Here is a 52,674-nt window from a genome sequence, read left to right on the forward strand (position 1 = left end):
GTGTCCCTTTTTTCCAACCCTTTTTGAGTTTTTCTGCCACTGCCTGCAGTGTTTCATCCTGCTCTGTTTCTTTTGCAATCTTCTTGAGCACCCTGTCCGACACTGGGAGGGAGGAGACAACTAAGTTAATGTGCCTTTCAACCTCTTGGGATGATTTTGTTTCTGCCTTTCTATCTGGCGTGACTGCTTGTGGCGGTACAGGTGCTCGGGACAGTGCGTCAGCTAAGACTATGTACTTTCCTGGTGTGTAGACTAAATCCATGTCATATCTTTGTAGCCTCATCATCATACGTTGGATCCTGGGAGACATGTCATTCAGATTCTTTTTGTAGATGGAGATTAGTGGTTGGTGATCTGTTTCACATGTGAATGTAGGCAGCCCATATATGTATCCATGAAATTTGTCACACCCAAACACTAATCCCAGTGTCTCTTTCTCAATTTGGGCATACCTCATTTCGGTTTCGGTCATTGATCTTGATGCATACGCGACTGGTCGCCAGTGGCCAGCGTCGTCCGCCTGGAGCAGCACGGCTCCCAATCCGTCTTTGGAGGCATCTGTGGAGAGTTTGATTTTGCGAGAGGGATCAAAGAAGGTAAGTACTGGTTCTTTAGTAAGTGTCTGTTTAAGCGCCTCCCACTCTTTGTCATGTCTGTCTGTCCACTCGAACCCTCTGTCTTTTTGCAGCAGCTCACGGATGGCTACTGTTTTTGCAGACAGATTTGGAATGAACTTGCCTAGGAAATTCACCATTCCCATTGCTCGTAGAACTCCCTTCTTGTCTGTGGGGGCTGGCATGGCGAGAATAGCCTGGACTTTGTTGTGATCTGGCTCTACGCCTTCCCCGGATAGCTTGTCACCCAGGAATGTTATCTCTCTGGCCCCAAACTGGCATTTGTTTTCATTTAATTTTAGCCCGCTAGACTGAATTCTTTTCAGGAGGGTCAGCAGCCTGTCATTATGCTGTTGTAGTGTTGCGCCCCATACAATTATATCATCGATGAAGACCCGGGTGCCCTCTAGTCCCTCAATGATTGTTTCCATCGCTCTATGGAAAATTTCGGGGGCTGACTTAATTCCAAATGGCAGTCTAAGAAAGCAGTATCTGCCAAATGGTGTGTTGAATGTGCAGTACTTGCTACTCTCAGGGTCTAGTTTCAGTTGCCAGAAGCCATGTGATGCATCTAGTTTGCTGAAGAATTTTGCCCCTGCCATCTCACTCATGATCTCTTCTCTTGTTGGTATCTGGTAATGTTCTCTTTTAATGTTCTCATTGAGATCTTTGGGGTCTAAGCACACTCTTAACTCACCATTGGGTTTCTTTACACATGTAATGGAGTTCACCCAGTCCGTCGGCTCCTCGATGGGCTGAATTACTCCCAGACCCACCATTCTGTCCAGTTCCTTTTTCAGGCTGTCACGGAGTGGCGCTGGTACTCTCCGTGGTGCGTGTATGACTGGCTTGGCATCACTTTTCAGCTGGATCTTGTATGTGAAGGGCAGTGTTCCTTGCCCTTTAAACATCCCTGGAAACTGGCGCGCTATGTCTTTTGCTGTGTTCATGTTTGGCTCAATTTCACTGTTGAGCTGGAAGACTCTCTTCACTAGCCCCAGGTCCTCACATGCTCTGTCCCCCAGCAATGATTCGTGATCCTCTGGAACCACAACAAACATGAGGTGTTGTGCTTTGCCTTTCCCCTGTATTGTCAGCCGACACACCCCCTTGGTTTCAATTGGCTGGCCATTGTATGTTTTTAGTGGGACCGTGCGGGTCTGAATTTTTGGCTTCTCTGTCAGTGCTTTAAGGTCTTTTACACTTATTAGGTTGGCCTTTGCCCCTGTGTCCAGTCTGAACACTACTACGGCTCCATTGACTAACAGAGGTGCCACCCATTTATCTGGCTGCACCGCATTTACTGCCAACCCTTTCTGTTCTCCACTGCCAGACTGTGTTTCCTTTGCCCCATCACGGACCATGTACACAAATTCTTCATCACTGGGCTCACTGTCTTCATTCACTACATGGACATTACGGCCCTTCTCCTTTGACATACACATTCTGGCATAGTGGTTCAGCCCGTGACATTTGGAGCATGTTTTCCCAAAAGCTGGGCACTGTCTGGGCTTGTGCTGGCCTCCACATCGTGTGCAGGTAAATTCTCTGTCTCTAGTCCTATCTTCTCTGTCGCCGCTCCTCTGTATTTTTCCTTTGCCCCTAACGTCCCTGAAACGATCATTCCCGCGCCACTGTCCTTTGGAAACAACATCCACGTCCCCATGCATTTGCGCGGGCTGCTGGGCTATTGCTAGTTCTTTATCTTCGCCATCAAATTTTTCAGCATGTTGCTTAGTTAACTCCCTTGCCTGGCATATTTGCACAGCATTCTCCAGTTTTAGGTCGGCCTCACTCAGCAACTTTTCCCTGACTTTCTTGTCACGTACCCCAAACACAATCTGATCACGTATCAATGAATCCTTCAATGCACCGAAGTTGCATGTTCTAGCTTTTAGCTTGAGGTCGGTGAGGAAAACATCGAACGTCTCCCCATCCCGTTGCATCCGAGATCTAAAGATGTACCTTTCGTAGGTCTCATTCTTTTTAGCCAGACAGTGATCATCAAACTTCTTCAGTACTACGTCTAACTTGTTCTTGTCTTCCCTGCCGGTAAAAGTAAACGTATTGTATACCTCTATTGCTTCCGTCCCTGCAAGAGTTAGCAACAGTGCTACTTTCCTCTTCTGAGCGGACTCCTCCACATCGATCGCTGCCAGGTACAGCTCAAACTGCTGTTTAAACGTCCTCCAGTTGGCATCAAGGTTCCCTGTAAGCTTCAGAGCCGCTGGTGGCTTTATTGCATCCATTCCTGGTACCATGTAAAGTTATGACTTGTAGAATAAAGGAATAAACCGTGTTCTCAGTCGGAGTCTTTATTTACGTGGCTTCATGGTTTGCCTGTTACACTTGTTCTGGTGTCTTGCGTACAGTTCATGTATTACAGTGCCGTAACCACCACACTGCCACCCAGTGGTCATATGATATCATTACAGTAACATTTGTGAATAGGCAGGCAGCATGACTTATGGAAATAAAGTGCACCAGTAAATGATGGTTGACACACATTGACTCCTTATCACTCCTATTTACAGGTCTCAATTTCAACATTTTTCACATTTTCACAAGAACAACATAATAGGCCTAAATCAGCTAATGCCAAATATAGAACACGTCCAAAGATTTTCTTAGTCCCAAATAGAACGTCTCTGACACGTCCACTCAATGATCACCTGTTAGCAACACGGATTTTACTGAGTCGCTAGGTGGCAATCGTGCTTGCAGTCTGGCCGCTTATCCTCATGACAAGCACAGAAGAAAAAAGGGGAATCGTGTGAGAAGCGAGAGCTGTCATGAAGTAACTGACGGGACCTTTAAAGGATAGCTACCAAACGTCTCCTGCCACTGCAAGGTGAAATTAGTCACTCATTCTCTGTTTTCAACATAGCGGTTCACTGGGTTGTGCTAATGTTGAATAACACCTCTGTTCTTGTTTTCGCAGTCGATTGCGTTGTTGACTAATTGGCATGATAGCGAACAATATAGCTAGCCAGCAGCTAGCCTAGATGTAGGTAGACACCAAGCTATCAAGTTAGCGGATTGGTTAACCATCGACGTGTTTGCTATTTTGTAGCTTGTCGGCCATCAGGCAGAAACTAGATCGCAGTCTTTGTCAGAGCTTAGTGCACTAAGCGTTTGTGCTTCACTTGGAAATGCGAGCGAGCATTTTACGCCAGCTGGAACAGTTGAAGATGTATTGTAGGTTATACGTGTGTCGTACTATTTATGGACTGCAATATGGGGACTAAGCCCTGATTTTCTGTTATTGTGCTCTGTCTGAGGGAGATACTGCTTTGTTAAGCCTCTGTTTACTGCCACCCCGTGATTTGCTGTTCAATAGCTTCAATAGCTAGGACGTTATGGTCTCCCCTGCAATGGTAGATATGTGCATTATGATGCTACTGTTAATCCTAACGTTTAAAAATAAAATCTAGCTAAGAAGGGAGAATGCAGGCAGCTTTCCATGTGAGCATTTCATTGCCAGCACTAGTCATCATGGTCAGGCGATACCATGTACTGCTAGAGTTTGCAGTGCTTTAGTAGCGTTGCATGTAAAACTACATCCTATGCGTCTTATGTACTTAGGAGCCTTGTTACTTTTAATGACGCTACGTTTGAAGAACACATGATTTTCTCGATGAGTAGTTATTAGTCGTGCTACTGCTACATTGTTTCAAAGATGCGTCGCAGAATGGGGACGTCAATTGGGAAGCGAACGGGGGCGGTGGCGTGGTCATCGTCAACCTGGGGCGTTCAGACCTGGAAGAAACAGTTGCTTTTTTCATCTTTTATAACTATTTGAATGCACATCAGATCGCTGTAGAAAGTGTCGGTGAGCCTGATTTGGCTAAGCAAAACTTGTCTTTATTGTCATTAGGCTACAGCCTAGTAATTGTCAAATTGCATATCAAACTGTTATAATAAATGGGTAATAAGATTGAAAATGAGGGGGGAATCTGAAACATCTATTCAGTTAAAAAAAAAATCAGGACATGATGGTAAGAACAACTCCGCAGACAAATAGACAGACATGTAATTGGCCACCTGTTCACTAGCTGCCCAATAGCAGAATAAGTGGTTGGACGTTCTATTACCTCTACAAAATACAAGATACGAGATATTTTATTGTCATGTGTATATGAAACATTTATATACAATGAATACCTTAAACAGAGCATGTGTAGAACTTGCTTGCCATGTCGATAAAGTGTTCTTAGAAAAGTTAGGTTTTCAATTGTCAATTAATATTAACTGGAAAAGGCACACCCATCCATAAGATTAAGTTTGGGATGCCTTTTGTCAATATGTCACATGGTCTGACTGAATCCTCTGCTTGCTTTAGATTGATAAGAGCAGGAAGATGACCATGGCGGGCACTGGGGGCAGTACCCCTGGTAACCCCTCTCTGAAAATCATGACTTTTCGTCCAACAATGGAGGAGTTCAGAGATTTCAACCAGTACCTCGTGTACATGGAGTCTCAGGGAGCTCAGCGTGCTGGTCTTGCTAAGGTACTATGATCCCCAAATTGGTGTGTGTATTTATTTTCAAAGTGCTATTGCATAAGTCACCTACAACATTGTCGCATACTATTGTCACACAGATAATACCTCCAAAGGAATGGAAACCGCGCCGCACCTATGATGATATTGATGATCTGGTGATTCAGGCGCCCATCCAGCAGATGGTGGCTGGGCAGTCAGGACTCTTTACCCAGTACAACATCCAGAAGAAACCCATGACCGTCGACAAGTTCCGACAGCTTGCCAACAGTGAGAAGTGAGCAGTGTTGTTTCTGTGTTTTGACTGTCTTTCAGCTTGTAATCCTTACAAGAGTTGTTACAATGTAATATGAAACTGGATGAGCACCTGGATGTGCATGGTTACTTATTAACAACATACTCTGAGGATGCCTATTTTCGGGTAAACCCATGAAATCTAGTAGCTGATGGTTGAGCATTGTGTAATATAAATTATTGTTTGTTTCTAGTGCTGGAACAGTTAATTTATTTGGACCAAACTATTACATTTTGGTGGGCATAACCACACAAAACATACTCGTATTAAAAGTGTCAAATGTTGGCTGTAGAGTTTGATTAACGCTTTGCAGAACCAAAGTTTACATGTGCAAGTTCTATATGGACACACTAGACTGTAAGCCTATTAGCTCAAGCTGATTGGAGTTGAACTAAGTTATTAACAGACATTAATGAGGACACCAAGTAGAAGCAGTCCACAAGAGCTGGATGGCTCACTTGATTCTTTGAGTGAAATCAGTGGGAGAGGTGAAGTTTTTGAACACCAGAACTACAAATGTGGTAGTTATTGAATGATGGATGTTGGCATTCTTTGCATTCTGCATGCCCATGATATTGCAAGATTGTGCATTGCATTCCATTGAGTTTGTATTTCTGCACCACAAAATCTGTACCTGTGTTTGTCGTACCAGTTTGTTGTACCAGTGTTTGTCGTACCAGTTTGTTGTACCAGTTTGTTTTACCAGTGTTTGTCGTTAGTACTCAGGACAGTTGGATGGAGGGGTTTGTACTGTGCTGTATGAGCTATACTTCAGGGGTTAACTAAGTCTTTTTCAACATTAGGGTCGCCTGGAATATCTGGTGGTGGAAATATTTTTCAACTAAATAATATTGGGATTAAAACCCCTCATACAATTTTTAGGCAGGCGAAATGGTGTGGGGTTGTGTTGTGAGAAATGTGGCACGTCAAAATGGGGTCCCATGCCAAAAAAGGTTGTGAAACAATGGGTTAACTGGAACCCACATTGAGGTTTGATTATAAATTCATAATGCAATGACCTGCATGATTTGTGCCAGGGAGCATATGATGTACAAAATGCATTCTTTTAACTATGAGTCTGGTATTTCTAGATACTGTACCCCGCGGCACATGAACTTTGAAGACCTTGAAAGAAAGTACTGGAAGAATCTTACTTTTGTGTCACCTATTTATGGAGCAGACGTGAGTGGCACCCTTTATGATGAGGTGAGTGCTGTCAATTTCATCCCAGACAGTGTTTGGAGTACTGTAGCTAGTTACAAAAGCTACTTTAAGGCATTACTTTTTGAGGTAATGTAGTAATGTAAGGTACTGTATTACATGGAAAATATTGGTAATACGGTTACTTTGCCAGTAAATTACTGAAATGCACACATTTCAATGTATTGCAATCAGCATTGAATGGGTCTTGTGAGAAATTGCTATTGCCTTGTCTAACTCCTCATATGTTTCATTTTACACACACACACACACACACGCACACGCACACGCACACACACACACACACACACACACACACACACGCACACGCACACGCACACGCACAGGCACAGGCACAGGCACATGCTCAGCTGATGAGGTAGCAGCCATGGTCAGAGACATATACTGTACAGTATAAGTACAACCCCTGGTAAAAAGTATGAAGGATGAAGTCATGGAGGATGTTCATTCAGGATTGAGTGATTCCATATTTCATTCCCTATACATGCTCTGAAAAGTGAACCGTTATTTACCAACACAATTGTTTTTCTTTTAGTGTTTCTTTAAGCCAAACAGTTGCCTTTTGAAATGAGCTCAGTTTTGTGTCGTGTCTGTGATCCCTTTTTTCCTGCAACATTAAAACAACTGAATGAACATCCTCCAATGGAGGTGATTAAATACATCTTGTCAGGGGTTGTATATTGCCATGGTGGGTCATTCACACAATTTCAATCTCTCTTCTAATTTCTAGCATAGTGTTATTAAACAGATACAACATGTACCATAGCCTCTATTCAGTTTCAACATCAAGGGAAGCAGTGCAGCACCCGCTGTTTTAATTTCATAATCCAATGCAGGCTAAACAAATATCAATATAAATAGGTGTGAAGTTACAATATTTTGGTAGATTTGACATTTTTGTCTGTTTTTTGACATTGTTCCTTGTATTGTGCCATGAGCCATCACTGTGGTTGTTAGGCCTATATTCTGGCCCACTGTTTTTAAACATAGCTCAGCCAGATACCACATCGCTTTCCATTGGATGTTGCAAGAGTGAATTAAGCATTATGAGCTGCATTAGACAACTAGACAAGTAATGCAAAAGTAGTGTAATGCCTCACATTTAGCCTTGCATTGCATGACAGTTTTTGAGTAACATGTCCAATAGTGATCCCTGGGTCTCTTCTGTCGTTATTGTATTGTCCTGCTTTAACACCAAAACAACAAAAATAGTGACGTTAAAGGTAAATGAACAAAGCAACAGAGAGTATAACTTATAAACTTACAAGTACTACTTGTAATGTGTCAGATATTTTAGGGGGCTTGAACACCACTCCTGAATTCACTTGTATATGACCTATTGATTCGATTCTCCATGTGGTGTTACCTCTTCATGCTCCTATGCTTTACAGATGTCAGCTCAGACATCTCCCATGCATTGTTATCAATGGGCATTAATGCTAGTTGAACATGTGATTAACATTCCACAAGCAAGGTGCTTTACAGGACCCACCCAACTTACACTTGCCATCAAACGTGGAGAATAGCCCTCCAAATGTGTGTGACTCCTCAGTGCAATAAAAGTGTTAGAAGGTGTAGAGAAATAACTGTGGAATAATTGTGTTTCCAGGGTGTGGAGGAGTGGAACATTGGCCACCTCAACACAATTCTTGATGTTATCGAGGAGGACTGTGGTGTAGCCATTCAAGGGGTGAACACTCCCTATCTGTACTTTGGTATGTGGAAAACCAGCTTCTCGTGGCACACAGAGGACATGGACCTTTACAGCATTAATTACCTACATTTTGGAGAGCCTAAATCCTGGTAAGAGACCTTAAAGCATCACTTGAGAGAGGGTGTTTAATAAAGTGTAGTATTATTGCAGTAGAGGTCATATCAACAATGACTTAATAAAACCATAGGGTTAGCCTCACTGTGCATGTACAGCGGCTGATGTTTCCCTGTGGAGGAACAGTGAACTGAGTGACCAAAGTGAATTTGTGGGGGATGAAAACGAATTTCGGGAGTTAGTGGTCTGTTAATATAATAATAATGAGCTACGATGTGGTTTGCTGAAAACCAACTGGAATGTTCATCGGGGCATTCCACCGGTGGAGACATGAATATGTATTGAAAGTGGGTCATTATATGTAGTAGAATAATAGTATACATTTCTAATTTGGTGCCCTCTTGGCCGAGAAAAGGCTGAAAATGACTTTTTAGTGCTTGTGGATTTGTGACAACAAAGTTCCACACCCAGGCAGCTCTGCCAGTGACTTACTGGAGCCTCAATAAGTGCATTCGAGTAGTCGTCAACGCATGCATGCGCATTTAGACAGCAATGCACTCTGGATGAAAATGCTACATGACGGTTAGATTTCCTGTCAAACTTCAACATTTCGGTGATGTTGCGTTGACGAGGTGACATGTCACATGGTGTCAAACTATCGCGGGATGAATGCGACTGCAGTCAGAGCTCTGCAGTTGCTTATCCCCTTCAACACTCGTCTGCAGACCGCCTCCGAGGCCACGCGCCCATGAACTGGTTGGTCAACAACTCATTCACGTGTGTATATGAGCCTTGTCTCACACCTCTACACAAGTTTGCGCAGGTCCCCACTTCAGCTCCTCCTCACTGCCTGTCCCCCCACTCCTCACACGTGGTGTGTTAGTAGAGCAAACTGGTGCGAGCTCATCGTCTCGTTCATATTTGTGGCCGACTTTAAATGCGCTGTTTTAATAACACCCACATCGTGACAAGTTCTCGCTCACGTGTTTTCTGTCTATCGATCGACAAAATTCTAAATCGATCGCACCTAATGCCAGTGATTTCAAAAGCACTGGCACACTGATCTGTGATAGGTCTGTTAGCGCATTAGGTCCAACCTACTATGGGTGGGGTTGAAAGGGTGGGAAAAAGGCTTGTTGTCTCAACAGAAATCCACCTCTCTTACACTTCCTCCTACAATGATGCAAAATGAAGATTTTTACATCATTTTAGGAGGAAGTGTTAAGAGGTGAATACGGATTTCTCCTGTCTCAGGGGGAATTGAGAGAGTGTTGCACGACCATTCAAAAGTATGACCGGGTGTCTTGCACTGGAAAGCCTAATTTAAACGGGTGGAGTGTCCCTTTTAAAGGACCACTTCAGTCAATTTCAATATGCTGTATTATTGCATACACTACCCTTGACTTGTCAGTACCTGTTGATGCCACATTTTTCGGTTCCGCCCTTTCCGAAATATGAGCTATTCTAATGGGGGCAGTGTTTGTTTAAAAAAAAATTTAAATAACATAGGTCTTCTCCAAATATTTTCCCAAAAGGTACCACTGTTTGCTAGTTGTCTGCTGATGTTGTATAACCTTTTGGATGTTTTTGGGAATAAATAGAAATGTTTTTTTTTTTAATGTAAACAAAGCGCTGCCCCCATTACAATGACCAGGATCTCGGAAAAGGCTGAAGAACAATTTAAAAAAAAAACCTCAGCTACTACCAAGTCCAGGGTAGTGTGAGCATTACAACTGCATGTTGAAATTGACTGAAGTTATCCTTTAAAATGTCCCAGGCTGACAAGCCAGAGCCGTTCTGTGATTGGCCAAATCAAATATGTTCCACTTCCAGAGTGACTGAATCAAATGAATGATGAAGCTTCCTCAATGACCTTGGCTACCTGTTCACTTTGGCTGTTTGGCACTTGGAGTATATTTACTGTCATGCAGATGTTTTCCTGATCTCCAATATTATTAGCAATTTCATTACCTGAATCAGTGCTGATTTCATCATTGGTTGTACACACTATCTTAAAGACATTTATTATTTATTTCAAAGCACAAGAGGCCCTGGTAATTTTATGTTTCATTTATGTAATTCGTAGATCATGTATGAATCTCATTATTAAGCTTTATGATGTGGAATCCACTGAATGAATAAAACTTGCCTTGCCTTCAGTCTGCCATAACCTTGCACACATAGTCCCTGTCATATGGGTGGTGTCATATGGGTGGTGGTGGCTAAGGTGGTAGGGGAGCCTGTTCATCAACCAGAAGGTTGCATGTTGGAGCCCTGCTCTGCCTGACCCCATGGATGTGTCCTTGAGCAAGATACTTAACCCCAATTGCTCCTAGTGGCAATGTGGTCCCCTGCGTAGAAGCCACCACTACTGGTGTGTGAGTGTGAGTGCAAGAATAGGTGAATGTGAGGCATGCAATGTAAAGCGCTTTGAGTGCTGGAAGGAATGGAAAGGCGCTATATAAATGCAGTCCATTTACTAAACCCAGTCCATATGAACCTCTGATAGAATCTTGATCTTGCTCTGAGTCTGATTCTTAGACGCAACATGCAGTTTTTTTGCCTCCACCAAGGAGGTAAGCTTAATAATTTTTCAGCCGTACATGTATTAGTTAATTTTGAAAACTTTCTATTGTCCTTTCACAGCTTGATGTAAAAAACAAAAAAACAAAATAAATACATTTGTGTTGTGAGTGTGCTCTGACCGGAGGTACAACCACTGTGTGTGAACTGTTATTCTGTGCTTCACACATCATTGAGTCCTTCGTACCAGGGTCATATCCCAGAAGTCCCTCACACGGAATGTCAGACACTCTGGACCCCCAATTCCGTTTCGGCAACTACTCCCCCCTCATAAGGGGAATATTCACCAAACTTGACAATTAGGCATTGCTCATGCCGTCACTAATTATCTGGCAGCCGCCACGCTTGTGAGGAAAGTTAAGAAGAAACAGGGGAGACGTTGAACTGCAGTACCTTGATCTTTGCAGTTGCACTTACAACTAAGAGGCAGTAGAGGGTGAAATTGAGTGGCCTTGACATTGGTCTGCGCTCTCCGGGCGCCATTCTGCTTTCTTAATTAGATGCTCTCTTTCTTCATCATGAGGTCCTTTCAGTATAATGAGGACTTGACCTGCAAACTGATGAAGCAAGTAATAAACATTCACCCCTCTCTCTCTGTCTCTCTCTCCCTCAGGTATGCCATCCCACCGGAGCATGGGAAGAGACTGGAGCGACTGGCCACAGGTAGGAGATCAGCGAATATGCTAATGACTTGGCCTCTTGCATACTTATGACGTTCCACATTTGACTTTCCTCTTTTACTTGTGTCAGGCTGTTGGCCTTAAAATGCCGGCATGAATACTGAATACCGTAGAAAGCCACCGTAGAATACTTGTGAATTGCATGGCACAAGTCTCCTTTCATACTCACTCTAGCCAGCACAGTGCTTAACTATGCACTTAAACAAATCTGAGGGAAGAAATGTTGTCCTTGTCCATGATGATTACAATAAGCCATTCACTAGGAGTGGACAGTAGTGAGACACTAGTATGTTTTTCAATGCTATAGGGTCGACCCCATCTTCTCATGTATGTGTTTTTCAGGTTTCTTTCCTAACAGCTTTAAGGGTTGTGACGCTTTTCTGAGGCATAAGATGACTATAATCTCACCGTCCATTCTTAAAAAGTACAGCATACCCTTTGACAAGGTAAAACACTTCATTACTCCGGTAGTCATCTATTGTATTTATAATAATCTAGAAGATTAAGCTTGTTGCTCCAGGTCATATTTGTCAAATGTCAATATTCAGGTGTACTACTAAATAAATAAGAACAGTAATATTCAAGCAACTCATCAACCTTTTTTTCAAGAGTAGTGTGCAGTCTGGCAAGATGTGGTTATCATCATGAAAACATTTTACATATGTTTATGGAAGGTTAATATTGAAGATGTTTTAAACAAAAGTTTGGTGGTGTCTTTTGAATGAAATGCATTAATACAGCTGTGAATGTGACCTCAACATACCTTAGCCGTTCTTATATCTCCTCAAGTAAGTATCTGATGGTGTTTGTTTACTAACAGATAACTCAGGAGGCTGGAGAATTCATGATCACATTCCCCTATGGTTACCACGCGGGGTTCAACCATGGCTTTAACTGTGCCGAGTCTACTAACTTTGCCTCTGTGCGATGGATTGATTATGGCAGAGTTGCAACACAGGTACCACTTCAGTCTAATGCATCTGTTCTGTTCATATGTAAAGACCAATGTTGGATCTCAAATGGCACACTTGTGCACTTCGGAAAATTAGGAAAAGTTACAAATGGCAAGAATTTGCACTATGTTTTGAGAACACATCACAAAGGTTTTTTCCCTTACTCTTCTTCCAAAACCATTTTAGTGGCAACTTTTGTAACGGGTGCTTTTGAATTCACTTTGCAGCCCCCCATGAGGTGTGAACTCACTATGTTGCTTTGGACGAGCAATAGGAGTGTGATTCTTAGTCCATATTATGAAGAGGGGTGTGATCCTGGTCTAGCTGGGAGCTATCACAAATACAAACTTCTTGGGAGCTTCTGGTCTGGCCAAGATGCAGTAATTTCAGAGTTGTGAAGGGAGCAGGCTTAACCTGTGTCTACCTAATACCTCGGTTTGCTGATTGAAGCTGCAATCAACCAGACCACATTTTCCTCTCCCTTACCCACTAGTGCGGCTATGGACAGAACTACTGTGTCTTGCCTTAAATCCACCTCAGTCGAGCCTCTGGACGTGGTTGATTTTCATCGGAAGCGAAGTCCCTGGGGCAACTTAACATTGAAACAATGTCTTGGTTGGCCAGACTGGCTTGATCCCCAAACCTGGTTCCCAGGTTTATAAAGATTCACCTCCAGTTTTGTAACTGGTCATATTTGAAAGATTTGGATAACATGATGTAGATGAATGAGTCTCTTCACAGACTTCAGTGATTGGGTAAATGAGAGAATTCTGCTTCTAAACCATAGGATGGTGGAAAAAAGTGCTTACTTAGCATTTTTATTAATCTATTATTTGCTCTAACATGTTACTCACCAGTTCTTCTTTGTAGTTCCTGTCCCAATGTCAGAGACTCTTGTCTCCCCCATTTATGTCGACACAGTTTCACATATGATGTCATGCGCTATACATCAAAGGCCGTTGCTGAACCCACTCGCACAGCAGCTTCGTCCTTCCTTGAAGGGCAAGGGCTGAATGTTAATGTTGATTGGAATAATGATGTCAACTGAGACCATGTACATCCTCTGCTGCCCCCACAGTGCTCTTGTAGGAAGGACATGGTGAAGATCTCCATGGACCCGTTTGTGCGTCGCTTCCAGCCTGAACGCTATCCGGCATGGTTGCTGGGCAAAGACCCCTGCCCCATCGATCATACTCTTGCCACACCTAGCTCCACTCCAGAGCTGGATGACTGGGTGGAGAGAAGGGGCTGCACTAAACCTGCTCCCAAGAGGTAGGTTAAGACTGCATGCAGGTGGATCAATGTAACGGATGCCTACTAGCAGAGTTCGGTGTAGAACGAAGCCTCATACTGAATCGGTAGCACTAAGCTGTTGGTCTGGACCTTAAGCCCAGCGGTATCATGCTGTGCCTCCCATGCCCAAACTTGAGCATTGACTGGTAGGTGGCGGGTTCATGCCCCTTTGTGTCAAGCTGCACAGGAAGACCTCATTACACTGGTGCCATAGACCCAGGATGGGAGATTTAGGGGGTGAGTGTAACGGATGCCAACTAACAGAGTTCAGCGATAGAATTTCAGTAAGCGTCCCTTTCGAAGCTTCTTACAGTATCGGTAGCACTGAGACACGGTCACGGTTTCAAATCCATCCCGAGTGGTGAATTACTGCAGATAACCTCATTTATATCAACGCTACATTCTTATTACGTATTCATGAACACCCCTGTAAACAATTCACTTGTATAATATTCCACTCCAAAAAACTATCAAATACCTTTCAGATGTTTAAACAAGGAGCAAAGTTTTCCTGTTAGCAATAGCACCAGCACATCTATCATATTCCTGGTGCTTTATGAAGTTGGTTCTCTTTCCAAATTTGCGAGGAATCAAGGTAGCTCAGTGAATGTTTTGATTAGGGAGTGGATAAACGAGGGAACAAAAAACTACGGACGAAACATGTTTTACTAATCATTCCGTGACGTATCGGGTCGCAACTCATTGGTATTTATTAAAATGGTATTGCTCATGTAATGTTTTGTCTTCTGAATTTCAAAGCACAATCAGCAATACAGGCACACTACCTGACCTTAACAAATGTCATGTCATTAAACAATGCAGTTGTCTGGAGTAGGCGATTCTTTCTCACATCTCTAAAATGTAACAAAAACGGAGGCATATTTTTAAAAATATGTACACACTAAAGAAAACATCTTGCTGTGCATTTCCCGACAAATCAACATTCTTTGCTGTTATGAGGCAAGAGAGTCGATCTATTGAACATAGCCTCACTAAAAAATGTCCCCTCCCACCATTACGCCAACCCACCACAGTATTTATTTCACAAGATCCTGTATCTCTCATGTTGATCACGGTTGGGAGTCAGTCTTTGGAAGATTGCAAACCCATACCATTTGAATCCCATACCACTTAAATGTTGTGTAAGCAAGGCACCCAACCCCACATAATATAACTAATGTCTTGCACCTAAATAATTATAGTGTAATGGTAGTAAAAAAAGGTAATAAATGGTAGTAAATTTAACTTAAATATTGCGTTACTTTTAATTAGAGATGCACAGGATCCAAGATCCGGTTCTGGATCCGGCAGGATAATAGGGTTTTTCACAGGTTCCGGATCCGGCAGATTCTTAAGCAGTGGATCCGGTATCTGGCAGTTACCTAAAAATCAGGATCTGGTGCATCTCTAGCCTAGGTTTTTCAGTCAGTCTTTCACAACCCCAATTGCTGCATGGAGTGAAAGAACTTTGGAAGCGGCCAGTGCAGGCAGTGTGGCAGTAAGCCAATGAGTCTAAAAAATAGTTTGAGCCAACGTAATAAAAAGGGCCCCCGTGTGCGAGTAGGCTATGTGTTTCAACCCTTTCGTAGGATCCGGTATCCGGTTCCGGATCCGGCAGGATCTTAAGCAGTAGATCCGGTATCCGGCAGGATCCTAAAAATCAGGATCCGATGCATCTCTACTTTTAATTGCATTCATTAGCTTACATCAATAAGCAACAAGTGGACGCATCTTAATCCGCCTGTCGGACTTCTTGAAAACTACATTTTATGTCACATTAGAAAATTATTTGTTTCAAAATGCTGTGTTGAATGAGTTGGAAAAAATGAGGCTTTTGTTGTCCCGCATTTAAATAGAACACATTTCACAATATTATTTCCATGAACCCCACCTGAGTGTAACATTCCATACACTCGCAGAGATATGGCAGTTGTCACCAGCCAGGCAACCAGCCCAGTACAAACAGACTACCTATTTTTCGCAGATTATGCAAGATACAAGCTTTGTGTATGGCAATATCTAACCTGCAGCGGCCTAGTCAAATCACCATTCTTTTTCTGCATCCAGAAGTTTTCGGTTTGACTGTCGAAACCGACCAAAATCAGATTGAGGAGTTGCATTTGAAACATTTTCCCCTGTGCACTGTCCATCAGCACCACGTTGACATTAGACGTCCGATTAGCATTCATAACGTGCCAAGGGTAAAACTCATCTTAGTGATTTTAAATGGACTAGGCAATCTCTTGACCTTGCCATTATTCTGTGTTGTTGCATTGTTGTGATGGATGTCGTCAAATAATTTAGGTAAAGACAGAACATTAAAGGAGAACTTCTGCCAATTTCAATATGCTGTTTTATTGCTCACGCTACCCTTGATTTGTCAGTACCCGGTGATGCTGCATTTTTACGATCAGCCCTTTCCGAGATCTGAGCTATTGTAATGGGGCAGATATTATCCCAAAAGGTATCGCTGTTCACTAGTTGTCTGCTGATGTTGCATAACCTTTTGGATGTTATTAGGAATAATCAAATGTCTCTGTACCTCATGTTTTGAAATAGTTCATTCAATGTAACAAATAGGGATGAGGCAACTTAAATAACAGACTGATTTTTTTTTAGGTTTTTTTTCACATCATGGGGTGACAATCTGCTTCGTTTGTGAGTCACACGTGACCCTGCATGTGTTAGTGAGTGCTTCAGTAGAAACCTCTTCATATAGAATGTGTTTTATATTACCATGTGCTTTGTAACATTCACAGTGTACCACGCACACGTTCAAAGCGGCATAAGACTGTGGAAGAACCTGTTGAAATAGAGACCTCTGCCACAGAGAAGCGTAGGAGGGTGGAGCTATGTTCAGATGATGAGGATGCTGCAGCCCCAACACCACATGAGAAGCCTCCAACTGCAGGTAAGATGGAGATACGCTGAAACTTAAACATTTGGACACCAAATACATAAACTATTCTGCCACCATCAATGTGATTCCTAAATATGATGCAAATGTCTCTTTTCATCACTGCAGGAAACACTAGACAGATGTGTGTTGTGAAGGTGAACCGAGTGGAAGCAGAGACACTGATTCATAAAGCATCAGGCCGAGAGGAGCTCACAGGAACAAATCGCCAAGTCTCACCAAGAAAAAGCAATACTTCAAAGGTACTATCAAAGTCAGTCATCGCCCCGTTGACAGTCCAGTTGCGCTCTGCGCTGGACAGCTCGAGAACTGAGAGTCGTGTGGACTTAAAAACGCACCCATCGGACTGTGGAGTTTCTGTTACAGACACCAACACAAATGCAGACACGTCTGTCTGTACACCCCTTACAGACAAGACTACCTCTCCACTGGAAGTGGGCAAAGGCAATCAGGTAATTTCATCAGACTGTGAAGGCGGAGCACCGGAAATCGAACACATGGACCACACGGACCACACGGAAGGGACACTGAATGCCGTCCAGTCGTCAACAACGGCGTCAACTGTGAAACAGCCTGTGCCCAGCGTCCTGGCCCGAGTGCCAAGTGCAGGGTGTTCTTCTGAAATGCCCCTGCTGACACCTGAGCCTGCTGTGGAAGTCCAGGAGGAGGAGCCCTGCACTCTGACACAGGAGATGCCCGACCTCACACCGGCCATGAGCGCCGACGCTGGAGCAGACGGCCACAGCCACGCCCCCGCACTCTACCGCGAGAGTGACACACCTGCTGTCCAGTCCCACACAGCTCCACCGGATTTGGTCATAGAGGCCCTGAACCATGAGCCACCTGCCAGCCCCAAGCTTGCTGTGAGCCAACCCGGCGCGTGTTCTGGACGCCTCGAGCCGTGCAGTCCCTTGCTGGTTTCAGGAGAGGCTCAAAACCCACCGCCGACTCTTGAAATCCAGTACACCCAGTCCACAGCAACAATTCACCGTCACGCGCTCTCCTCGGATTCACTCCCTTCTGGCAATTCACAACTTGGACTGACCGATGCCCTCACGCTCCAGACGTGCCCTCGCATGTTGCAGGGCAGCAGCACTACACATATTTGCACTTTAACACAGCAGAACGCTGTACACATTTACACACAAGCACACCGCAACATTTCAAGTGCCCACACTACTGAGCCCACCGACACATGCCCAAACACCTCAGCACTCTCTAAACACTCTGCACTCTATAATTCACACCCCAACACTACAGGGTCTTGCACAAGCCTACAAATGCACTCGGACACTACTGATGGAAACACGCAAGTGAACATGAATGATAATGATAAAGCTCTCACTAATTCGCTGCCCAGCTCCACGGACAACATTCACCCTTGCACGACGGACACTGTTGGAGTCAGTGAAGCCATTAATAACAACACTCACTGTAATGCCTACATGGCCGCCACCACTCTGTGTGCACACTCCAATGGTCATGGGCAGTCGACTACGCTTCCTCCTGATGACTCCTATATCGTTCCCAAGACTCAAGCCCCTGACAGTTCATTGGAGGAGGAGCTGCGTTCTCAGACCCCACCCCCTGATGCCCTGTGGGCCAGTCTGCCCGCTCCATCCCCGGCTGTGCTTATTGAGAACGTCCGTCCAGAGTTGACAGACAGTCTGACGGCCTACCATGCCCCGTCATCTGCCTACGACCGCCATGCGCTACAGTCCTTTAGCTTGTGGGAAGAACCGCGTTGCAAGGCCGTCACGTCACCAGAGCCCCCGGAACTTCCCGAGAGAGAGCAGACCTGGACGCAGTTGCAGCCCTCCTCAGAAACACACGCTCACCAGGAGAGCCACTTGGAGGAAACGGAGGAGTCAGACTTGGCCCACCATGAGCACGCTTCCTCGGAGTTTGGAGGCTCGGAGCATGGAGCAGGGGGAGCGAGCAGCAGCGACGACAGCTACACCTCCAACCTCAGTGAATCGGACTGCTGCGACTCTGGCCTTGAGCCTGGCGAAGTCCCGAGTGTAAGCAGTGAAGTATCCATCCATTATCCATCCACATAAGCATCAAGCAGTGCTTGTAGGAGCTTGAGTGAATTTGGCTCTCTTCAGTCAAGGTTTGCCATGGAATTCACCTCATGCAGAGTCTGGCTGCATAGGAATTATAGTTCTAGGGCAGCCAGGGGCCAGTGGTTAGGGAGTCGGGCTTGTAACTTGAGGGTTGCAGGTTTGATTCCAAACACCACTCCATGACTGAGGTGCCCTGAGCATGGTCCCGTCTCCCTGCACTGCTCCGTTTGGGCGCCTACTGGACTGCCTCATTGCACGGGTGAGGCGTAAATACAATTTCATTGTGTACACTGTGTCCTGTGGGGTTCTGTGTCACAATGAGTATGACACTTTCCCAGTCTGACTTTCACATTTGCTGGTCAGTAGACTTACTAGCTGACCAACTCTGTTGCCTGAATGTAGCATACTCCAACTCAGCACTGCGTTTCACTTTCAGACTTTACTGACCATTTTCTTTTTCTTTCTTTTTTTATAAGTGTATTTTGGGGGGTATTTGTGCCTTTTTTATGACAGGACAGTGTGAGAGGAGACAGGAAATGAGCAGGAGAGAGACATGGGGTAGGCCTGGGAAACGACCCAAGCCGAACTCGAACCTGGGTCCCCATGGGCATGCAAGCCCAAATGTGGGGGGTTTAGTGTGCGTTGCGCCACAGCGCTCCCCTACTGACCATAACAAGATATCATACATCATATATCATATCATAAGATTTGTAGCAATATTTTACTCAAGTGTCACTGGCCCATGATCACAGGCAAGAAAGTACAGAAGAACTGATCTACCAAGAATGGCATTTGCTGTATATTGAACATAAATAAATAAGTTAGTGGCAAAATGGCTACTGAGACTGAATTTGTTACCCACTAAAGCAGAGTTCTACACGCAGTTGGTGCCTGCCGATAACCCAAAATGAAAGGAATCTGACTGACTTCTGTAGTAAATACAGTATAACATGAGCATATTATATGGCAAACAGCTTGCGTAATGATTACTTATCACTGGTAAACGGTTAGTGTGTATGTACCAGGGCATTAACAGGACATTCACTTTTTTGCTTGCTGGCCATTGTGACTTGTGGTTTTCCCAAGTCACTTCCACTATTCACAAATTTAATATTGTTTCTTTTTTATCATGACGCTGCACATCTAACCTCAGAAGTTGAGGTGCTAAAGCAAGAAGATGAGGGCACAGCTTTCTATATAGAAATAAACCTTACAAATAGAAACTGAGTAACTGAGCATTTTCTTGAATTACAAACAAGGGATACACAAGGGACAAAGTGCAGAATATAGGCTATTCTGATATATAGAATAAGCTACCTGCCAAACTGGCTAGTGACACTTAAATTATTACCAGCCACAGCCAAGTTTTACCAACATTTGGTTAGTTGGCAGATGCCAGTGTCAAGCCCTGGTAGCCTATGTACCTCTGAGCGTAGCCTAACCTGTGTGCATCTTCTCCTCCTCAGTACCAGCCTCCTGGGATGCACAGAAGGATCAAGAAGAGTTGGCGTCTGCCACTGGGAAAGCCCACTGCACGAGCGGTGCCAAGTGCAGTGAAACAACAGAATGCCAATGATAGTGGTATGTGCCTAAAAAGTCAGAAATGCACATGACACTTGACATAATATAGACATAATTTAATCAACAACTAAAAAATGTGCTTTTCATTGCTGCTAACAGATGTTCCAGATTGTTGTTCTTCTGTGGATGGAGAGGAGCATGAGCTTGAGGCGTGGGCACGGCCGCTAGTGCAGCTTTGGCACAGCAGAGGGCGCTGCCTCAGTGCGGAGCGCGAGTACAACGCCGCCGCTGCCAAAAGTCAGCCACACTGTGCAGTGTGCACCATGTTCATGCCCTACCACCAGGTATCCAGTTCCAGCCACATTGGCTCTCAGTTCATTGTTAACGATTGGTGATTTATACTGCCAAACTGACTACGGCCAAAAGTGTATAATCCATATGATGACGTCACGAGCCACAGAACATTTTCATTGCTCATTTCAGTGTACTACCTCCATTGACTCAGTGAAGGGGGATTTTTTTGGTAACGATTTTGACTGAAAGTTTGGAGATTTTCTTTGGATGAATTTCTTAACTTCACAGTCAGTGAATTAATAATCTGGCTCCTATGTATATTGTTGAGTACAATGGTCTAATCATTTATTGTGTTCTGGAGTTGAATGGCTGTGTTTGGTTGCATATTTTTAAAATTTATCACTAAATTCAATTTTTAAAAATTAGGATGATACATGGACTCAGATTTTTTCAATGGTATACGTATCTTGAGTGCTTTAAGTGCCTAGTATTAATCATCAGTGGTGGTTAACCTGTACAACCCCCTTTAAATGGCATGTTACTTGTATTTTATGTGGGTTTAAGAAGTATGTGTTTGTTTTTGCACATGTGTAATGTGGTTCAGTTTCTGTATGCATGCTTCTTAGCAAATGTACTTGCAAATGTGGATTTTCAGTTTTTAGTAATGTGTGTGTGTGTGTGTCTTATAGCCCGAGGAGCAGTCCGAGGAGCGGAAGCCAGCACAGAAGGTCACACGGGGCCCAGGGGGCTTTTTGAGGTCGCGGCCTTTGATACCAGAGCTTTGCTTCTCCTTTAAAGAGGGCTCGTGCCCAACCACCACTATTCAGCAGGAGGATGGCACCAGCCCCCTCCTGCGCTGCAATAGCTGCGCCATGCAAGTGCATGCAAGTAGGTCCCTCTCTCACACACACACACACACACACACACACACACACACACCTGGTCACTGGCTAATGAAAGAGGACACGCGGCCAACTTTGCATTTAAATTCTGATGTCCCGTAGGTTGCTATGGCGTCGCTGCAGATGACGTTAGTGAGGCCTGGTCATGTGACCACTGCTTAAGCGGAGAGCAGACTGCGGTAAGTTGAACTCCAGACAGCAAATCAATGTGCCATGCGTACAGTAGTTGACATTGCAGCCTCAGTGTTCGCTCTTCTGTAGATAACCAATTTCCCCTCTTCTCTCTCAGGAGTGCTGTCTATGTAATTTACGTGGAGGGGCTCTCAAGCCGACTACAGACCACAGGTAAAAAAAACCATCTGCTTGGTGCAAGTCATAGTGTTGCTTGCTGACCTTCAGTCATAGTGGCTAGTGCTGATTGTTGCTTTGTGTGAAAAATAACCTCAACGTAACTCTGTGTGTGTGTGTGTGTGTGTGTGTGTGTGTGTGTGTGTGTGTGTGTGTGTGTGTGTGTGTGTGTGTGTGTGTGTGTGTGGCAGATGGGTCCATGTGATGTGTGCCATTGCCATCCCAGAAGTGAAGTTTGTAGATGTGGCCAGACGGAGTCCCGTAGACATCAGCGCTATTCCACCTCAGAGATACAAGCTGGTAAATAAATACACTTTCATAGACATACAAGTATGTAAGAAAAAAACATGTTTATTATGTTTCCTCTCTATGACTGCCCATATCTCATTGCAGAAGTGCATCTACTGCCGTAAGCGTGTGAAGCGGCTGGCTGGGGCGTGTGTGCAGTGCTCCTGTGGTCGATGTTCCACCTCCTTTCATGTCACGTGTGCGCATGCTGCCGGTGTCGCTATGGAGGCCGATGACTGGCCCTATATAGTGTTCATCACCTGCCACAGACACCACTCCCGAAGCTCCACAGCAGTACGTCCTCCTTAGCTTCACTTCTATGAAGCACTTACAGTGCTTGTCAAAGTTATTCCAGAGCTTGTCATTCCAGACCTTGTTCACTGAGCGTAACTTTTATCTCGCTGATCTAATCAAATAGCTTTTTTACTATGATTTTGTTGTTGTAGGTTCAATAAGCGGCCTGTGTCCAAGTTTATTTGCGTAAAAGGCATGTTCTTATTGCGGGTGATCTTATTCTTTTGCCACAGAAGCGCAATGTTCGTCAGGACCTGGTGGTAGGTCAGACCGTCATCAGTAAGCACAAGAACCTGCGCTACTACAGCTCCCGCATCACACACATCACCTCGCACACCTTCTACGAAGTCATTTTTGATGACGGCTCCTTCAGTAATGACACCTACCCTGAGGACATTGTGGTGAGTGTAGACTATAGCATAACAACTTATTAGAACACGTAAGCGAGAACGGTGGCAACCCTGTGGTCATTGAATTAAACACCCATATTTTCACAAATACGCAAATGTGACTGTTGTGGCCATATTTGGGTAAATAACTCTTGATCTTCAGTTGACCACTGTTGAACTGCATCCAGAAAGGTAGAAATCTAGTTATGAGATCAGATAAGATTCGCCTTTATTATCTCAACAGGAGAGAAATGTTGCGTTTAGTTGTATTACGGAAACACATTTCTGAGAGGTTTTGATTACAGGAGTTAAGTTATAAGTGTGTGTGTGTTCGTGTGTGTGTTTGTTCGTGTGTGTATTTCAGAGCAGAAATTGTGCTGCTTTGGGTCCTCCTGATGTGGGTGAAGGGATTCGCGTGAAGTGGCCTGACGGACTCCACTACACCGCCAAATATGTCGGCTCAAACACTACACACATGTACCAGGTAAACAAACTACTCACAGGAGCTTGTAGTTTAGCATATATCTCGCAAATAATCACTAGGACATGCCAGCTACTCACATTTGAGACTGCTGTACACACACCCTCACATCCTTATGTAACTCGCACTCTGTATTCTATCGAGTAGGGTGACCAACCGTCCCACGTAGTGCGCGTGTGTACAGCGTTTGAAGCCCTATTGGTGCGTTGCGCGAATTGACAGTCGATTCTTCCTTGTTATATCATGAAAGCTAAACGCTAGTAGCGGTAGCTGTCAATGCCAATGTGATGCGCAGATCGCACTGCGAGGGAAATGTTGGCATGACTTTTAGTCGCGCAAGACCAACAACATTATGCCACCCTGGATCCATGTGGCAAGGGCAAGGGGCTGGCCATGTGTGTTTCAGGGGGCATGCTCCTACATGGAAAGGAAATTCATAAAAACTCTCTAACAATACGGGTTTCCCATTTGTAAACTATCCCTGTCTGCGCAGCCCTGGCTGCGCAGCCCTGGCTGCGCACTCTTCAACCTCTGATTGTTGGAAACTGCTGCAACTCAAAAAATGAGCTCCCGTGGTTGGCTGCTTAGCATCTTTTACCTCCTCACAGCGCGAATGTTTGTTAAAGGGACACTGTGCAGGAAATGGTCAAAAAAGGTACTGCAACTATCCTGGTCATTGAAATTGGGTTGCAAATTTGATATTTACATGAATGTTTACTAAGTAATAAACAAATATTTTCTAGTATGGTCCAAGTAGTCATTTTTGCAGCTAAAAATGGCTATTTTTGGAAATTCAAAATGGCGGACCATGGAGAAGATCCTCCTTTTCATGTATGAAAAGTGCAATTTTTCCAGTCATAATGAATACTTAGAATTTCATGGTGGTGGTAAGTATTCATGAAAAAGGTAACATTAGTGAATGGGCAGCATGAATTCTGGAAATAAAGAACTAAAAATCTCACACAGTGTCCCTTTTAACGGAAAACGGAAAAACGGGAATCAAATGATGTTGAGCATTAATTAGTCACAATTTATGTCAAGCAATACATTTTGTGGATTAATGAAATTATTTTCTACCACTTTCATTTCTAATGTCATTTTCAATGTTTCATCAATAATTAGGCTTGGGATTTTTTTTCTGTTAGCTAAAGCGATTTTTTAAAAATGTACCACATAGCACATGCGCGTAAAACGTATCAATCCAAATTAAGGCTTCCTGCACATGCTTGCTCTGAAAAAAAAAGAAAAACACACGCTCTACCTCCTCTAGCCCCAGGCAATCTAGTCGTCGTAGATTAAAGTTAAAGGTTAAAGTCCATCTTGCCATTTGGAACAGAAAAAAATAGGAGAGCAAGAATTGTCAACTAAGTTTATTGCTAAATGTGAATGTTAAAGCATTTTTCTTTTTGCATGATATTCATGTTACCCATCCATGCCATGCTTTGTATGAGGCTCAAGGTTTATTGCCTGGCTATCACCAGACCTACTCTCTGATTGGAGAGAGACGGGGACCATGATCTGGAACCTTCGCTGATGGTTGACAGCATGCTGCAAGGTTTAGGGGAATAAGTGACTATGGATATACCATGTAAGGTGGTATGAAAACTAGAGATGCACCGGATCCAAGATCCGGTTCCGGATCCGGCAGGATAATAGGGTTTTTCACAGGATCCGGATCCGGTTCCAGGATCCAGGATCCGGTAGCCGAGGCTTTTCAGTCAAAATAGTTTGAGCCAGCGTGATAAAAATGGCCCACGTGTGTGAGTAGGCTATGTGTTTCAACCCTTTGGTAGGATCCGGTTCCGGATCCGGCAGGATCTTAAGCAGTGGATCCGGTATCCGGCAGGATCCTAAAAATCGGGATCCGGTGCATCTCTAATGAAAACCAATATTAATGAGTCAGTACAAATTAACACACACTCACACATTCACACATACCTTACAGCAGCACTGACTAGAAGGACGGCAGCAACAGTATAAACCCTGCAGTAGGCAACATAATTGGATTGTACCACTGTGGTCTTTGAAAGTTTATTTTTTTAACATTAAAGCCGTAAAATATACAAGATTCTAGCCGTAATGCTAATTTGCATCTGTGTGGTTATTGTGTGTCAGGTGGAGTTTGAGGATGGCTCTCAGGTGACGGCCAAGAGAGAAGACATCTACACTCTGGATGAAGACCTGCCGAAGAAAGTCAAAGGTCGCCTTGTGAGTAGGCCTCAGAGTATTTTTTTTCTGCTTTTGTGCTTACAAACAACATAGAAATGCACTGTATCTCAAATGTGAGCTAAATTAAAATGCACAACAGTATAACATTAAAGTAAAATATTCAGGTTTAGCAGTATAAATTGTCTGTCCTCTGAAAGTAACTCCACACGGCGGTATCTAAATGGCAGCCTGCAAAGTACAGTGAAGAGTGATCATGTCGAATCAGGTCAACTCATCAGGAGCCAGTACCAGATAATATGTATAATGATGTTCAACCCCCCTGGGTGAGCTCTTCACCAGAGCTCCATAGGTTGATGCAGGAATTATTTTTGATGGAGCATTATGTAACTCCTGTCTGACCATATAGTCTTCATATAGTAAAATCCTGCCAGGCCTTTGGACTCCTTCGTGTACTGTTTCTGTAAAATTCAATTTAATTCAATTCAGTTTATTGGGACCATGTACAATTAAAACATAAATGTTTCCATTTTATGCACTGTACCAGAGTTAGCCCTAGACTAATTGGCATCTGTAGTTCCTGACATTAAAATAAAACAAAATACAATGGAATAATAAAGTAAAGCAATAAAAAAACAATTGAAAATACATATAAAAAGAAACAAATCACTCATAAGGCACTCATAAGGTGAAGCCCATCATACATCATACACTCGCAACACTTAAATACAGATTATGACGTTTCATTTCTGTAATATTGTCTTTTTTTTTTTAAGTTTCGTATTTCTCTGGGGATAGACCTTTTCTTGTTTTCATGTGTGCATGCGTGCGTCCGTGTCCGTGTGTGCACGTGTGTGTGCACGTGTGTGTGCGCGTGTGTGTGTGTCTGTGTGCGTGTGCGTGTGTGTGCGTGTGTGTGTCTGTGTGTGTCTGTGTCTGTGTGTGTGTGTGTCTGTGTGTGTCTGTGTGTGTGTCTGTGTGTGTGTCTGTGTGTGTGCTTGTGCGGGCATGTGTGCTCTTCAGTCTGCAGCGTCCAGCATGCGTTTTCAGGACACCTTTTTAGCCTCTCAGGGAGAGGGGAAGAGACAGCGGACCCCTAACTCACGCTTCCAACGAGACTACATCACCAAAAGCAGTTGAAATCAGCGTGGAGGAGAAGGCCAGATTCCTCCTCAGGACAGAGACTCACCACATGAGGATGGTCAATGTATACTCAAGTTCATGATCTTGGGATAGTTGTTTTAAAATGTCAGGGAAACCCATTTTTGAAAGTTAAAATGCATCAGAACATTTTTCCCCCCAGCAGACTACTACACTATTTTCACCCCCAGCAGACTATTAAAGCAGATGTCCCACCTAATGTTTTCTGTGTGTTTATTTTTTTGCTGTCGTTTGTTTAAGCACTTTGTTTTAACTGTTTAATTATTCGAAAGGGTCAAGGAAGCCCATTTTTGAAAGATAAAATGCAAACATCATAACACCCTCCTGCCCCACCCCCTGCAGACCTGGACTTCTCAATTGTGCGAATATCAGTTTTCCCATATTCTTCTTTTTTTTTTTTTTTTTTTTGCATGGTAAGGCGGACTATTCCAGCAGATGTCCCACCTGATCTTTTCTCTGTGTTTATTTTTTATTTTCATTTCAAACTAAGTTACTGTTGTTTGCTTAAGCACTTTGTCTTAACTGTTTAATTATTTTGAAAGGGTTTCTTTATTTATTTGGGTCTTCCTTATTGTCAATTTTGGCTGTTCAATAAAGAATAAACATATTTGATTATTTTGGCTGTGAATTTGACTACCTTTCATTTTGTTTTCTTCCCTCTGCGCATTACATACAGTACACAAACATGGGTAGTGTACAAAATGGATGCAAAAAAAGTTGGGCATTGTGAGTAAAAACAAAATGGAGCGTTTTCAAACCATTCAATGCATACTTATGATGAAGAATTGTGAAAAATGGATACAATTGTTAAAACCCAGTAAAGCTGTTGTTTTAAGGGAAATATGTGTTATTCAAAGTTGGGACAGAGCCATTAAAAACTTGGAGCAGTTGGTTTTCACGTTGTATCTGTATCCATCGGGTTCACCCAGCACAGTTTGTTAAGCCCAGGATGGTTCAGATACAAATAAAATTGGATACAGATTGACTATACAAGACCTGTGTCTGTAATGTAATGTTATGTAAAATCATAGTATGAATTTATGAAATCACGAAATGCCCATTGGCAATAAGCATACTATGACGATGCACATGATGCAGACGTTTAACGTCTTGTATGTGGCAAATATCATTGCAGATGGACCCACAAGATTCATGAAACTCTCTCTGATTACAGAATGGAAAATATTCATCGAGAAAATCAAATCATGGAGTTTTGCACCCTCTGGGCTATACATTTCATTTAGTTGGCGGTTGGAGTAATGCCTTGGTTATTACTCAAGCGACAGAGTGTAGCAGCAAGCGATACGAGAGATTGAGGAGACTAGAGTATGTCCGTACAGGCAGAAGGCAAAGCATTCAAGCATTCCCATTGGCTGTGGTCACTGACCTCTATACAGTCATTGGCTGTCGCGGCTTGTCGCCGAACCGCGTCATAGAAAGTTGAAAAGATTTCAACTTCAAATTATCGCGCTCGTTGCGCAAATCGTTCTAGTCTCCAGAGTCGCTTTTGTCTCTCGACTCAATACAAAGTCAATTACTTCCGTCGCTCGACTCGCTCAGATCGCCGCTGGTGTATCTCTGCGGTATCTCTGCGGTTACTCTTATTGAGAGTTAAAATGAATGCTGAGTGATATATACAGGATTTGAAAAGCATACTACTAAGACATGGTATGTATTTTGAAGGATGGCCTTTAGATATAGCCACATAATGATGACAATGGATGTTTGCAGTGACGATGTGTCACACACTAAGCATAAAACGAAAACCCAATGAAGACACATAGGCCTACCAGTCCAGTGGCTGAAATAATGTTGAGGACAAAAAGAGCTGTATAAATAAAATATTTTGGGTTTTTTTCTTGTCTAATGTCAATTTGGTTGTAAAATGAGGAGATATTAACAGTAAGGACTGATTCGGTGAGGGAAAGATAGACTATGGTTATGTAAGAATGGAGATTGTTTGATGAGCCAGAACTGATATTGTTGCTGTTACTGTTGCTGTTATCTAGTAAAAGTTGACTTAGAAGGACACCCCCCATTCCACTGTAGGTGTGGTGGCCCAAACTCCTGGGATGCCATTGGCCCAAGCAAACAAAAGGCCAGGGCCACCTCTCCAGCAGTATATAAGGCTATGATAATGAGCCCCTCATTGAGACCCTCCTCCCATGCACCAAACGTGTGTGTGTCTCTCTCCCTCTCTCTCTTTGTCCTGAACATTCTGACGTTGGCTAAAATGTCTTTGATTTGGTTGTATCCTATGTAACATACGGTAGCCTTGAGTTAAATGTAATGTTACCTTGCAGTTGATAATTAAATTGTCATATAACTTTCATTCATTTGCATCTCCTCATCTGTATGCCATTTGCCTTTCCTGTGTCTTAAGTTAATACTGCTTCTGTCTCAAATGCCCACTCCTGGCTGTCGTTGGCCAGGAATAAAGTGGAGGGAAAAGTTATACTTTTACAGTTATAATGCCCTCACTGACCTGGAATGCCTAGAGTTCCCTGAGTAAATGGAGGCTTTTTTGATTTTGTGTCCACGTGTTGCCAGAAAGACAGGGAGGTGTCCATTTCTGTGCCCAGGAACCTAAAGTTACATTTAAAATTTAGAACCTTCATTTTGCACTAGTATATTGTTCATTCAGATGTAACATACTCACATCTTTAATAAACACCTCAAATCTCAAGAACTTGAATGCACTCGTATATGTCGCTCCAGGACACAATGGGTTAATTGACCTTTGATGTAGGCCTACCATATTTACTTATTAGTTAACTCCTCCTTTAGTGAGTCATTACTGATGTGTTAAAAAAATTGCCTTGATTTCATATCTTAATTAACCACACATCATACATTACAACAATATTCCGCTATAATTCATGTGTTGATGAAGACGAACTAATTATCTAGGTGCAAGTTATGGAAAAACATGTCATCCACATCTGACTCTTCTGAAATTAAGTTGCAAATAGTCAATGTAAAAACGGGTCAAAAGAATGGGACCACTTTTTAATTTCCACATCATCTCGGGGGGGTGAAGGGGACTTGCCATATAAGTGATTTGTTTATTGTTTATATGTGTATATTTTTTGATTATGTTTTCTTTATTATTGTATTTCATTGTACTTTTTTATTTTGTTTTATTTAATGTTCTGTCAGGGACTACAGATGCAAACTAGATAAGGCTAACTCTGGTACAATGCCTGAAATTGCAACATTTATGTTTCAGTTGTACATGGTCCCAATAAATTGAATTGAATTGAGTTGATATTCCCACAATTCCTAAACTGGTTTGAGGTATGTAGCGCTCAGCTCACAAATTTCAATCATGGACAATTTTCATTCATTCATTAACTTATTTGGACTTCTCTATACCTTGTCTACTCATGATTTAAAATTCAGAACTTTAGCCGTATGTGCTGTAGATTTTTGGGATAAACTGATTTGCCAACTCTATCCTTACAGTACATCAAATGCATCTCTAATATGCATCCAAATTTAAAATGAAATTAAGTATGATATCATTTTTTGTTGTCATTTTTATGGTTTTACTATTTTACACAATCGTGATATTTACGTAGGCCTAGATAATTTTTATATGGCAAAATGTACAGTATGAACAATTTGTTAGTATAATCAACCCCTGTAAACTCTTGAGGTAGGTAATTACTTTCAGGTTGTTTTTTTTCAGAGGGTTATGAATTATGGCACATTTCTAGCAAAAAGATCCAGAGGGGCTAGATGGGCTACCCACAATCTAATATTCAATCAAAACCGGAAAAGATGAAGGAAGAAATCATCACATTATGCATAATGGTACTGTTCGCTGGAGTTAGTAAGAACACTGAGAATACTTCATGTTTTGATTTACACCATCACATGCATATTGTTAAAACAATGTCTTTCTGATTTTTTAGTGTGGAATTAAACTGTAAGGTGCTCCATACTGGAGATGTGGGTGTATTCGCCAACATAACATGGGATGTGAGGCATGTAGTGGCTCTGAACTGCAGGTAAATGGCCATGTCAGCATTTGGCTACCTCAGCACAATCTGCCAGCTAACACAGATGACAACTGAAAGGCACTGTAAGCCATGCGTTAAGAGGTATGACTCTCATTAATTCCAACCTTTCCATTCTCACCTAAATGAATTACGAAACCAATTGGTTTATGATGCAAATACTTCACACCTATCAAACCTTGTAGAAAGAATCATTTTCTCAGCACATGTGTTAAATCCAAACCTGGTGAAGACTATAGCCAGTGAAGAAGCGTTTGTCACTCTCAGAGGATTAAATATGCCTTTATCTGTGAACCTATAGCGATAGATGTCTGCTACATGATTTGGCTAAACTAGCATGTTGCAATACAGCTATGAGACACTGTGGCATCTCTGTGGGTGTCATTGTATGGAGGAAAGGACAGAGTGATGCTCAGGCATCAGGTAGTCAGAAATATTCTCCAACACCCACACACACTTCAGCTCAACAGTGCAGCACAGTTTTACTTGTTCAGCTGTTCTGGCATTTTGAGCTGACAGCACCCAGTGAGTTTCTGCGAGCCATGCAGGCCCTCTTCTTCACAGCTGAGCCAGAATGCGATAGGCCTCTCCTTTGTCCAGATCATGCTTGCAGACCCATTCATCTGGCCCTTTATAATAGCTTTAAAGAGAAGCATTCAATACCAGAAAGAGAAATTAAATATGTCCAGACATGTATTTGATTGTGGATTTTACAGGCAGTTGGGGGCTCTAGATGCCAGGGCAGAAAACATTTGGTTGTAGGCCTATTTTCCAGACAGTTGTGTAGCAGTTTGCCCCAGTATTCAATCGTTATTCATGTCGCTTCATCATTTCCCCAGTTGGAAAAGCTTTTCTACCATAGTACTACACTGCTATGGTGAGACTGCACAGTGCCTGCAACACATACCAAGAGAGCTTGTAATACATCACAACTTGCTTATTGCCTTTTTGGTATGTACTGCAGGGTTTTTGCCTGAACACATTCAAATGTTAGACATTTTTTGCCATGTGAAATATTGTGATGTTCTTTTTTAATGTGCGTGTCACAGGCTTCGGTTTGTTTGAAGCACAGTTGAAAGTGAAAGTTTGTTTCATGTACTGTTTTTATATCAGGGCTTTCACTCTCTCTCTCTCTCTCTCTCTCTCTCTCTCTCTCTCTCTGTGTGTGTGTGTGTGTGTGTGTGTGTGTGTGTGTGTGTGTGTGTGTGTGTGTGTGTGTGTGTGTGTGTGTGTGTGTGTGTGTGTGTGTGTGTGTTTGAGTGTGTAGTAGGTCAGTGAACATTGCCCTAGGTGAAGCAGAAGGTCCTTGTCCGAATCAGCTTAAAATAGACATAGACATGTGCAGTGTGTGTGTGTGTGTGTGTGTGTGTGTGTGTGTGTGTGTGTGTGTGTGTTGTGTGTGTGTGTCTGTGTGTGTGTCTGTGTGTGTCTGTGTGTGTGGGTGCGCGCGCGTGTGCATGCATGCATGTGCGAGCGCACATATGTGCACACTGCTATGTTTGCCACAAAACGCACACATAAACCCACACACACCCACTGCTACAACTGAAGGCTTTGTTCCTGTCCTTGTCCTGCAGTTATTCCAAACATCTTTGTTCCCCCAGGGCATCAAGTTCACTATATTTTCTCCCTAAGCTTTGCTCATCTTGTTTTTGATTTGTGCATCATCCGTGTCCTTGAGTGGAAGGATATGTACAAAGCTTAATTTCAACACCACCATCTTGCCCTCTCTCGCCCTCTCTCTCTCTCTCTGTCTCTCTCACACACGCGCGCGCATGTGTGTGTGTGTCTGAGAGAGAGAGGGAGAGAGAGAGAGAGAGAGAGAGTGTGTGTGTGTGTGTGTGTGTGTGTGTGTGTGTGTGTGTGTGTGTGTGTGTGTGTGTGTGTGTGTGTGTGTGTGTGTGTGTGTGTGTGTGTGTGTGTGTGTGTTGAACTAGGGACAAAAACTGTTTTCTCTCCTCTGTCTCTCCTCTGCATCATGCTGGCATCCAGCCATGCTTCGGGCTGACTGTCCCCTCTGCTCTCTCTCTCTCTCTCTCTCTCTCTCTCTCTCTCTCTCTCTCTCTCTCTCTCTCTCTCTCTCAAACACACACACACACGCATACACACACACACGCATGTGCGCGCGCGCACACACACACACACACACACACACACACACCCCATAAGGAACAGATAATAATCTCCACCTTACATGTCTTTAGAAATGTTTAAAAATCAAACAGCTGTAATTACTAAACCTAAAATTAGTAACACTAAAATTACATAGGCCTAATTATTTTTGGGCAACTGCAATTTCAAAAATGACACAGCTGTATGCTCCAACCAGTAGCCAAAGAGATAAAAAAAAAAAATATTTAAAAAAAGTAAAAATAAATAAATAAGTGAAATGAAATGAAAGATAGCCCACATTTGAATATTTTATAATTTCGCCTACAATTTGAATATTTTATCATTTATAGCTGTTCACTGCTCCTATTATGCTATCGCATGGATGGAAGGACAGATTCTAGCTGATCACATGGCCTAATTTAGTGCCCCACGCGTCTCCCGTTGTGATTCAGAGGCAGTGCTGTAATATTTCTTGACAGACAGGACGGACGCACGCAGAGCGGGAAGCTCACATAGAAAGAAGTTTCATCCTCGTCAACACACGTGAAGTTTTCATGTTGTGTGTGGCCGTTATGTAGCCCTACCAAAGTGGTAGATTTTGTTGCGAAATCGCTTGCCGTGTTCATAGACACCAGGTTTAGTTACAGACGTATCATGTATTACAATGTAACTTCACACAAGTCAGGCAACTAAAGAGCGAGACGGTCATTCTGCAGAAACTCGGGCTTGGGACTTTCCGAGAAATTTCCCTCGCGCGAGACCCACAGCCACTGCGCATGCAGTCGGGACAGGTGCTGGCAAGCAGAATCCATCTTCGGAGAAGAAAAGAGGCTCTCCCACTCTCGTATACTCTCTCTCCCCCTCTCACTCAGTTGGTGATATGAGAAGACACTAGGGGTACCGGACAGCGATGCATGTGTGAGTCGGACGTCCTGTCATTCTCCCTCGTGTTGTAAGAGGTAAGCAAGACGGCAAAGGCTTTGATGCAGTTTTGGGATGCTGTAATCCTCAAGGGCAACCACGTACCTAATTATGATTTTGCGAATACTTAATGCATGTTGTGATTCTAAGTTACTACTCTGCTGCATCGTGTCGGGGATGTATAGAATCGCAAGGTAGTTTTTGTAAGTGCATTTCCCTCCTCCGCTGTGTTGGTCATGATTAATGTTCCTGTGCTCGCGAGCCTCACTGCGGACCAAGAGCTCGCGCGTGTTGGATCCAGTCCCGACTTTTGACTCCCCCGTTTAACCACCGCGCATCCTGATCTGTAGCTCCCTTAATTGATTACACTGCAAGGATGAAACACTCGCCATCCCCACTCGTGCATGAGAGATGGGCATTGCATGGAGTGGGATGAGGCTGAATCCTAAGGATGCTGTACCATTTCAGTTTTGCAGGGGAACAAATCTGGTGCTACCTATGCAATTAATGACACCAGCTGCCTAATGACTTTGCCTAATGACCAAATTGTACATTTTCAATAAGATTTTTTTATGTCTATGCACAATGTATATTTCTAAGCCAGAAATGACTTTCCCTCTGTGGATGAATGACCGTGTGTCTATTTGCAGGACTTACAATGGCGTGGCGTAAACTTGCTCTGTGTCTGGTGCTGCTGCTGCTGCTTTGCACTGTGGATGCAGGGGAGAAAGCAGGGGGCAAGAAGGGAAAGAAGCCAAAGGTCGTCTGTCCCTCGTGAGTGAACCCAAATACAACATGGCATTCTGTTGTGTGGTGTAATGCTAATACTCTGTCTGAACATGCTGTACAATGAGAACTTTACAGATTGTTTGCCACAGACAAAACAAAAAAATCTGAGACTGCTGCCAGGACTTTGTTAAGGGGCAGTGAACTCACACTCGCGTTTAGCTCAGTCTATCATATGTAGAACAACTACTCGTTATTAATATTGTTGTAGCCTTCCTCGTGTTACAGTGTGTTAAAAAATACTGTGATACACCTATTATATGGTAGTTAGGCATGTCTATAGTTTAGACTGTCCTGGGTCAGCTCAGGTTATTTCTTTGGAACAGAATTCTGTAAGTCTAATGCAAACAAACGTGCATTTCCGCTTGTGAATCACAGTACTGTCATTGCATAGCTATCTAAAGACATTTCGTAACCCTTTTTGTTAGTAGCTTGTAGAGTTGACTTGGTCATGCTTTGTGTCCAGCTGTGTGCAAGTGCAGTCAGCTATATGCTCCGGTTAGCTTCTTCTTTTAGGGAGTTACTCATCAGTGCAGATAAGTAGGAGCCAGGGGCTTCCAGGCTCAAGCCAGGGTGACTCTAAGAGGCCCCGCAGGCTTATCAGCTGCATTACAACTGATGGGAAGATTAGACCAAGTACCGGGACAGCACACATTTCATGTGGAGACATTCAGGCAGACATACCGACAGTGTTGCCAGATTCAGCGGTTTCCCACCCAATTGAGCTGCTTAGGATGACCGTCTGCGTGTAAAAATGGCATTTTGCAGAAAAAAACACCCAATTTTTGGCCATAGAAATCAATAGAATTGGGTGGGATTTAATGCTTCCAGGCAGGTTTTGAGGATTTTTTGGGCTGAAAATCATCAGCCTCATCTGGCAACCCTACATACCGACCCGGCTATTCAATGGCCTTACTAGTAGCCTATCCAAAAAATACATTATTCATGAATAGGGCAGTAAAATCTCTATGTTGTTTTTACACCCAGGTAACCCTTCGCATGTGAAAGAAAAAAAACGCGAGAGTCATTGCTGCCTGTGTGCTCCCATCCCTCACTGTAGCTCAGGGTGCGTGCTGTGGTTCAATAACAGCCATTCACAGCTCACAGAGTCAGCCCACAGGAGCTCTAACTGTCTGGCCGGCCCTGCACCACGGGCTACCCCCACGCCATCCTGACGAATGCAAAGACTTTGTCATCTAATATGTCTGTGCGGGAAACTGCATTGCCATGGCACTGCAGGAGAGACACTGTAAAAAATACCTGGGACTGCAGCTGCTGCGTCCACTATACGAATGTTTGTCATTATAAGAATGCACCAATATTGTAATTTGCTCTTGTGTTAGAGTTTTGTTTAATAATTTGGTGACAATATGTTGCATGGTGTCTGGGGGGGCATGGTTGATATTGTAATTTAATTTTAGTAAAGTCACATTGGTGTTATCCTCTGGCATTGTGGGCTTGCAAGTGGCCAGGCTGGTTTGTGTTGTTTGGCGATGTGTGGTGGTGTGTGAAATGAGTGCAGCATGAGTGTAGGAGTGTGAAGGAGAGGTCTGGGGTGTTTCTCTCTGCCCTCATCTGGGATGTTTGACTCATCAGCAGCAGGACAGCTCAGGGCTATGGTCTAAAGCTGCCTGAAACATCCAGCCACACACGCAAAGCCGTGTCACACCCAGGACACTCTAACATCCATCACCAGCAGCTAGCCCAACTACGCAGCACTAGAGTGACTAAACGAAGCCAGTTCATCAGGATCTCTTGCAACACATAGTCTCCACCATTAGCATTTTGTTTCTTGTCTCTGAGCGGTTTTCAACTGAAGCATTGCCAACCTCATACTGTAAACATTTTTGGTATTTTGTGAAATGTTGTTTGTTCTTCCCATTGACAGGCAGTTGTCAGCCGAGGACCTGGATCGAGTCCCTGGTAATTCAACCAGCAACATTCTCAATAGGCTGCTGGTTACATACGATTCCCGCATAAGGCCCAACTTTCAAGGTTTGTGCTAACTGGCAAAGATGTAATGCTAGCCAAACATGTTTGTGGTACATGTTGTGAGGTGACCTTCAGAGCTATTCCTTCCTCTAAATCTGTCACATCATATTGCGTTACTCCAGTGGATATAATACATAGGTGCATGTTTTAACATATTCTGCGTTAAGGCTGTCTGTTGGGTAAAAAAGAGTTTAGATAATCTCTGATTCTGTCTGGAATTCAGTGAAATCAGCAGTGATGGGCAAGTTACTCAAAAACAGTAATGCATTACTGATTACATGTTACTGTCTTTTCAAAATAATCCCTTACACTACAATGTTACTATATTTAAAATGTAAGGCATTACACTACTTTTGCATTACTTTAGTTACTTTCGCTAAAAGAAGTGTAGGCCTTAATATGGATCTGGCAATCTATTACAGTGTAAATCAAGCTCATGAATCATGACTTCCAGGAGGTGTTTTGGCAGCATGCAGCCTAAAAACCACCAGGTTCAGGAATAGCTTCTTTCTGACCCACCACACTGAATCCCACTAAAATCCAGGACATTGTAATGCATTGTAACTTAAGTTATTTAGCATTGTGACTAAGTAAATATTACAGATTTTTTCCCTATAATGCCTTACATTACTGCATTACAGCAAAAAGAAATGCATTGCAATAATTAATTACTTTTGTAATGCATTACTGCCCAACACTGGAAATCAGTGGATATCATTCCATCACTAAATTGCCATTTTAGCTCAGGATAAAGCTCCTCTATGTGAATATGTTTATGCAGCCAGTCGCTTCATTGTCCTAGTGTCTGGATCTTTAAATCTTCCGCTGCTGTGATGAGGTTTCATGTAATATTCATAAAGGAGAGTTATTAGCCCATTACTGTCGGTTACTTTGTCCCTCACTCATTCAAGATAATTACTGCTGATATTATTTACTATATTGAGAACATTTCCTATTAATATACTGTACTGCCTGTGAACATTTAAACTGGTCTTATATTATAGCTATGTTGGTCCAGGCTACTTTTTCTTGAACATGTCTTGAACATGTCTTGAACATCTTGTGCATGTATACACATTCATGCACACACACACACACACACACACACACACACACACACACACACACACACACACACACACACACACACACACACACACACACACACACACACACACACACACACACACACACGTTAATACACTGCATTAATGTTACTGTTGTGTGTGACTATATTTATAGGAATACCTGTAGAAGATAAGGTGAACATTTTCATCAACAGTTTTGGATCAATTCAGGAGACAACAATGGTATGACTGAATTACAGTTTTCAGCTAGTTCTTTAAAACAAGGCATTCACTGACTTAATTGTAAATAGTGAGGAATAGTGTTATTCAAATGTGGTGTATTCATATAAGTTTGTATTGTGTGTGCATTTGCATAGGACTACCGTGTTAACATCTTCCTAAGGCAGCGTTGGAATGACCCTCGGTTACGCCTCCCAGCTGACTTCAAGTCGGATGCCTTGACAGTGGACCCCAAGATGTTTCAGTGCTTGTGGAAACCTGACCTGTTCTTTGCTAATGAGAAGAATGCCAACTTCCATGATGTGACACAGGAGAACCTTTTACTATTTATCTACCGCAATGGAGATGTACTCATCAGTATGAGGTACGTACATTCTCTCTCTCTCTCTCTCTCTCTCTCTCTCTCTCTCTCTCTCTCTCTCTCTCTCTCTCTCTCTCTCTCTCTCTCTCTCTCTCTCTCTCTCTCTCTCTCTCTCTCTCTCTCACACACACACACACACACACACACACACACACACACACACACACACACACACGGTTAAAACCTTACAATAACAAGATAGCACAGATTGCTGTTTTTTTCTGTGAATCAGTGTAAAAGTGTATTGGAAGGGTACAAACAATGTCAAATTTTTTACAATGATCCCAGTCTTCCAGTAAAAATGCAGAGCAGGCCTATTCAAATGGCAGCCCTGGGGCCAGATATGACCACGGTGTCAGAACAAAATTAAAGAAAGAAAGGGGAACACTATCTGTGGCTGTGCGTAATTTGCAATCACTAACATTTTGGGCGGTAATACCTCTCCTGTGCATTCATATGAGAGTGAAATCTTATCTAAAATGGTCTCAAAATAGATCACCAAAAGGCTACTAAGAAGCAGGGAAGCGAAAATCTGTTCTGTCTGGACAGCTATCCGCTTGTTTTGCACCCTCACCTCGCATGTCGTGCTGCTGGAACTTAAATGCAGTCCGAGCGTTCTCCTCTGTTCTCTTTATATAATATTCTATATCCGGCCCCTTTACTGGCAGGAATTTGAAAAACTGGCCCTCAGTGACTTTTTAATTGAATAACCCTGTGCCATCATCTCCATTGAGTTAAATGTGTCAAGCCAGGATGACGGCAGTGAAATCTTGACCTCCTTTGTAATAAGCAGCAATTACCTTATCATAATATGAGTCATGTGACGTATGCATATTTGTGTGTCTACAGTATGTGTGGTGGAGGTATACAGTATGTTTGTGTGTTAGCTTGTGCCCTATTGGATAGCCTGTAAAGGTCTTTATGACAGGGAAGTAGGGGGAGTATTCTAGGTCTTTATCTGCCATGTGTGCAGTGCCTGAGGGACCAACCCGCTCTCTCCATCTCTCTCTCTCCGTCTTTCTGTTCATGTGTGCATGTGTGTGTGCGCGCGTCCCTCTCTATGTCTCTTGCGTTCTCCCCTCCTCCCTCTGTCATCTGCCTTTGAAAACACCACATGCAGGCAAAAGCTAATGAAGCCTGCAAAGCTCTGAGAAACACACAAATACTCAGTCAGTCATTTTCTTATACTTACAGTCTCTCCATAACTCACACATAGTACAGCACATACACTCGTGCAGATATGTGCTTCAGTATTATTATTGGTGTTTATTTGACTGTTATTTGTTATTTGATTGTTATTTATTTGTCTCTTATTTTAAAAAAAGGTTGCTCCAACAGTACAAAAGTAGTTTAGCTTGTTTGTGCATCAGTTAATTTACTGGTATATCTGATCTTTTTTCTAGCAAACAGTTTTGTCTTTATGTTGTGTGAATTCACAAGCAGAGCTCTATGAGCCAAGGACTGCTTTTGCTGCAGCTTAAATAGCTTTGAAGCATTTACTATTCATATCGTGTTGCATAAGGTTTTTGTCATTTTGGTTCTGTATGTTTGTATGTACATGTGAGTGTGTCAGGTTGATAACTGTAATACAGGAAGGACTCTTTCATGACTGTAGTAATTCATATATTTTGGAGAAAAGGTATTTACAGTTAGTTAATTACAGCACCCCGTCAGAAAACGCCCATTAGTAAGCAGCTTTAGCAACTTAGCAACATCACACCATTTCTATGTGTCTTCTTTCTTTCTGCCATCACTGACCTTCATAGAGTAACCCACGACTCGTAGTAACACTACATAGTGTTTTATTCTTCAGTAGTACAGGTCCTTCTCAAATAATTAGCATATTGTGTTAAAGTTCATTTTTTCCCCATAATGTAATGATAAAAATAAACTTTCATATGTTTTACATTCATTGCACACCAACTGAAATATTTCAGATCTTGTTTTGTTTTAATATTGATGATTTTGACATACAGCTCATGAAAACCCAATATTCAAATCTCAAAAAATTAGCATATCATGAAAAGGTTGTCTAAACAAGCTATTAACCTAATCGTCTGAATTAACCAATTAACTCTAAACACTGGTAAAAGCTTCCTGAGGCTTTAAAAAGTCTCAGCCTTGTTCATTACTCAAAACCGCAGTCATGGGTTAGACTGCTGACCTGACTGTGTTTAACATTGAAGTCAATGGCAGTGGCATTGCATGAGGGTTATGAAAGCCCAGACATCATTGATACTTAGCTGTCAGCTGTTTTTTGTTCTTTGATCTGGTGACCCACACTTCCCTCTTCATTATACTCCATAGATTTCCAAACCAAGTTTTTCTATTTTTAAGAAAAAACTAATTCTAATTTGCCAGACAGAACATTCCATTGACTTTCAATGGGGTTTCATTTCTGTATAATATCGGCTAAGCCCTTTCGGAATTACGAGCTATTCTAATGGGGACAGCGTTTGTTTTTTTTTTTTTTTAATTAACATAGGCCTACTTCAAATATTTTCCCAAAAGGTACCGCTGTTTGCTAGTTGCCTGCTGATGTAAAAACCCCAACTCCGATGAAGTTGGGACGTTTGGTAAACAGTGAATAAAATCAAAATGCTATCATTTTCAAAACATTCAATCTATTCATTAGATGGAGAATAGTGAAAAGACAACATATTAAGTGTTAAAACTGAGAAAAAATATTGTTTTGGGGGACATATGTACTCATTTCTAATTTGATAAATCCAACACGTCTCAAAAGAGTTGGGACGGGGACAATAAATGGCAGCAAATGTCGAGGAAGACTAAAAACAAAACAAAAGACAACACTTAACAGTTAAATACATTAACTGATGAGATGATTTTATATAAAAACAGTGTTAATTCCTATCTTTTACATGATTTCACCAGCTTAAATGGTGGGTGTATTCCTTGTCATGTTTTGCAATGTTTTCCTTTCTGTAGTGCTTACAGTGTGACAGGTCTTGACCAAAAACCCACCATTTTATCACCTGCTGGTCCTTGATGGAGCCAAACTGTTAAAACATAGTAGAGAATGCAATTTGACCGTACTATGTGGCAGTAATCGAAGATCTCCCTTCAAAATATAATGCATGAGTGGCTTTTCATGTTGTTTAAAACCCATTTATACCATTCAGCACTGTATTTAACTCTATGGATGAGTGAGAACATCATAACCAATGCACTACTGCACCCGCATGCCATCATGGAGGCTGACTTTTGAAGCTAGCACTAACACAAGTTGGATGGTCCATTTTTACTGTAGCACAGGATGTGCAATGCTCTATTATTGTCAAAAAGAATGGACTTCTACAACTTCTGCTGACTTCTGTAAGCAAAGGACAGTTTCCCATGTCTTCTGGGTCTATTTCAAGTGAGCTCAGGTGCTTAGGAGAATGTTACACCCCTGTATCATGTTCATGCATTAAGCATTCTTAATATGGTCAATTTCCAATAGCTCTAACTCCTGGAGTGCTAGAGTGAGACTACAGCCAATATATATTTCATGATGTCATGAACCTATACAATGATTTTATTAACAAAAATATGTCTTATATACACTCAATCGTGGTAAATCAAAGGGAATTAAAAAATGTATGTAATAACTATGGTAATTATTCCCTTTGCATCTTTAATTCTGAGTGACTCAGCCTCTCTGTGATGATCTTATACCTGAACACCTATATTGTCCGTCAGTACAATTCATTTTGAAATGTTCTTCTTTGTTGTTTTATCTTATTTGGATGTTTACTAAATTTCACTGATCCCCGTCCCAACTCTTTTGAGATGTGTTGGATTTATCAAATTAGAAATGAGTACATATGTCCCCCAAAACAATATTTTTTCTCGGTTTTAACACTTAATATGTTGTCTTTTCACTATTCTCCATCTAATGAATAGATTGAATGTTTTGAAAATGATAGCATTTTGATTTTATTCACTGTTTACCAAACGTCCCAACTTCATCGGAGTTGGGGTTTGTATAACCTTTTGGATGTTTTTGGGAATAAATGAAAATGTTTTTTTGAAATGTAAACAAAGCGCTGCCCCCATTACAATGACCACGATCTTGGAAAAGGTTGAAGAAGAAAAAAATAAAACCTCAGGTACTGACAAGTCCAGGGTAGTGTGAGCATTACAACTGCATGTTGAAATTGACTGAACTGGTCCTTTAATGTTTAAAATGTATTTTTGTGAAAGGTGTCATGCCACTCTCTATGACAATGTACTGGAATCCTTGTTAATGTTTTGTAAATGTGCTTTCTCATACAGGTTATCCATCACTCTCTCCTGCCCCCTTGACTTGAGGCTGTTTCCAATGGATACCCAACTATGCAAGATTCAACTTGAGAGCTGTGGGTCACGTCTCCTTTTACTCAGTACTGATAACTCCATCAGTGCATTTTCATACAGTATAGTATTTCATACTGTATGTACACATTTCATTCACAATGATCCCCCTCACACCTTATGGAGCACATACACACACGTTGTGTGTGTGTGTGTGTGTGTGTGTGTGTGTGTGTGTGTGTGTGTGTGTGTGTGTGTGTGTGTGTGTGTGTGTGTGTGTGTGTGTGTGTGTGTGTGTGTGTGTGTGTGTGTGTGTGTGTGTGTGTGTCGCCTCTATGTGCCTCTTTGTGTGTTATTGTAGATGGATATACGACAAAAGACCTTGTGTTCATGTGGCAGTCAGGCGACCCCGTGCAGATGGATGAGATTGCATTGCCTCAGTTCGATGTCAAGCAGGAGGACATTAAGTACAGCAACTGCACCAAGTTCTATGCTGGGACAGGTACGGTAATGCATGCTGAAGCACAGAAACACTCATTCACACACTGGTGCACAGTCACATAGTTAGATGTTTGTGCTGGGGTTCTAAGGTGGTACATACAGAGTGGTGCAGCCATGTAAAATGAATGACCGTAGTCAGCAACCTCAAAGGTGCTGCCTGTGTGTGGTCATTACAGCACCGTATGCACTTGGGAGAATGTGCCTGATGTGGCATGTGTGTGTGTGTTGTGTGTGTGTGTTTGTGTGTGTGTGTGTGTGTGTGTGTGTGTGTGTGTGTGTGTGTGTGTGTGTGTGTGTGTGTGTGTGTGTGTGTGTGTGTGTGTGTGTGTGTGTGTGTGTGTGTGTGTGTGTGTGTGTGTGTGTGTCCGTCCGTGTGGCAGAGGATACATGTGACTCATGCGGTGTATAAATAACCTGCAGCTACACTCATAAATCATTCCAACTAAACAAAAAAACATCACTGTGGTCCACATGGGCATTTGTGTATTCATGCACAATCAGGTACACACACACGCATGCATGGCATTATACACACATACACACACACGCACACACACACACACACACACACACACAAACCAATTACCTCTGGAGTTTCCCTTATATAATTATACATACAGATGTTTCATGAAGGGACTGTATACATGAAGTTACTTTTTTCAGCGTCTGCCATTCTGATGGAAGTGAGTAATTGAACCCACATAAAAACCTTTTATGGAAGGCTAGAATGTCAAGAATAAATTATAGCATGGATCAGGAAGAGGTTGAAAACCAAGGTGAAAAATATAACACAGGGAAGTGGATCTTGGGAGGAAAACATTTTTTTCATAGTATAATATATGAAATGTTTTATATTTTCATACAGTAGCAGTGTGAAAGTACTGATGTGTGCGTATGTGTTTTGGGAGGCGTGAGAGACAGAGAGAGAGAGCTTGAGGGTACTGAAGGAGTGACAAAAGACTGTTTTGTTCCTGGTGTCCTTTGTAGGTTACTACACGTGTGTGGAGGTGATCTTCACACTGCGTCGGCAGGTGGGCTTCTATATGATGGGTGTGTATGCGCCTACTCTGCTCATCGTGGTGCTCTCCTGGCTCGCCTTCTGGATCAACCCTGATGCCAGCGCAGCCCGGGTGCCCTTAGGTCAGCCACCTTGCCAAGTCCCTTTCCAAAAAACCTGCCCACGCACCCTTCTCTGCTCCTCTCATCTCTCCTTCCATCTCTCATAGGCTCCTCCCCTTTCCTCCCTCTTTCATCCGTCCATCTGTCCATCCCGAGGCTCCATCCCTCTTTCAGGTCAGAGCTTTTTCTCCTCTGTTTTGCCTGTCATTCATTTTTTCGGGTGGGGAATGAGTGAAGGGAACCAATGGAATTGTTTTAAGACCACAATGTTGGTCGTCTTGCTGCCTAACTTGTGGCTGTGTTCTCTCTTTTGTTTCTCTCTTCATCACTTCTCTTCTCCCTTCTCATTTTTGTGACTTCTCTCTGGTATCCTTCTCTCTCTCTCTCTCTCTCTCTCTCTCTCTCTCTCTGTAGGCATTCTCTCTGTCCTGTCCCTGTCTTCTGAGTGCACATCTTTAGCCTCAGAGCTGCCTAAGGTGTCCTATGTGAAGGCCATTGATGTCTGGATGATGGCCTGTCTTTTCTATGGCTTTGGCTCCCTGGTGGAGTATGCTGTTGTCCAGGTGTGTGTGTGTGTGTGTGTGTGTGTGTGTGTGTGTGTGTGTGTGTGTGTGTGTGTGTGTGTGTGTGTGTGTGTGTGTGTGTGTGTGTGTGTGAGAGAGAGAGAGAGAGAGAGAGAGAGAGAGAGAGAGAGAGAGAGAGAGAGAGAGAGAGCGAGAGAGAGAGAAAGTGCATGGGGAGAGAGGAGGGAAGAGGCTCTGCATTATTTGGTTCTTATTTTATAATTCTATTTATGTGGGTTTTTGTGTGTTGATCAGGTGATGCTGAACAGCCCAAAGCGGATTGAGGCAGAGAAAGCAAGGATGGCAAAAAAGGAGAAGGAGAAAGAGAAGGCAGAGGCAAAGAAGACTCCCTCCAAAACCACCCCCAATTCTATCAATGGCACCGGAGGCACTCCTATACATGTCAGCACAATACAGGTGTCTGTGTCTGCGTGCATACGCGTGCGTGCATGCGTGTGTTTATGTATTATTTGAGAACTGAATATGTTTGATGTGTTATATGACTGACAAAGTATTTTTCAAGGTAAACTTCATGTGGATAGCTATATTTGTATCTGTGTCTCCGACAAGCTTCTTACTGGTAAATTGTGCATAGATCATGCATAGTAAAATTACCTTAAATCATCTTAAATTCAAATCAAATCATCTTAAATTCTCCCCAATTATGCCATGAGTATAGACGTAGCTAGCCTCGCGCACCATCGTACGTATTTCCGCCAAGAGACTTGGCTCCGCACTACGTCTGGGACCTGTTTTCTGTGGAGCGATGTTGAGCGGCAGGATTTGGCCGGTGTTCTGACAAATGGTCCTACGTTGTAATTTTATCCTACGGTAGGATGTTCTGAAAGACATGTCTGTTAAATGGTCCTACATCGCCAAAGATAGACGTCAGACATGTTTGTTCAACAACTTATCCTGATTTTTCCAAAAATGTCCTTCCCGCTTCCTGCAATCGCGTCAGATCAAACAACCCCCAGACCATGAATACGAAATTAACTGGTAGTATTATGGGATGGTCAGGACCAGGCTAAGACATAGTTAGAGAATAGAAGAACAGATCCCCATGCAGGGCACCTCCAATGTAATGCCACTCAGTGGAGCAGAGCATTGCCCCCATGTATGGTGCTGTCCGTGGTGCTGAAACGCCTAGCCTGTGCTTCTCTGGCTGTCGCTCAACTCCCAGCAAATGAATGCCTCTGGCCATTAGGGAGCAGCAGCTGTTGCAGCGTCTCCATATAGCTCCCACCACCTTCAGATGGACCTCCAGGAGCGCTCTTCAGAAATGAGGCCAATGACAGCTGCAGTGGAGATCTTAATGCGTATGCATATCTTTCCCCTCTGTATTTTTGATGGAAGAGTATTTTAGTTATTCATCAGATGCCCTGAATCTGCCGTTCAAGTCTGTCTGGCCAAACTGGGTTTTTTTTTCAGAGTTCTTCCTTTTCCAGAAATTTTGTGATTCTACTACTATATCCATAGTATTGGCATTACAGTATTGATTTGTGGAGAGTTGAGTATAGGCACGTATGGGTATGACCATGAGAAGTTTTGTCCTAATTGATCATTTTTATTACAGTAAGCTGCTACATTCAATGTGCACTGTGTAATATTTTAAGTAGTTCATTTCCAAAATTCATGCTGCCCATTCACAAATGTTACCTTTTGAACAAATACATGCCAGTACCATTCATTTAGTATTCATTATGACTGGGAAAATGGCATTTTACATACATGGAAAGGGGTATCTTCTCCATGGTCTGTCATTTTGAATTTCCAGAAATGGGCATTTTTAGCTGCAAAACTTACTGTCCTTTGGTCATACTAGTAAATATTGGTTTATTATTTATTAATATTCACGAAAAGGTCCAATTTGGCACTAGGTAGCACAGTTCAATGAGCAGTATAGTTGCAATACCTACTCTGGCCACAATCTTACACAGTGCACCTTTAAGGTTTTTCATCTTTCTATCTAGATCACCAAAGTACTCTGGTGATGATTAATTGTTGTTTTTGGACATGAAGCTATTTTAAGAATGTTTGGCAGCTTTCTGACTATGGGAGGCTTGTCTGCCAGACGAAGCTACATTTGTCATCCGGGTGCAAGATGGGGGTGAGATCATCTTTATGCAGTATGTACATGTGTAATGAAGACTAGATGTCACAATGAAAGCTAGACCTGATGAAATGACATGCACAAAATGAATATGACTCTTATTAGTCCAGCGTGTTTCTATAAGTGCAAGACAGATATCGGGGATTACAGAGAGAAAGCGAGAGAAAGAGTGTGTGTGTGTGTGGGTGCACGCGTGTGTCTGTGCGGACGCATGCACACACATGCGAGTTAGAGAGTCAGCACATCTGATGGAATGGCTATAATTGCAGTGGGGCTACAGTGAGCGTGCTCAGTGAAATGGCAGGAGAGTAAGAGCAGAGGCCTCTGGGAGATTGGGTTTATCTGTTCTGACAGCAGGGAGAGAAGTAGAGCACAGGACGACGAGCGTAACGTGTGTGCATGTGCAGGACTGTGACTAACGGCCCATGCTGACTACTACTGTGCTGTGTTCAGCTTGGGCTTATTATTGATCATTTATAAACAGAGGTGTATCTGAGAGCCAGCATGTGTTGATGAAGATCTTAGCACTGGACCAAGAGTAGAGGAGGAGGGCCTTGGCATGCGGGTAAGAGGTTCATGTATGCATCTCTAGGTGCTAAAGTGGCATGTAGCCTGGTCTTGTGGGACAGGAACTCTGTCCCTCTGCCATATGCCATGATGCCCGGAGGAGAGAGACGGCTGTTTGTCAGAATCACTTAGCTGATGAGGATGGCTGTCATCTGTGTGTGTGTGTGTGTGTGTGTGTGTGTGTGTGTGTGTGTGTGTGTGTGTGTGTGTGTGTGTGTGTGTGTGTGTGTGTGTGTGTGTGTGCCATACGTGACGTGTGTGTATGCGCTAATGTGCGGAACTAACTGTGTATGCTTCTTCTTTGTGTTATAGGTTGTGGAGACCCGTTGTAAGAAAGTCTGCACCTCAAAGTCGGACCTGCGTTCCAATGACTTCAGCATTGTTGGCTCCCTGCCCCGGGATTTTGAGTTATCCAACTTTGATTGCTATGGGAAACCCATCGAAGTCAACAACGGTCTTGGCAAATCAAAGAACAAGAACAACAAGAAGCCTGCGCCCCCTAAACCTGTGATTCCCTCAGCAGCCAAGCGGGTGGATCTCTACGCCCGCGCCCTCTTCCCCTTCACCTTCCTCTTCTTCAACGTCATCTACTGGTCTGTGTACCTGTGACCTGCGCGTGGGGACACCTGTGTGGGTGCAGAGACAAAATGAACACACAAAAACGTACATATAGCCCTCCAGTTTGAATGTGTGTATGTTTGAACTTGTGTACGTTTGCATAAAAAAACCCATTTGATTTCATTTCAACTCAGCTCCTAAGTCTACAACTTTCTGTTGAGATGGCTTGTGTTTTTGTTCGTTTTATAACCTGCATTTTTTTTTAAAACACCACATGCCAGCTGTCCTGTTCTAGAGACTTCTGTACCCGTGGTAACAGCTTGCTCGATGGAGTGATGCTGTGCTGCTGGAATTTTGAATCTCTGTGGAGGATTTAAAAAAAAGCCTGGGTGCCATTACTGCAGGTACTGCCAAACCCTGTCAATTTACTATGCTGAGGAAAGGAGGAGCCATGATGGGACTGACTGTGTGTTTTTGAGTTTTTGCCACAACCTACTACTGTGGTAGTCTGCCAAGATGTCTGTCAAAACCAGGAGTTTTCCAAGGGATGTGCGTTCTCTAGTGCTCAAGTGTTTTTGTTTCTGTTTCGGTTTCGGTTGTTTTGCACTGAACCTTCTAGCCTTCCTAGTCTTGACATTTCCCAGTATTCAAGCGCAAATTTAAACTGCATAATTGTTGAAAGCTTGTGTGTGTGTGCATGTGAGTGACTTAATTTTGCATACGAACTGCTTCAAAGTGTGTGCGTGCTTGCGTGCGTGTGTGTGTGTGTGTGTGTGTGTGTGTGTGTGTGTGTGCGTGTGCGTGTGTGCGGCGGGTGGGCGTGTGTGTGTGTGTCTTTGTATGTGCTGAAGCCTTTAATGGTCTATTTAAATACCTTGCACGCAGAAATAATGGCATTACTCAACTTACTAATATATGCAGAACTCTATTTAAATAGCTTTAGGGTGGGCTTTAGAGGGACATGAACAGTGCTGGGCTGCTGTGTGTATGTGCACGTGCATGCATGCGACTATATGGCAAGCTGATAAGAGGACTAACTCTCAGGACACAGGAGGCTTTAAGGGAAAAAAAACAATTGAAATTCATGTAAATATGTATTATGAAAATGGCTTCTGTGTACAATGAAATTAGAAATAAAAACTTGGTAAAACAAATGTCTTTTTAAACTCACTGTTGCCATATACATTATTTTTTTCTTAGGATGATTTATTAACATCTTAGTGTTTCTCAACTTGGGTGGGACAGCCCCCCGGAGGGTGTTGAGGAGCCCTAGGGGGCGTTGACAAGGATACAGTTGAGTTGGGGCAGGGCTTAGTTCCCATTGGGGGGCATTAGTCTATTTTATTTCTCAGTACTAAGGGAGGCTTTGGCAGGCTTATGTTGAGGTGGGGGGGGGGGGGGGGGGGCATTGGGAGGCTTATGATGAGGTCAAGGGGGCGTTTGTTAAAAAAAAAAGCACCACTGCACTATCTGATCTTAAGAAGTAATACAAGAATGTCAATCACTGCCAACTTAGTCCAGAATCTTAAACAATATTTTAATTCTTGTATTATTAAGTCAGCCGTCTTTCCCCTTTCCAATGTCAACAGATCTGGAACAGTAATAAACAAACAAACAAACAAAAAAGATGTCAACTTAATAGTTGTCTATACTATTTCACCATTGATTATCTTTCTGCAATAGGAAATAGGGAAGTACCTGGTTATGCTGATCTGTATAAGGCCCGTTGTCACTACATAGGCCTACTATTTGCGATGGCCCTCTGCTGCTCTCTGCTGGATGTGAAAGGAAGTGAATTCAAATCTGAGGAGGCTGCTGAGAGTGTGGCATGAGGCACATGGGAAAAGTAGTCCTCATCCTCTCCGGGGAACCGGAGTGTTAGACTTTCTTATGGCGGTTAGCCTGGCTTTGATCAGACAAGGGGATTCCTTCATCCAGAACCAGTGATTGTTTGGGGTGCAATGAAACTTGGCCTTTTCTTTTTTTAAAAGACTGTCCCATGTTGCCTGCAGATATGATGTTAGCCAAATAGTCTGTTGGCATTATGGGCAGGGGCGCTGCTAAGGTTTTGGCGGCCCTAAGCGTAACTGGTCAGGAGGCCCCTCACATAATTAAATAATAATAAGGGCAAAGTGCTTGAGGCCCTAAGCGCTCTGCTTCTGCTTACTCTGCTTATGCCTAGCGGCAGCCCTGTTTATAGGTACCATGTCACTCTACAAAACAAGTATTATTGGCAAGAGCTGCTTGTATTGTCCCATTTACAATTCCGGATTCCTGCCAAATACAGCCCTTTCATCTTGAAATAGACCAAATGCACCTCGTATGACAGCAACTGTTTTGGCATGTCCTTTACGTGTTTGATCCCAGCTGGGTTTTTTTTTTTTAAATAAGTGCCAGATAGGTATCATTATAACATTGTACTGGAGTTAACCTACGATCAGAACTCACCCATTTTATTCCAGCCAACCAATTCTTGTAAGTAATGCAACAGCCTCTGGTACTTAGAACAGCAGATGCAGTAGTAGGCGATTCCATCTTTTACAAATACAAATTAAAAATGCAGACTGAAGTCAAATCATACCTACCTCATACCGCCACAGTATTGTAGACTAAGTCCATTATATTACTTACACTTAATTGATTATAGATCATTGATCATTATATTACTTAAACTTAATTTTATCCAAAGCAACAGGGTATTGGATAAAGTGACAGGAGCAATGTATGGTTAGGTGCCTTGCTTAAGGCCACTTCAGCCATAGATGGAGGTGTAGGGAGAGATAAGAGGTGAGATTCGAAAAATGCAACCCTGTGATCTACAGTCTGACTCCCTTACCATTAGGTCTGGCCATGGCTACCCACAGAAGTTTTGGAGATCATGTTGCAGCCTCCACAGTTAATCCTGTTGAATGTGGTTCATCCAACACACCACCGTCCTGGGCCTCATCACCAACAGTGACGAGAGGGATTACAGGGCAGAGGTGCAACATCTGGCCTCATGGTGTGACAGCAACAACCCTGCTGATTGAAAATGATTGATAAAATGATTGTGGACTTTAGGAAGAAACGGCCAAAGCATCACAAACCCCTCTCCATCGGGTCAGAGGTGGTGGAGAGAGTCAGTACTTTTACATTTCTGGGAGTGACCCTGGCGGAAGACCTGTCCTGGGGCACTCACATCGCCTCTGCTGTTGGGAAGGCCCAGCAGCGCCTTTTCTACCTGAGGAAGCTGAGGAGCTACCACATCCCCAGACCACTGCTGGTGAACTTTTACAACTGGGCCATCAGCAGTGTATCGACCTATGGGTTCCTAGTGTGGTTCTCCAGCTCCTCCAAAGCAGATCAGTAGGCACTCCAGCGTGTGGTGAAAACAGCAGGGAAAATCACTGGAATGCCTCTTCCGGAGATTAGTATCATCTACACCACACGCTGTCTACGGAGAGTGCAGAACATCCTGCGCGACAGCCACCATCCTGCCTATCATTTGTTCCAATGGCTACCCTCAGGTAGAAGGTACAGGTCCCTTCAGAGCCACATTTGCAGGACTGCTGAGGGACATTACTGTCTAAAATGTTATTCATCTATCCTTTGGACATTTCTGTGTGTGTGTGTGCGCGCGCGCGCGCGTGTGTGTGTGTGTGTGTGTGTGTGTGTGTGTGTGTGTGTGTGTGTGTGTGTGTGTGCACGTTTGAGAGAGAGAGGTTGGGGGGGGTCGAGTATTATGCACTTAATCTCTGATGCACTTTAAGTGGGATGGGGGGGCTGGGGGGGTCAAGCACTGGTGTCACTTTTACCGCTTATTGCACTTTACTTGAAAACCTGCTGCTACTAAGTATTGTACCCCAAACACAATTTCGTTGTCTTTTTGACAATGACAATAAATTCTTGAATGTTGAATCTTGAATCTTCTTGGTGGTATGCAGACATTACCTTGGATACCGTAACTCTTGATAAATCACAAAGTCTTGCTGTCTTGGTCAAAGATGTAACAGTTTCACGCGCAAGAATTTCTCATTTTTTAGCTCTGATACGTCACCCATAATGTTGTGTGCATTGCAAAATTCTGAGTAAAACTGTGCTCTTACCCTGCTAATTGAACCTTCACACTTCACTTTACTGGTGCAATGTGCAATTAATGAAGATTGGCCAACAGGCTGGTCCACGTGAGCCATGAAACTTCCCACACTAAAATGACAGGTGTCTCAGATATTTTGTCCAACCCCTGTACATAGCAGACGGTGTAACAGCCCCCAGCAAACATTATGGCATTTGTAGCCTTAGGCTTTCCAATACCCATCCCTAAATGGGCTTTTAAAAGAATACATAACGGAAATAATAAAGCATGTTGTGTGATGCAGAAATGCAAAACTGACATATAACAAGATGATATACCACATACTGTATCATGACACTGACAAATTCACAAGAGAACCAGATTCGTGTGAATGATCAGATTTACATGAAAGGTGAATATGTTTTTATTGACATTTTCCAACGTACAATAACATAAAGTGAAGCATTTGCTCTGTGGGCACACCAAGAGTGCCTGCATCACATAAGTGTCACCCTTTCGCAAGCTACCTCAGCGAGTCCCCATTATTCTATATTTCCCCTGCATATTGGTATAGTCCAATTACTGCTGTTGGGGCCTGTATCAACACAGTCCATGCGCACATAAAGCATGGCCAACGCGCTTTGGCATTTGGCCATTTGGCCAATCT

The 52,674-nt window shown here is 43.0% G+C and overlaps 2 protein-coding genes across 3 annotated transcripts; both read left to right on the plus strand.

The window, feature by feature from the left end:
• The first annotated feature begins 3,345 nt into the window (after positions 1–3,345).
• On the plus strand, positions 3,346–27,363 carry kdm4c (lysine (K)-specific demethylase 4C). 2 transcript variants are annotated; one of them, XM_063218265.1, is made up of 22 exons: positions 3,346–3,465; positions 4,957–5,124; positions 5,217–5,392; positions 6,502–6,616; positions 8,241–8,434; positions 11,596–11,645; positions 12,005–12,108; positions 12,483–12,620; positions 13,694–13,887; positions 16,668–16,819; positions 16,934–18,846; positions 20,358–20,472; positions 20,572–20,756; positions 21,396–21,594; positions 21,711–21,787; positions 21,898–21,953; positions 22,148–22,256; positions 22,350–22,538; positions 22,772–22,939; positions 23,292–23,411; positions 25,524–25,616; positions 26,598–27,363. In XM_063218265.1, the coding sequence occupies exons 2-22, from the start codon at positions 4,975–4,977 to the stop codon at positions 26,712–26,714; spliced, it is 4,614 nt and encodes a 1,537-aa protein (XP_063074335.1). In that variant the 5' UTR covers positions 3,346–3,465; positions 4,957–4,974; the 3' UTR covers positions 26,715–27,363. The 2 variants fall into 2 exon arrangements, with proteins under 2 accessions (XP_063074335.1, XP_063074336.1); XM_063218266.1 differs by having other exon boundaries at positions 21,408–21,594.
• A 6,751-nt stretch (positions 27,364–34,114) lies between these two features.
• glrba (glycine receptor, beta a) lies at positions 34,115–48,727 on the plus strand. The gene is made up of 10 exons (XM_063220110.1): positions 34,115–34,564; positions 36,465–36,571; positions 37,811–37,878; positions 38,013–38,239; positions 42,515–42,597; positions 42,894–43,034; positions 44,021–44,173; positions 44,567–44,715; positions 44,971–45,132; positions 47,708–48,727. The coding sequence occupies exons 1-10, from the start codon at positions 34,419–34,421 to the stop codon at positions 48,002–48,004; spliced, it is 1,533 nt and encodes a 510-aa protein (XP_063076180.1). The 5' UTR covers positions 34,115–34,418; the 3' UTR covers positions 48,005–48,727.
• Positions 48,728–52,674: the final 3,947 nt, after the last annotated feature.

This window comes from Engraulis encrasicolus, chromosome 16 (genome assembly GCF_034702125.1).
Source record: "Engraulis encrasicolus isolate BLACKSEA-1 chromosome 16, IST_EnEncr_1.0, whole genome shotgun sequence".
NCBI lineage: Eukaryota > Metazoa > Chordata > Actinopteri > Clupeiformes > Engraulidae > Engraulis > Engraulis encrasicolus.

Excerpts from the sequence above, each read along its gene's own strand:
- kdm4c (XM_063218265.1), top strand. The coding sequence starts at position 4,975 with ATGACCATGGCGGGCACTGGGGGCAGTACCCCTGGTAACCCCTCTCTG. Across the intron at positions 12,109-12,482 it reads ACAGCATACCCTTTGACAAG|ATAACTCAGGAGGCTGGAGA; the intron begins GTAAAACACTTC and ends GTTTACTAACAG. Across the intron at positions 21,788-21,897 it reads TAAGCGGAGAGCAGACTGCG|GAGTGCTGTCTATGTAATTT; the intron begins GTAAGTTGAACT and ends CTTCTCTCTCAG.
- glrba (XM_063220110.1), top strand. The coding sequence starts at position 34,419 with ATGACCGTGTGTCTATTTGCAGGACTTACAATGGCGTGGCGTAAACTT. Across the intron at positions 36,572-37,810 it reads CATAAGGCCCAACTTTCAAG|GAATACCTGTAGAAGATAAG; the intron begins GTTTGTGCTAAC and ends CTATATTTATAG. Across the intron at positions 44,716-44,970 it reads TGGAGTATGCTGTTGTCCAG|GTGATGCTGAACAGCCCAAA; the intron begins GTGTGTGTGTGT and ends TGTGTTGATCAG.